Raw genomic sequence first — 72,089 nt, forward strand, 5'->3', positions numbered from 1 at the left:
CGTATATTAAATTATATTAGACAACAGTAAATGTAGTGATATGGTCTTAAAAATGACAATCTAAAACAGGTGGTCATTTAAGTTAAGGTACTTTACATTAAAATGTACCTCATCGCATGTCACCACTGCAAGTTAAATTATGGAGCATTGTCTTAGAAGTATATGATGATAATTGTATGAATATTTTGCTTCCTCGTGTAATTCACCACTACTAAGTCAACAGCAACAAGAAAGTGCTGCTATCTAAGTAGACAGTGTTGCTATCCGGGAAAAAGGTGCTGCTATTTGAGAAAGGGTGTTGCTATCTGGGGAAAAGGTGCTGCTATCTGGAGATAGAAAGTACTGCTATCTGGAGAGAGCGAGTACTGCTATCTTGGGAAAAGGTGCTGCTATCTGGTGAGAGAGTGCTGTTATCTGGGAAGAGAGCGCTGCTATCTGGGAAGAGAGCGCTGCTATCTGGGAAGAGAGTGCTGCTATCTGGGAAGAGAGTGCTGCTATCTGGGGAGAGAGTGCTGCTATCTGGTGAGAGAGTGCTGCTATCTGGGGAGAGAGTGCTGCTATCTGGGGAGAGAGTGCTGCTATCTGGGTAAGGTTTAAAAAGAAGATAAAGCTTTGGATAAATAAAGGTATTTAAACAAACAATATTTCTAATGTAAATCTGAATTAACTTGTTGTAAAACTTTTAAAAAGTTCTTTTAAACTAAAAATAACACCATAAGACAGAGCATATTCTGAATGCTCTGTGTGTAGTTTCAGGTTAAATGGAGCATCACAGGCTGAGTGGGTTGATAAAGCACAGATATATCAATGAATCTACTGAAAGAAAGCAACTCCCTTTGAATTGATCCACAACTACATCTTCACAAAGATGAGAGTAAACTAGCTCGAGTTCTTCATTGGACAACTAACACATTGGCTCAGGTGCTTATTGTCAGTTAGAATATATGAGAAATTGTAATAGTAGTTCTAATAGTTTATAACATATTGGGTGTGACTGTTTTCGCTGTGTAGCCTCGAATCTTGCTCTTTGCAGAGCATGCTGTGCACTTATCTTGAACAATATCAATAATGTTGGTACAAAACTAATAAAAAGCAATAGGGCGCTATTCCAACGCTAAGAAGCAACTATGATAAACGTCTGTTTTGTTCTACTTGGTGGTATGCAGGCAGCCCTATGTTTTAGTTGGCATGTGATTGGCTACTTTACATAATTTATGATTGGTTGTAAAAAGGTCTGTTGTTTTCAGAAGACTTATATACACTAATGAGTTTATCAATCTACTCTGCCTGTGTTCCTACATTTAATCCAAGAAAATATACAATTCTTTCTAGTAGGGTTTTCCTATTGTTTGTGATGGGATCAATAACAGGCAACCTTGAAATACCATAAAATCCTGCATCCTGTAAAACAAATTCTATCAAATCACAGGCCAACCAAATCATAAGATTTTACACTTATGTTATGGCTGACTAAGAGAATTAGTTATGCGACATTACTTTGTATGGCCGTATATCGAACGCACTGTAAGGCATTTCCACTCAATAATAGTTTAGTTGGATGTAACACTGCATTGGCATGCGGTACACAGTGTATATCATATTTGCAGCGCAATAATCCAGTATGGCATCATTAGTTACAATCAATCGTATTATTTTACCAAGCAAGTATCAGTATGTTACACTCATTTCATGAAATACAATGCATCATGCAGTGTAGGGAAATCAGCTAGTGTTGGTAAAGCATGTCAAGAAGCCCTTGTAAAATTGATAACAAATTATATGTATAGTTATATTTTAATTCTTTACATCTTTCTTGTCTATAGAAAGATTTTTTCTTCTTTAAAGTTGGCAAGAAATAAGCTTACAATTAGGGGGCTGCAGTATCACAACTTCCAATTCACATACCATCACAAGTCGGTGCAACCGTCCAATGACCATCAGCTTGGCAAAAAATGAGCTCATTTCCAATCCTCACATATCCAATATGGCATTCGTACTCCGTGCTGTCATTCAAATAATGGCCGCCTACACTTTTGAGGGCATTTTGAACATCTGGTGGCTCTCCACACCTAATTCCTATAGAAACACTGACATTCTACATTTCTGTCTATACCATCTCTAGGGAAATTACTATAAAACAAGGCTAAAACAGTGGCTGCTGAAACAGTGGAAGCTGAAACAGTGGATGCTGAAACAGTAGAAGCTAAAACAGTGGAAGCTAAAACAGTGGAAGCTAAAACAGTGGAAGCTAAAACTGTGGAAGCTGAAACTGTGGAAGCTGAAACTGTGGAAGCTGAAACTGTGGAAGCTGAAACAGTGGATCTGAAACAGTGAAAACTCTAACATCATGATAATTATCAAGAGCTTTAGTACCCTGGTGTCAACTGGCCGCACATTTGCTACATAAAGGCTGATACTTTAGCTTCGGTGTTAATAGCCTCACATATTTTCAATCATAGTCTCACAGAGGTTTGCTTAGAGCAGTTTGCCCGTCAAACTCATCTAGCAACTAAACACACTTACTGTTGCACTGAGGGCTAGTAGACCACTGCTGGTTTACTTGACATTTGATGACAGGTTCTCCTGACATCACATAACCTGTCTTACAAGAGTACCTAGCCTCTGCTCCAACTGTTGTGCCAGTTACAATTGGAAAAACTTTTGTATTCTCTATTTCAGGTGGATCTCCGCAAGGAAGTTCTAAAATTTAAAAATTATATAAAAAGTTATTGGTTCGCTATGATAATTTGTTGTTTACAGAACATACGTTTTATGAAAGTACAAAAAAGGTTTTTTGTAGCAAGAATTTTTATGTTGATTTAGGATTGTTTATTGTTTAATTAGGTTAAACCCATAGCTTTGTGCAAGCAGTACAATCAGTATGCATGTAGTGTGTCTCCCGCAACTAATGTATCTTTATTATATACGACAGTACTGTTATAGTATATCCATATGAGGAACACCCCTAGTATTATTATGTATGCAATGCAACCAATACACAGTGCATTACTAGTGCACATAAAATACTTATAGATAAATATACTTACTGTAGATGTGTACCAGTAATGCTTACAACCAGGCATTGTTCAGTTAGCTTATGTAGTACAAATAGATACTTGACAGAGGTGTTAGAGGTAGAATGGATAATATGTATGACATATACACATTACACGTGTTATACCTGGCAGGTACACACACATGAGAAGATAACTGCTGCACATAGTGTATGATGTATTCAGTGAGCGAGTAGACTTTACTGAGATTGTACAGAAAGCAGGGTTGATAAGCAAAGCAGATGATATAGGGCTTAATTGTTCTAATGTACCTGCTATTCCATTCTTTGCCTAAATGCTGTAAGTATATGCTATTGCTAAGCCATTATCAGAATGATCAAACAATTCATTCAGAATGTTTGACATTTTCATCGCCTACCTACACAGCTGGGTGGAACTGTCCAGTGTCCAATAACTTGGCAAACAATAGTGGAGTTGCCTTCTAACGTATAACCAACATAACACTCATATCTCACGGTATCAATGTATGAATGTCCAGACACCTGTCTATCTGAGTTGTCTACAGTTGGTGGTGCACCGCAGTTCACTTCTAGAAACGGAACAAATCTTTCTTAGCTTCGGGTGAATATGAAATCTAAAGGTTATTAGCAATACAATTTGTAGAAAGTCACATGACATTGATAAATTGACTGATGCCTTCATAGGAACTGGTACAAACTGAACATCAGAGAACTAAAAGAAAACAACTTCAACTAGAAATACCTATAACACAGATATTATGTAATGCTCAGCTAAGTCATTGTACATGAACAACTAATCTAACGATCATTGAAAAATTTCCTGTTCTCTCTCAAAAAACTCTCAAAGAAACTTTTGTAAGAATGTGTTTTGTAAGCTTAAATTTTCATAGCATTATGTTGGTTACTTAGAATAGAGTAAAATACAAGCAGCCATTGTTTTATTATGATGTTGTTCAAGAATATTTTACTAAAGGTATCAAAAATTATTTGTACAAAGTCAATTTTTGCCTAAACTTAATATTGTAATGATCCTGTCTTTTTACCAAAAAGTTTAAATGAATAATATAATACAATAATATAATACTATAATAATATATTATATAATAATATAGAAGAAACATGTAAGTTGAGTTACAATCATAACTTGCTTTTTGTTTTTGTTAATTTTTGCTCTCTGCTTTGTGCAAAAAGCTTGGTTGCTTTTTGTCATATGAAGCCGTAAATATTTTTGAGTCGACAATAAAGATAGATTACTTTCTACAGTAAAGTTTCAAAAATCTCTTAAAAGTTTTCTTGCTGACTTATAAAGTTTACTTTAAATTGGCAAGAAATTTCATCATAATATTCAAGTAATTCACAAAAAGTTAGAGATTGGCCAAAACGCCACTGTGAAAAATGTTTGAGATGTAAAAGTTGTTTGAGATGTAAAAGATGTTTGAGATGTGAAAGATGTTTGAGATGTGAAAGATGTTTGAGATATAAAAGATGTTTGAGATGTGAAAGATGTTTGAAATGTGAAAGATGTTTGAGATGTGAAAGATGTTTGAAATGTGAAAGATGTTTGAGATGTGAAAGATGTTTGAGATGTGAAAGATGTTTGAAATGTGAAAGATGTTTGAGATACAATGTATGAAAGATGTTTGAGATGTAAAGGTTGTTTGAGATGTGAAAGTTGTTTGAGATGTAAGAGATGTTTGAGATGTGAAATGTGTTTGAGATGGGAAATATGTTTGAGATGTGAAAGATGTTTGAGATGTGAAAGATGTTTGAGTAACGTAAAATGAAGATAAAATGCTGCAGAATATCTAGGTTTTTTCTAAAGAAAGTTGAATTTTCTTAAAAAATTATTTTGCGGACCACGACATGAATGGGTGCCTGTGATATATTATACATACTTATGTAAATTGTAACAGATTATAAAAATAGTTTTTATGTAAGCGTAGGAACAATTATTTACATTCTCGCCCTATTGATGTATCCCCTGTTTTGTAACCAAATATAGAACAAAAGTTTTTAGCTAGTAGTAGATATCATATCTGGTGCTTCCTTCTCTATGTATCATCTCATTTATCTGCGGAAGGACTTTATCCAACCTTTTTATAAAACATTTATTAATAGAAAAGAGAAAATTGATTTGTTTTGAACAACATTTGACTAATAAAATATGCTAAACATTGAAGACTAGTAAACACTACTGTACCGTGACAGATGGGAGGAGTCGACCAAGTACCATCTTCTGTACATCTGACAGTAGCTGAACCAATCATATTATATTGGTGGCCATCACACTTATATGTAATCTCAGAGTCAAATGTAGTATTGTACTGACGACGGTTGGGTGCACCGTTCTCCACATCAGGTGGTGTGCCACAGTCTATCTCTGTCAATATATTGCAGCAGCTTACCATGATTTTATGGTTTATAAACATAAGTTCTCTTGTTTTCAGACCCATTTTTGGCTCAGGCGAATTTACAGCATAGATTAAGGTTTGTGATTTTACTGGAAATCTTTGAAAAAGTGTAGAAAAATATTAAAATGTTAGCAGAAAAAGATAGGCAAGGGGTAAATGCGTGTCTCATTGTCCAGCCAAGCAAAGCTTTTATTTTTGAGATGTAAACTTGAGCAGACATGTTGATATAGCTATTTGATAGAGAAATATGCGTTTCAAATAGCAACTCATTTGTTATACAGTATCTTCTACATGTACTTTTATTAATGTTTTTTTATGCTTACTCTCTATGTCCTTTCGTAAAAACAACTAGACTTGGTTCATGCTTCAAAGATTTTGCACCATTAGTGCTCTTCTCTTTTTAATTGTCCTTTTTTTACATATATCTATTAAATATTTTTATCAAATGATATTTTACTTAACAAAGTCATTACTTGTGCATGAAGGGGGTTCAGTCCATTGTTTAGTAGACTGGCACCGAATAGACCTAGTTCCACTCTGCACTAGATATCCGGGCAGACAATAGTACTCCACCGTATCTTCATACTTAGTCCCTGACTGAACTGTAGCCTGTGTATTCATGTGTTGAATAGTAGGTGGAGTTCCACAACTGACCCCTACAAATACGCTCATTTATCAAGCTGGCCAAAAGTGTTTTCAGATCTGTTGAAGTGCTCATAACAGCTTATGATATTACAATCACGTGTTCCAGCTCACCACATTTTCATCTATCATATTACATAATCTTTTATCATATTACCTTATTCCAAACTTGCTCATTTCCGCATTTGTGTCACAGGTTTCAAAATCCTGCGTAAACTATAATCAGAATATTTATATTTCTTCTTCCACAAATGATAAAAATCATTTTTTAATCCATGACATTAACATACTATATCCACCATTATATATTTATATAGTTTATGAATTTCCTGTTACTACAACCTTCAATTCATTATTCTGACTTTTCCACAATACTATTAGATTACCAACTTTTAAAACACAGCTCTTCAATTTACTCAATAGTTTCCGATTCCTGTTTTTATTTATTTTTTTTGGGGATATTATGAAAAACATCACTTAGTTGATGATTATCGATGTAAATAAAAAATTCTACAGACAGACAAGAGCTCAGTTTTTTCAGTTTAAGACTTCTTGCTACAATTTTCCTTTAGAGGGAAAGGTATTATTTTTTAGAGTTATCACAATCCTTGTACGGCACAGTCTATCTGATAAAAAGACCTCTTCACCACTGTTTTACGATCTCCAACATTAGCTGTTTGTCTGTTTGTTCTCCTTTGTCTCACATAATTAACTTTGTAAAGCAGATGACTCGTCATATTTGCTTTTATTTTTAGAATTAAAATTTTATGAGTTTTAAAGGATTTTTTTTATTTTATTCAAGGGTTTGTCAAGCCATTAATTAGTAATCAAGAGTTTTATAAATATAATTTATTTAGTAGAGAACTTTCAATAAACTCATTTGTTCAGTACTTCAGCTGCTGTAAACCATCTTTCTTCGGGTGTTTTAGCAAGTATATACATGTATTGAATATACAAATGTTTTTGTAAACATATTTTAAGGGCCTTGAGCCAAATCTAATTGAGCAAATTTGCATCGGTTAATAGCTTGAGCAAAAAGAATTTTCTCATTTGCTACAAAGTGTCATCAAGTGGAAACCTCATTTATTACAAATAATGTTATTTCTAAAAGCTTACTAAGGCATGTAGGCGCTGTTGACCATTGTCCAGTTGCCTGACATGTGATAGAGGTTAGATTATGTTCATCTTCATATCCTTGAAGACACATGTAAGTCACTCGGTCTTCATATTTAGTTCCAGTTTGAATTAAGGCTTGAGACTCGGAGTTGTCTACTACTGGAGGAATTCCGCACTCAACTTCTAGAAATTTATTAGTTAATCTAGAACTGCAGCTAGGCAGTGAGTTGTTACAATTATAGCCTTAATGTTACAAAGGAATGCTTAGCTGCGATGGTCAACCACAACACTGTGTAGCAATATTCATGTATATACATACTGTATATACACACTATATATACTGTAAATGCATATACATATACATACATATACGTAAGTATCTGTCGGGTATATATTCAGCTACAGTGATTTCAATCTGGCAACGAAAAGTCTGCATCGCACTGGATTAGGGACTGGAACTAGGAGCCTCCTGAACTGCAGGAGGCAAGCTAATTCATTAAGCTACACAGGATAGTTGCAATACAATTGATTAATAGTGTGGATGTTAATTGCATCAGTTAAGATACCACATTAACATCACTAGAGCTGGTCTCACTGCTTCACAGCCTATATGTCACTTAATAGTGTGGATGTTAATTGCATCAGTTAAGATACTCATAATAACGCTGCATAACATTACTAGAACTGGTCTCCCGGCTTCACAGCCTACATGGCACTTATTATAGTAAGTTTGAGCTCAGTAGTGTTTAAGTTACTCAAATTAGCCAGTGGCAACTACATGTACAATACTTGCCACTGCTTATAAGCTGATTATGTTTCACCCGTGCAATGCCGGGCTTAATCTTGTATACAAATATATATATATACATGTACATATATACATGTATATATATACATACATATATATACATGTACATATATACATGTATATATATACATACATAACTAGAGTGTGGAATAGGTTAATTTTACTTATCTTTATTCCAGATTGATGTTTTATTCTGGGGTCATGACAGGTCTGTTTCGTGCTGTCACGACAGGACCTGTCGTGACCCCGGAATAAAACATCAATCTGGAATAAAGATAAGTAAAATTAACCTATTCCACACTCTAGTTAGTTATAACACTCCGCACTTTTTAGAGCGTAGAGTGCTGTTAGCAGTAGGCCTGACCACTTATCTATTATATATATATATATATATATATATATATTTCTCAAAGTATGTGTGTCATTCTAGCTATAGGTATTACTAGAAATTCCACTGTCATACAGCCCATGACCAAAGTGATATTGGAAAAAAGAAAGGGTACTGATGGTTGAGAAATGCAATATTAGCAGTCAAATAGGATAACTTCAATGGTAGCTGTAATGTACTGGGTGTTATTATATACAACAAATAGCAATAATGAAAGGAAAAGATTATATGTTTATATCTCTCCTCCTGCAAAAAAGAAATGCAATACTGGCCAATATTAGAAGTAAAATGCACTGATATTATTAGAATAACCAATATTATTTATATAGTAATAATAAAAAACCAATGCACACTTTTGTTTACATTTCAAAACGGCATAGCTAGCAATATCACAAAGTTGTAATATTTATATAGATTTTTAGAAAATCTGTACTACGTAGTCATTGTCCTGTAGTCATCCAAACTTATAATTAATTATTGCAATAATCTCATTAGAACCGTTAGAAAAAATATCATCGTCATGCTTTTACTTACACTGCGTTAGATTTTTAGAAAGTCTGTACTACGTAGTCATTGTTCTGTAGTCATCCAAACTTATAATTAATTATTGTAATAATCTCATAAGAAACGTTAAAAAATATCATCATCATTTGCTTTACTTATACTGCGTTAGACATCAGTTAGAATGGGAAAGTATTCAAATGTGTCGGCAAATGAAAATGAAAAAATTGAAATCGGCAAAAATGAAACGATTTCTGTACTCCTATGTTAATTGCCAAAACCTTCGGCAATTCGACAATGCTATAGACTGGTAAAAAGTGCACATTATTTTGTCGTGAAATGTGCAAGACTTCATCGTTCTATTATCTGTCGCTCGGCGTTTCAATTTTCGGTCTTAACTTTTATTAAACAGAGCTTTTCAAGTGTTTTGTGGCGATTTTCGTTGAAATTAATCTGTCTATTTGTGTATAATCCGATCAGATGGGTAAGTTTTAAGATAATACCGACGGTTTACAAAGACTTGGTAACATATTTAAATAGGCTTATACTGTATGTGTTTTGTATCGTTATTATACTTTAACGACTCTACATAACAATGCTTAAATTTGTTGATGAAATTTCTTGACAAGGGTTCGTCTCATTGTTGGTGAATAATTTTCGTAAGTTGCGTGCACATGCATTTATCATAGAAACTCCCACACTTCGCATCTGTTTGTTTAGTCGTGGGAAAATCTTGGAATAAAGAATCCATAAAGCAGAAGAATTGATCTCAGAATCTTCCAGTCCCCAGGCCGACTGCCTTACTAACTATCTACATGAGCTTGATAGATTCACTAGGCAATATATTTCACTATATGGGAACAAATACTCTACGCGTTCAGTCAAGGCGCAAAATTTCTATTTCAGTTTGCCAGCTTATGCAGAGGTTCATGTATAGTCCTCACTAAGCATTTTATTTGATAAGTGTTAAACACCTTTTGTGTAATATGAAACTTTTAGTGATTTTTATGTTTAGTCAAATTATAATAAATTTCTAACCAAATTTATAGTAAGCTCTACTTTAGTATCGGGCACTTTATGTCGACTTTTAGCCTAAACTTGATTGTACATATATACACACACATACATATATTTATATATACACACATATATACACACACATACATGTATTTGTATATACACATATATACACACACATATACATGCATTTGTATATACACATTTATACACACACATATATATATATATATATATATATATATATATATATATATATATATATATATATATATATATATATATATGTGCACACATATATGTATAACAACAAAGTGGTTCTCTTTCTATGGCTATGAAAGCTTTCAGCAATATAACACAATAGTACATTCTAACAAATATCTGATGAGCAAACCATATCCATAATGTTAATCTAAAAAAACAGGTCGACTACAACTCAACCATTTTATAATAGTGTTGTCTTTTATAAACTTGATAACCTTTCAGAAGAGGTAGTAAATTATGGAGAAAATAGAACTAGAGCAACTTACTTTCACAGCGTGGAGGATGACCATCTTGAGGAGAGGACCAAGTCCCACTGGTTTGACAGTTTACAGTGTATTGTTGATTGAACCGCTCATAGCCTGTGTTACAGCTGCATGTTGCATTGCTAGGATATCTTGTGGAAGAACTTGTGCAGTTAATTCCTGTGGCAGGTGGTACAGGACCACAATCTTTGGCTACAAGAGAGATAATATATATATATATATATATATATATATATATATCGTTATATAAATTCCTTGTTTATGATAGTCTATGCCAAATTTAACACATTGATGTTACTGTCATATTTTAGTTTGTTTCAGTTTTCACCAGTAGTGAGTATTTACTAGTAGTCGGTATTTACTAGTAGTGAGTATTTACTAGTAGTCGGTTTTTACTAGGAGTCCGTATTTACTCGTACTGAGTATTTACAAGTAGTCAGTATTTACTAGTAGTCAGTATATACTAGTAGTCAGTATTTATTATTAGTCAGTATTTAGTAGTAGTCAGTATTTACTAGTAGTCAGCATATACTAGTAGTTGGTATTTACTAGTAGTCAGTATTTACTAGTAGTCAGTTTTTACTAGTAGTCGGTATTTACTAGTAGTCGATATTTACTAGTAGTCGGTATTTACGAGTAGTCGGTATTTACTAGTAGTCTGTTTTTACTAGTAGTCGGTATTTACTAGTAGTCGGTATTTACTAGTAGTCAGTCTTTACTAGTAGTCAGTTTTTACTAGTAGTCGGTATTTACTAGTAATCGGTATTTGCTAGTAGTCGGTATTTACTAGTAGTCAGTATCTACTAGTAGTCAGTATTAAACGCTTTGAAGCCTAATCTTATATGCACAAGCATGTCACCTGGTCCTAGACTAATTCAACAGCTTTCAAACAACTGTGACAATACTTAGGATAGGACAAATCTTTCAAATGCTTCAATGTTTTACTGCATCCAATGGCGTCCATCCCCTGTTAGGTTGTGATAGTTTGCATGTTTTGTCTGGTTGTAATAGTTGCCTCTTGATGTTGGATTTCTTGCATACAGCCAGTCTCTTGGCAGGTTAGGCAGACACTGTTGCTTTTTATTTTGGTGATTAAGTACTTCAATTTCAACTTATCCTGGAAATATCGGCACTCACGCTCAACTTTACTTGTTCTAAATGCAGTTACCATGACATAAATGGTATTGCCTAAAAATAGCCCTTAAGGTCAAGGATTATGACGGTCGGTGAGGTTGCGGCCACAGGTATACTGCCATTTTTTGTTGATACGCAAAATATATTTTCGTGCATGTGTATTTTATACTTTGGTTAACATATGCCATATATACTAATAATTTTAGGAAAGAGTCTGCAGGCCGGCGAAAATTTGAATATGGGCTGCAATTGGCCCCTGACCCGGACATTGGACATGCCTGCTTTAAAAGTAACTGAAAAAACAATGGTTGATGTACACAAAGCATAACAGAGTGAATATTTTTCATGAATGTCAAAACCAATAGTTTGAATGTAAAGCTCTTGCTGCTGAGAAGAAATTTTTTTCAAGTTTTGTCTATTTTTGATCTCCTAAGAATTTCAATCAGTGTGTCATTGGAAACAAATGTTCTGGCAGCCATTTTTATTGCTCGGTCGGTTAGAAGCATCCCCGGTGTTTTGGTAATATCTCAAGAAGTAGTAGTCCAATCAACTTGGAACTTTGGAATACCACTAAAGGTCTATACCACACAAAGCTATCATCACTCTGTAAACCAAAAGTAGAGAAAAACAAAACGAAACTATAAAAACGGTTTGTCTAATTGGGCTTAGGATCAGATGGGAAATCATTACTCAGAATTATCTCCAGCCCAGGCTTCCTAAAGTTAACTTGTACCTAGAGATGAATTGACAGGAGAAGCTGGTTATGGCGTTCAGGATATTCATAGAGTTTACCTGTACATAGAGGTAAATTGACAGTAGTAGCTGTTTATAGCATTCATGATATTTATAGAGTTAAAATGTACCTAGAGGAAAACTGACAGTAGTAGCTGTTTATAGCATTCATGATATTCAAAGAGTTAACCTGTACCTAGAGGAAAATTGACAGTAGTAGCTATTTATAGCATTCATGATATTCACAGAGTTACCCTGTACCTAGAGGAAAATTGACAGTAGTAGCTGTTTATAGCATTCATGATATTCACAGAGTTAACCTGTACCTAGAGGAAAATTGATAGCAGTAGCTGTTTATAGCATTCAGAATATTCAAAGAGTTAACCAAAACCTAGAGGAAAATTGACAGCAGCTGTAGCTGTTTATAGCATTCAGGAAATTCATAGAATTAAACTATACCTAGGAGAAAATTGACAGTATTAGCTGTTTATAGCATTCAAAATATTCATAGAGAAAGCAGCGCACAAAGTACAAATGACTAGCGACTATTTCTCATCAGCTATTGAAGGCTCAACGCATGTTTTTAATATAGAAAGGTTGGATATTTCCAACACACATTCTATTTTTGCTAATACTTGCAGGTAGATCTCATCTATATGTCATTTTATCATTTTATTATCAGTTTTTTTGTCATATTATTTATGGTATACACATTTATTATAATCTACTTCCAAGATATGTCACTAATAGTTTATTTTTGTTGAAAAAAAGAGCATTCCAACTAATTGCAATTCTTCATCATATTCCAGCAGATCTCATCCCAGCGGATAATCTTTCTAAATCTTTGCACTTCCTGACTCTGCCTTTGCTAAATGTTTATTTTATGTCAATTAAAAGCTTCAAGATCTTTCATAGTTTTTGTTTATGTGACAAAAACTTTCGTGGTTTGTCTCCTCATCTTTTACGTGACAGCTGCAGGTTTTCAACTCAATTCAACTTATGTGAGCGAATTGCATACAATCTTTAACAATTACGTTGAAAATATTATAGCTAGCTGATTTAATTATCTTCTACCTAATATATGTTCTCTTAGCAGAGAAGGTATTTAAAACACCAATTTTTTGTTCGTAGACTTGCTAAAAATTTACTAAATAGAGTGAGTTCGTAAAACTAGCTACAAAGGAGGATAACTCCAAGAAACATCATTCGCTAGCTCTCATTTGTGCTAGTGCGATGTGTTGACCTCCTCAGCCATTTTATCTATAGTCGAGGGCAAACTGTAGGAGCTGGATCTCTTTTAGTAATTCATTTCATATTCTCAAAGCTTTGATCTTAGTAGGCAACATCCACTCAGGTGATATTTGTTAAAGTACTATATTCAGTTGAATATTGTACTTTAACAATTGTGCTTGTAGCATCTTATACTTACCGGTACATCTGGGTGTTCCTGACCATCTGCCATCCGCTAGGCACACAACAGAGCTAAATTCAGTGAACATCTCATATCCAGGAAGACATGCGTAGGTCACTTGATCTCCAAATCTGGTTTCATTTTGAACTGTGGTCAGATTATCTATATTTCTTACATCTGGTGGTGGCCCGCAGTTGACTTCTAATGCACAGAATTATACAAACTTATAATGAAATAGTGACGGTCAAAGATTCCAATTCGTTGTCTATAATTCCAAAGTCCATATCATAAATTACACACGTATAATAATATAATTGATTATCTATATACATATATAGATAATATATGTATATAGATATTTCTCAAAGATATAGATATATATATATATATATATATATAGATATATAATATACTCAAAGATATTTATTTCTCAAAGTATGTGCGTTTGTCTATTCGTGTGTTCACGTATTCGTCTGTGATTGTGTTCGTCCAGCTATAGCTGTTATTTTAGCATTGCTCCCACATGTTACGATGCCTCTGTCTATATGCATGTATATATATTTCTCAAAGTTGGTGTGCCCGTTCGTATGTGTGTCTCTCCGGCTATAGCTATAGCGCACGCTGATTATTTTACCAATGCAGCTACGCGTTACAATGCCCCGGCTAAGAATTATTTTTGTATGGTTCAATTACTATATCTGGGGTCAAGGCATTATATATATATATATATATGAATGAATTTATCAATATGCATATATCAATATACATCTATATACACATATATATATATATACACATATATATATACACATATATATATACACATATATATATATATATACTTATATATATATATATATATATATATATATATATATATATATATATATTTATATATATATGTTATATGCGATTTTTTTCAAACAATGCAATAATCCTTCATATACATATATTTGAAAAAGTATTACGAAGAAAGTAAACTTTTAGTATTTGCGCTACAAATTTGTTTCGTGTGAAGCACTCATCAGACGCGGTTGTACTCTGCGTACAAGTACAACCGTGTCTGATGAGTGCTTCGCACGAAACCACTTTGTAGCGCAAATACTAAAAGTTTACTTTCTTCGTATTAATTCTTCAAATATTTCATACTCCACTAATTATCTTTTAGGTTTTTAGTGTAGCATTTTATTTTTATATGCTTTTGCACCTGCTTTTAGTTAATATATATATACGCAAATATAGGCCTATATATACATAAATATATATATATGTGTATATATATATGTGTGTATATATATATATATACACATATATGTATATTTATATATATATTTGTATATATATAATTACAACTAGGGCTCTACTGTATTATACAATAATACAGTAAAGTAATACTAAAATAAAAGAGCTCTACAAGAAATTGGAGCAAATCACCCAGCAAATCACCACATCAAATAGAGCAAATCTCCACTAGCCCACCAAACGGAACATCAGCCAATCAGAGAAAAAAATGGGAATATCAGCCACCATCTTGAATTTTAGTAGCAGCCTGAAGATTGACAGAAGAAGTCATAAAACTGCCTGTAGCTGCAAGCTAAGTACAACTATTTTACATAATTATAACACATATGATGTATATATACTGTGTATAGTATATATAGTATATATAATATTATATAATACATATATTATATAATATATAACGGCATGCCAAAGCATTGCTCTGGTATATCAACTGGTATTTACTGGTGCAGACTGGCGGGGGTGTCCACGTTCTGTTGGACAGACAGACAACATAGTTTGGTTCTGTGCTTATCTCGTAACCAGATAAGCATGAGAAGGTGACTCTATCTTGATATTCAGTCCCCGTTCTGTATGTCGCTTGAGCATCTGAGTAGGCAACTACTGGTGACGTTCCACAATCGACTCCTGCAATTTGTGTGGTAGCTAGATACAGCATGTGCAGAATACCCGCGATACAAACATGAGTACGCAACTACTGGTGGAATTCCATAATCTATTTCTGTGATTGGTGTGGCAGCTACACACATCATGTGCAGAGTAACCATGATACAAACATGTGTAATAGCCACCACTTTAATTGTCAATAGCTAGAATTAGATCAGAAATTATTCGGAAAAGAGATATCTAAATTTTCAATCAGATCAAACTTCAAATGCACAGTTTCTCACTTGTGCAGCCTGCTGTTATGTTATCGCTCGGCATGCTCCAAACTCCTGTGTCGCCACAAGTTAAGCTGAACCGTGAATTAGCTCTTTCATACCCTAGGAGGCAGTCACATGAAACAGTGTTTGGATACCTAGTTTGGTTACCTGAGCAGGTAACTCCACTAAGAATCGGTGAGCCACAGTCTTTACCTGCAAAAAGAAATTAAGGTCATTTATAATGCGGAGTCTAAAATGGTAAAGAGATATCCTTCAGACTTTGAGAATCTTGTCTAGTTGGAACTTTTGACCAGTTTATGGTAGTACTAACTGTACTACCCGGTGTTGGTCGGGTGTTAAAACTCTGCTTATAAACAATGAGAGGTAATGAGAGTTGCCTGCCACTTGCTATTAGCCTGGCACATTGTCAATGGATAATTTCAGTAAGCTTAATAATAGGAGCTACCGCTTCTCAGGATGTAACGCCATCACATTGTATTTGTATAATATATATTTGCTCATATATAGTGACATATATTGCCTAATAAATCCATCAAGCTCGCGTGGCTGAACTGGTAAGGCATTGGAGGGTCCGAGATCAAGTCTTCTGCAATACAGATTCTTCATTCCAAGATTTTAATAGCTATAACTGAACATGCACAACGACGACAGATACACACGCAATCAACTTTGATAAATGTATGTATAGATCTGAGACAATACTGTAAGAGAACCCTACTAACATTTCCTGTCTCTACTAACTCACCAATTTTATTGTCTTGTGTTAAGTAAAACATCGCTGTATCCGGGTCTAAGGCGCCACAAGGGTTGTTTCGACGTGTATTGACGTGTCTCGACACGCCTTCACTTCCTGCAATTATCTTCCATCCACGCTCGGCATTATGACTTTTGAAGTTCAACTAGTAACACGCAACTGATGATTTAATTGACAATTTTTCTGTTCAGAACATTTTTGCATTTATCGCTAATTTGTTTCGTTTGACTTCTTGATTTAGCTGTGTGAGTGTTTTTCAAAGACGGCAAAAGGTTTGTGTCGATAATTTTCTATTTCTATAATATCGTTATTTTTTATATTGCTGTGGAAGAACTTTTAAATATGTTAATCATTTGTAGATTTCACGGTTTCGGTGTTGACTGAATAAAACATCAACGAGTCATCTCCAAATCAGTGAATCAATTCCAGCTTAATACACTTGCCAGCTACGAACCTAGCGTAAACCGCTATAGTGAAATCTTTCCTAGAAGAGAAAAGAACCAACGAACATCAAAGAACTGCTGGGCGGACTTGAAGGTGTCTCGTATTTACCGAACGTGTGTACACAAGTGCCACAACTATTGAGCCGACGTACTGGCTATATTCAACTATTGAGCCGACGTACTGGCTATATTGAACTATTTAAAGGACATTGATTGACGCGGGATCCCTGAGCCGCCGTGCAGACCTACACTATTGATATACCACACAACATCGTAACGCCATTTAAGTCGACGAATATACGTTCAGTAATTACCGAAACAACGAACCGGCTAAATAGAACAATATATCTGCCGGCTAAGAACCCTATTCAGACTATTGAGATAAGGAAATATTAGGATACTCGGAAGCGTTAAACATTTCGATAGCTTTATTAGATAACTACTGAACAATTTTAGATCGTTTAAGATTTAGAAAATATTAAAAATTGTCACTCTGTTTTGAAACTGTCATATTATTTTTCTTTGAGCAATTTTGCAATCTTCTGGATTACTATTCTTGTAAACTGCCCTGCTTGGATGGTGGCTAATTTCGGTTGGTAATCGATTGGCACACGGTTTGGCTGCCGCGGTTAGTGTCTTTTCCGAATTGTCTGACATTTTTGGCCGGCCCTCGCTCTTACTTTATAATCTATTGTGGCGCTTTCGACCAAGTTTGCAACTAGTATTATTTTGTTGACTTCACATACCTAAACTAGACGTATTGAAATTTCTTGTAGATCACATATTTTGCAGCTTCAATGGTATTGAAGCTCTTTTGTGTAAAAGTATAAGATTTAATTTTTGTATTGATATTGACTTGACTGTGGTATTTACTTTTAAAGCAATCTATTTCAGCTTTTTCACCCTTTTGATTTTCTGTAATTATAAACGAACTCAGGGTATTATCATTATTGCTCTTTTAAACATCATAATGAATTCAGAACAAGATGTCAATTCAGCAGAGCACACGTCACAAGCAGGTAGTGGCCACCGAATGAATAGCCCACCTATATTTAGAACATCTGATCGTATCAAAAAGTCTACATTACTCAAGGATATTCCAAAGTTGATAAATGATGAATTGGAGAAAATAGAAGATTTTCTGACGAATATGCACACTGAAGAAGAAATGCAAGATTTTTCTTCTGCTATCGAGAAGATGTTAGAGGAAATACAGGAGAAGTGGGTCGAATTGTGTGAATTGACTGATGATAAGGAAAGGTTAACCACACTACAGAACATGTTTGAATATTATGGGTCAACTGTTGATGATTGGAAGAGAACGTTAGCAGAGAGAATAGAAGAGGCAAGCAGGGTCAACTCCGCAGAATATGACAGTGATATAGAAAGAGAGCTGGAAGAGGCAGCTGCAAAGTTTCAGCAGCTGATGGCTAGAAAGAAGGCAAGGGACTCTCAGAGCTCTTCCACAAACAACAAGAACAATCGTCTTCCAAAATCTGAGACAGGGTCTGCAGCTTCAAACGCTGAGACAAAAATGAACAATTCCGGTTCAGGTGAAATACAAGCCCTCACCAAAGCATTGATCGCAACGATGAAGTTCACAAAGCGCTCAACCCTCGAACCCAGTGTTTTTAAGGGTGATCCTACTATGTTCAAGGAATGGGAAATAGACTTTGACGCCTACATTGAATCGGAAGGCTTAACAGGACTGCAACCACTAAGACACCTCAAGAGGTTTATTTCTGGTAAAGCATTTGATGCAGTCAGTGGGTATTTTCTTACCAACACAATGGATGCTTATGAAGACGCAAGGAAAGATTTGAGAGAAATATTTGGTAAACAGTATGATGCTGCTCTCGGATTAAGAAAAAAGCTTGAGGAGTTTCCAAAAATTGGCACAAGGGATGCTGACTCTATGAGAAAATACGCAAATCTTCTAAGTCACATCAAATCCGCAATGCGAGGTTGTGATGAGTTGCGCCTATTGAATGACAGAAACCAAAATGAGATTCTTGCTAGGAAATTACCAGAATGGATGTTGAGATCCTGGGCCAAAAAGGTGAGAGTGTGTGTAAAAGAATATAGCAGTTATCCTACTTTTAATGAATTTGCAGAATTCGTCAAAGAGCAAGCTGAAGACATGGAAGAAGAACGAAAGATCAGCGGACAGGAAGCAAGTCAAAACTATCAACATAAGCCAGATTTCAATAAAAGGGAAAGGAGCTATGCTCCAGCCAATCCAATGAAATTACGAAGCCATTCAACAGGAACCTCTCAAATAAGTGAATGTCTTTACTGTAAGAAAACCCATCTAACGAACGAATGTTGGGCACTTGCTAAGCTGCCAAGAGAACCAAAGAACATATTTTTTCAGGAGAATGGTCTTTGCTTTGGCTGTACTAAAAGAGGACACGTATCAAGACAGTGCCCAAACAGAGCCTTTTGTTCCAAGACAGGATGTGGGAAAAGACATCCAACAGTCCTACACATCGACTTTTCGACAACATCTAAACATTGGAGAAACCAAGAACAAGCTGCGGTTCCGAAGCCACCAAGTGAAAGAAGCTCAACCACATCGATGCCCAGCACAAATATTCAGCCGGGAAAAGAACCAAGTGCAGAACTTAAACGGATATCTTCAAAGAAAACTGGTACAACAGGTAACTCCCTCAGCATGATCTTGCCAGTGCATATAACTACTGACAAATCTCCTGCAAAAACGCTACTTGTATACGCGCTCCTTGATTCAGGTTCAGACCACTCTTACATCAATACAGACTTGGCGAAATATCTCCAACCCGACCACACAAGAGAATTGGTCACAGTAGAAACTCTCACAGGAGAATCAACAAAATGGGTCACTTTATATCAAGATATTAGAATACAAGGATACGAACAAGCAGACTTCACTTACTTAGATGCCTATGGTTGGAAAGATATTGCATGCAATCGCGACCACATTCCTTGCAGAAATAATGTGGCAAAACTATCTCATCTTAACGAGTTTGCAAGCAAATTGCCACCTTTGATGGACATTCCTATTGGATTGCTAATAGGAGCTAATTGTCCCGAGGCTTTTGCCCCTTTAGAAACATTAGTTCAAGTCAAAGGCTTGCCGTATGCCAGGAAATCAATGTTGGGGGTGGACCGTCTTTGGAGCAGACAACAGACGGCAAGGAGATAGAAGACTTATTACACACCGTACATGCATCAAGCTCGACGATCATGTCCTCATATCTCAAGAAGACAAAAACTTTCTAAACATCATGGAACAAACAACGGAAGTGCTACCATCAGGGTCTTATCAGATGGCTTTACCATTTAGGCAGCGACCACACTTACCAGACAACAAACGCCAAGCCGAACAACGCCTCACTTCACTATTTAAGAGATTTGAGAGCGACTCGGAGTTTAAACTACAGTATGTACAATTCATGCAAGAGATGTTTTCGGGGGGCCATGCTGAAGAGGCTACCAATATTGTTCCTCAGAAAGGTTGCGTGTGGTATATACCACACTTTGCAGTAAAGCACCAAAAGAAAGGCAAACTCCGTGTGGTATTCGATTGTGCAGCTACATATTCGGGAACATCTGTAAATCAGCATCTGCTTCAAGGCCCTGATTTGACCAACAGTATGCTTGGGATTTTGTGTAGGTTTAGAAAAGGAAAAATCGCAATCGCTTGCGACATAGAAAAAATGTTTTTCAATTTTCATGTTACTCCATCTGACAGAGATTATTTGCGCTTTTTATGGAAAACAACAGAGGGAGAAGTCAAAGAGTATCGGATGACAAAGCACTTGTTAGGAGCCACATCTTCACCTGCTGTTGCCACTTATGGTCTGAGAACTTTAGCAGACGACCATGCCGGGGAATACCCAAAAGCTGCAGAATTTATACGGAGAGATTTCTATGTTGATGCCGGTATCACAAGCGTGAACACAACGGAAGAAGCCCAGCAACTTATTGAGGACGCTAGGGCTCTTTGCGCAACAGGAAATTTAAGACTTCATAAGTTCATTAGCAATGATTCTTCAGTTTTATCATCGATTCCCGAGTCGGAGAGAGCAATCGATTTGTTTGCAGATTATCTGTCCCCTCAACGTACCCTAGGATTGGAGTGGGACCTTAATAAAGATTTTTTCAGATTTAGTGGAAATGAGGTTAAAGCGGGGCCTGTCACAAGACGTGGCATATTGTCTGTAGTCGGTCAGCTTTTTGATCCCATTGGTCTTTTAGCACCATTCACACACCAGGGAAGAAATATACTGCAGAAGGTCAATAAGACTAGTGTTGATTGGGATGAACCTCTCAATGAGGAAATGAATCAATTGTGGAACAGATGGGCTACTCAACTGTCACAACTCCAATTAGAAATACCTAGGTGCCTGGATGGGTTGCAGACGCAATGCGTGTATGAGCTGCACACATTTTCAGATGCCTCGCTGGAAGGCATTGGTGCCTGCTCGTATTTGCGATCCATTGACAACCTAGGAAATGTTTGCACCAATCTTGTGTTGGCAAAAGCAAAAGTCGTACCCAGTAAAGGGGTAACCACCATTCCGAGACTAGAGCTACAAGGTGCCTTTTTAGCCACCCAACTCAACAATACGCTTCAAAGGGAACTGCACATGGATATAAGCAAGTCATTTTTTTGGTGTGATTCAACCATCGTGCTTGGCTATATCTGCAATGATAGGAGGAAATTTCACACGTTTGTTGCTAACAGAGTTCACGGGATTAGACAAGCATCTAACCCTGAGCAATGGCATGACGTACCCGGGGCAGAAAACCCTGCCGACATAGCTTCTCGAGGGATGGAGGCCGAAAAATTAAAACGCACTATGTGGTTTACGGGTCCCAAGTTTTTACGATCGCAGCCAGAACTACAACATAGATTACAGTTGGATATGTCGACACGAAGAGAAGTGTCAGAGGATGATCCAGAAGTTAAGAAAGTCCAAGTTGTCAGAGCGACTGAGATTTCAACACTCATGGACATGTACAACAAGTTGAAGAAGTATAGCACGTTCAAGGGACTGCTAAGAGCCTTTGCTTACTTACTCCAGATGGCCAAGAACAAGTCCTTAAAGATTCCTCTGACGCGACCATCAATTGAAAATATCGAAGCGGCCAAAAGATTAGTATTGAAAATTACACAGACAAAATATTTTCAAGAGGAAATCAGAGTTTTGAAAAAAGGTAACCAAGTGATGAAAACAAGTTTGTTGCTTCGATTAAGCCCCTACCTGGATCAACATGGCTTAGTAAGGATTGGTGGGAGAGCAAGAAATTCTTTATCTCTTACCGAGCTAGAGAAACATCCAATAATATTACCAAAGAACTCTCACTCGAGTAAGCTATTTATTAACTACTACCATGAAATTTCACACCACATGGGACCTTCCTACACGCTAACATCCATGCGTCAAAATGGCCTCTGGCTCATATCGGGTATAAAAACAGTTAAAAAACAATTAGGTCAATGCATGCCATGCAAGAAGATGAAAAGAAAGCCTATGAGACAGCAAATGGGAGAGTTACCTCAAGACCGAACTAGCTGTGCCCCACCGTTCACACACACAGGAATGGACTGCTTCGGCCCATACGCGATTAAAGAGGGAAGGAAGGAAATGAAAAAGTACGGATTAGTTTTCACATGTTTGTATAGTAGGGCTCTCTACATTGAAGTTTTAGACGATTTAACTGCCGACGCCTTTCTCAATGGACTACGTTGTTTCATCGCCATACGGGGTTCTGTGATAAAGCTCTATTCTGACAATGGAACAAACTTTGTCGGCGCCAAAAATTTGTTGGATGCGGAAGCAAAAAGATGCCTATGCGATAGAGGCACAGAGTTTGTATTTAATTCCCTGACGGCAAGCCACCAGGGAGGCGTTTGGGAGAGGCAGATCCGTACCATCAGAGCAGTGCTCAATGACATATTAAGGCAAAGTTCTAGACTCGACAGTACTTCCCTAAGAACGGCATTCTATGAGGTTGCTGCTATTGTCAACAACAGGCCCTTAGGAGCAATCAACATCTCTAATCATGAAGAAACACCAGTCACACCAAACATGATTCTAACAGAAAGAAAGGAACCCACTGCGCCACCACCTGGAAATTTTGATGAAGCAATATACTGCCATGCTAGATGGAAAAGGGTACAGTGGGTAGCTCAAGAGTTTTGGAGAAAATGGAAACTGGAATATCTAGACAACATCACGCGTCGTCAAACCTGGACAAAAGTTGAAGACAATTTGAAGGTCGGAGATGTTGTACTTATAGTCGAATCCAATGAGCCGAGGAACATGTGGCAAATAGGGCGAGTTGAAGATGTGTTTCCAGGTAAAGACGGTTTAGTGCGTAAGGTGACTGTGAGGCTGGGAAATTGTAACTTAGACAAAAAGGGGCGAAATATGGCAGAACCAACTTATCTTCAACGTCCCATACAAAAACTAGTAAAACTCTTAGAGGATATATAATTCCCACTTACATTGCCCATATTATATCGTTTAATAGCAACCTCCGTTTGTGGTGCTAATTCAACTTTAGATGTTAGTTTTTTTTTTGTTTTTTTTTTGTTTTATGTTGTTGCTTGTGTTGGTTTTGTTGTTGTTAGGATAGAACTTTATATATTTTGTATTACTTACGTAACCTTCAAACCTATTGTTTTCCATTAGAATATGACCTTGGTATTACTACTATGGTTTTGCAAAAAAGGTGCTGACATGAAAAAAAAAAAAAAAGAAAAAAAAAAGGACATTTGTTGAGTCCAATTGCGTACATGGTGCAGCGGAAATATAAAATATATTAGAATTTATATTTGGTGGGAGTGTAAGAGAACCCTACTAACATTTCCTGTCTCTACTAACTCACCAATTTTATTGTCTTGTGTTAAGTAAAACATCGCTGTATCCGGGTCTAAGGCGCCACAAGGGTTGTTTCGACGTGTATTGACGTGTCTCGACACGCCTTCACTTCCTGCAATTATCTTCCATCCACGCTCGGCATTATGACTTTTGAAGTTCAACTAGTAACACGCAACTGATGATTTAATTGACAATTTTTCTGTTCAGAACATTTTTGCATTTATCGCTAATTTGTTTCGTTTGACTTCTTGATTTAGCTGTGTGAGTGTTTTTCAAAGACGGCAAAAGGTTTGTGTCGATAATTTTCTATTTCTATAATATCGTTATTTTTTATATTGCTGTGGAAGAACTTTTAAATATGTTAATCATTTGTAGATTTCACGGTTTCGGTGTTGACTGAATAAAACATCAACGAGTCATCTCCAAATCAGTGAATCAATTCCAGCTTAATACACTTGCCAGCTACGAACCTAGCGTAAACCGCTATAAATACTAAAAATATTTTCTGTTATTTTCAGTATTTTACAAAGCAGATTTAAAACAGCTATACCCATCTGTTGAAGCACTTTTTAAATGGTATATATAACTAGTACCCTGGAAGCTCAGTGTGCCGTGGGAGGTCATCAGATTTAATAAGTACGTGCAGAATTATTACAGAATGCATCAATATTTAGCTCAAATACATAAAAAACTACCAATGAAATAGTGTCCTGTATCCATGCATATGGTATCTAAGCAGTGAAGTGACTTAGGATGCCATGTGACATGTGGCTTAGCCAAACCAAACCAAAACAATCTCTGAATTAAACTAAACCTAAGTCGGTTTGGCAATCGTGTGACCACAGCTTAAGACTGATCACTATTATTGTAATTCAAAGACAGGCCGATGATTAGCTCCGATGTAAGAGTACTGAGATGTTAAGCCAAATTTCATGAGTTCAATTTCCATATGCTGCGATCTTTTTTTCTTATTTTGAGCCATGCTTTGGACAAACAGACAGACACAAATCCTATTCTAGTACATATTGGTTCTCTAATTTCTGCTAATTTCTTCCAGAAGTTTCTAACTTCACAGGTTTACTTCGAAGTCTACAATATTTGAGCTCAGACTTTCAATTTTCTTCCTTGAGCTTCTTATGACACATTCTCTGATTCTCAACCCTGTTCATCATGTGTGTCTCAGGTCACATTTCTCTGACTCATTGCCGCTGTTCATCATGTGTGTCTCAGATCACATTTTCTGACTCTCTGCCACTGTTCATCATGTGTCTCTCAGGGCACATTCTCTGACTCACTGTCGTGTGCATCATGCTTCTCTCAGGTCACAGTGTATTGTCTAAATCTATTATGTTTTGTTCTCCATCTAACCTCACATTTCTAGGCACTAATAATTTTCTAATATTTATAACTGTAGTATGTTCAAAAGCCTAAGCAGGCTGGGAAAAGGCTGAGTGTCAGATCAGTAAACTTATGCAAGATTTAGTAACTTGAGGTGGTCCACAACAGAATATGCAATATCATCAAAAACTCATGCATCAAGTCGAATACCAATTAAATAATCATCCGCAATCAACCTGCTCCAGGTTAAAGGGTACATGCCATGCTGAAAGTAGTTTGCAATAGTTTTCATAGGTAGATAAGACATGCATTTCTTATCATTTAGCTATATTATATAAACAAGTTTCTGGCTCAATTTCTGGCTATGATTTTAAACAGAACATGCCAAATATTCTTCTCATCATTACTAATAGTTGTGTTAAACAAATTTTACTAATACCACAGCTATTTTTTATCAATACCTACAGCTAAGTTGATGACATACCACAATTTGTGTCATAAACAGAAGAGTCTGCAAATTGATTGGGGTTAAAATTTGTTTTAAGAAATCTGTCTGAACAATGCATCTCACATTGTCTACTAGTCTAAACTGTCTTCAAATCATATCTAATTAATGTAAGTGCAAAGTTTCTCTTACAAAAACATTTAATGAATTTTCATGGAATTCCAAAATACATATTTTACACATGTGATGTACATTTACCTAAACTAGTGTTCTGGTACATGTAGCATATTGAGATCAATGCTATATGTTGTGGAATATTAAGACAAACATTACACTTGTGTGATATGACATGTACATGTAAGATAACATGTGTGACATACAGAGACAACTGTCACACTCTTACGATATAACAATACATTTAAACTGACATCTTTGACATACCGAGACAAGTTAATCCATCTCCTTCGTATCCTTCATTACACCTGCATGTGTAGGAGCCGCTAGAGTTAGTGCACTCAGCATTGACACCGCACTCTGACTGACCGACAATGCAGGTTACTAAAGCTGTGAAAAATCAGGACAAACAATGATGACTCACATACAAGTAAATACAAAGACTTACATACAAGTAAATACAAAGACTTACATACAAGTAAATACAAAGACTTACATACAAGTAAATACAAAGACTTACATAGATGTAAATACAAAGACTTACATACAGGTAAATACAAAGACTTGCATACAAGTAAATACAAGGTTTGCATACATGTAAATACAAAACTTACATACAGGTAAATACAAAGGCTTGCATACATGTAAATACAAAGACTTACATGCAAGTAAATACAAAAAATTGCATACAGGTAAGTACAAAGACTTACATACAAGTAAATAAAAAGGCTTGCATCCATGTGCATACAAAGACCTACATTAACTTTTACATTATACATTTTGTTACACAATTTGGTCTTTGTTAAGCACAAGAGAAACTCCTTATTGGATTCTGGTCATGGTTGTCTTTCAAAGTTTCAATAATATAAACTTAAACTTTTTTACATGTACAACAAAAAACTAACCTATCCAGCGAATGCTCCAGCTATTATAATTTACAGAACTATCAGTTGTGAAGGTTAAATGAACTTCATTTCCTTGAATTTCATGCGTTCCAGTGCTGCGGAGCTCATACCTTTGGCCTGTAGAATCTGCGTACTAAAACAGGTTATGTATGCGCGTATATATATATATATATATATATATATATCGAAAATTGTTTAAATTAGAACTAAAATCACAGTAGATCTCTTGCAGCCATAAGACTGAAGGAGATCTACAGTCTGATGAATGTGTAAACAAGAAACTGACAGTAGCTGACAAAATAAGTACACTATCTAATTTTCTAATAATTTATATATATGTACAGTATATACACTAGCTGAATGCCCTACATTGCACAGCTAATAAAAAAATAGCTTATAACCATTACGTTCCCTGTACACCTCATTACCTACAACTGTTTATAAGCTGTTTTTATTACCCACGCAATGATGGGCATTCACCTAGTAAGACTAGCTGTTAATCATTACATGTGATGCAATGTCAATAAGCGTATTTTAATCAATTTAATGATTATCTTCACTATTATTGACTGCCATGCCAAGCTGAATGGTGTAGTCTAATGAATGAGCTCGATGCCCCCTAGATCTAGAGGTTCCAAGATCAAATCTTCTGCAAAGTGGATTTTTCGTTACTAAAACTTTACTGTTATAATTGGTAAGACACTAAGATTTATACATATACACATTATATACATACAATTATCCATTTATAACATATATTTATATACATATGTATATATCTTTTTGTTTAGTACTAAAATATGTATGTCAATACATATGTATATACATAAAATCAGCAACACAGGCAGTAACAAGATAAAACACTATTACTAATAGTTTCATGCTTGGTAATAACTTTGAATAAAGTGTTTGTGCCAGTTTTGGTTACTTTATAGACAGCTGAAACTATTAAAACTACTATAACTCTGTAGCTGGATGATTTTGGTTGTTAAAGGATTCATAGAACCATCAGGTTTTAAAGTTTGAGATTAGGAATTTGCTAAAGTGTCTACAGGCGCTGATCAGTTCATCACGTTTGTTCAATGATGCTATGTGTGACCTGTATATACATGTAATTTAGAAATTGAACAGACCTAATGAACTCATCAGCGCCTGTAGACACTGCAGCAAACTCCTACTCTCAAATTTTAAAACCTGATGGTTCTATGAATCCTTTAACAACCAAAATCATCCAGCTAGAGAGTTTTAGTAGTTGTAATAGTTTCAGCTGTCTATAAAGTAACCAAAACTGGTGCAAACACTTTATTCGAAGATCTTACCAAGCATGAAACTATTAGTAATCAAGGGTTTTATCTAAAGTTATAGTCTGTTTTACTGTTTTTAACTTGCTCTGATTTTATCATTGAGCACTCTGCTCGATTTTATGCTGTTATTCATATATGCATATATATATGTATATACATATCGTACAACCTCTAATTGAACGCCATGGCGCTCTATTTTTCAGCCCTTCTTCAGTAGTGGCGGTCAATTGGAGGTGCCGTTCAAATAGAGGCAGGCGTTGTATTTTTCAAATAACTTGTCAGAATTTTGAGAAGATAAATTTAGACCTTTTACGGACAAAACAAATGTCGCGTATATTTTGCCTTCTTTTTATATTAAACCTTTTTGTATATAATAAATCTGCTAGCTGACTTGCAACTTGTCAAAGTCTCCTAATAAATATGCATTAAGAAACCAAGAAATATCTCTACCGGCTGAAATCTATTGCTTGCAATTAACTTGTGATGATAATATAGCCTGTGTCCTGCTTTGCAATTTGTTGAAGCTTTAAGTTTTTATCTAATTCTAAATTTGAACACACAATTTATTTTATATCTGTATTACCAATGTTCAAAAAAACTCATTGCACTCATTGATATGTTTGCTACAGTTTGCAGCCAAAACCAGCTTTTTATGTGCAATATAAGAGGAGTTACGAGCGTCAATTAATAGTAAGATCAAATTACTGCAAAGATGCCATCAAATAATAGGCTATAAATCTGTAAATTTATAGTTATAAATAGATAATCATTTAAATGCTACACATATAAATTTATAAACAAATGAAATAAATTAACCATACTTATATTACATGCAGAAACAAAATTTAACGTTTTAAAATAAAAATATTTGCATTGTTCGCTAAGATACATGTAGTTGTGTACTGATTGCTGCTTTCAATGAAACAAAGATCTTCTAGTTGTCCAATACCTTCCACAATGTCTTCTGACCTCAACATTCTTTCTGCACTGCATAACTAGTCAATAATAGCTTCTGAAGAATTTTTTGGCAGAGAAAAAGTATTAAGCATGGCATTTAGCACAAATGCCACGCATGAAGGTTTTGCTTGCTCAGCGTAATTTTGGCCAATTTTAAATATAAAGCGTTTTTATATACAAGTATTTCGAAGTATCAAAACCGCGTTAAACAAAAAACTACTATTAATCTGGAACAGTTATTCATTATTTCTATGGTGTTGCTTTCAAAGCTTTAGCAAAAAACAAGTGAAAAGCTATGGAGTTGGACAACACAAGAATTATTTGTTATTGATGTAAACGGTTCATTATTAATAAAATTTTGTGGACACTTCTCTACCGATCACCAGATATTATGGGATCATGAAGATCAAAGATTTTTAAAGTGGCGTTCAAATAGAGGTGGCTCTCAAATAGAGGTGGCGCTCAAATAGAGGTGGCGCTCAAATAGAGGTGGCGCTCAAATAGAGGTAGAGCTCAAATAGAGGGTGGCATTCAATTAGAGGTTTTTCATCACAATTAAACCAGTTGTACGTAGGCATATATATTTGTACAAGGTCATAATCCTAAAAAAACATGGTTTGCTCGCATGACTAATGCACTTAATGTCTTTCTTCATCAATATTTTTCTCAGAAAGATTTTGAAAACTACTAAACTGAATAGCCACATACAGCTCAGTAACATGCTGTTGTTCTACTTAGATACAGGCAATGTCTTCTGTAAAACTAACAAACTCTTTATAACCTAGTTCACACTATATTGACGTATGTCGGCATTATCATTTCGGCGTTCATCGTCGGCTATGTGCTCCAGGGACCGATAGCATCGACGAAGCATTGTGGATACGCCGGAAAAGTTTGCAGCTGTTAAACTTTCTCAAAATTTCGCTGAGCATCGACGACAGCCTGTACAAGGTGAATAATTTTGGCGATAGTAATTTGTAGTTGTGGTTTGCATGATTAATTTATTTTCGGTTATGATAATTTCTATGGGACTAGTATTTGATTCGATAACGGGAAAAAAGAGGTTTCTCCGTGAAAAATTAAAAAGAAAAATGACAACAGAACTTTACGGAGTACTTTCTAATGCAAACGCAGATGGGTTTGTAATAGTGTGAACATTGTTATTATCAATGATCACCGAAGTATTGTGGCATCAATGCAAAGATACGGTGATACAGTGTGGACCAGACATAAAGCACATGTCATCAACATCTTGAGCCTAACTTTGATTAAGCAGATCAGGAAAATTGCTAGCAAAGTTGCCTTCTGTAAAGTGCCCTTTTAGAAAAGCTGGTTTTGACTAACCAGGAGGTGATCACAACAAGACTCTAGGCTGAAGGCGTCTACGATGAGAATGATGCTTGCAGCCGACAGAGAAGAAATAGTCCATCCACAGTTTAGGCCGTTATTATACCGGTCCGGATAATTAATAGAAGTGACTGTTCCAGTAGCATTTGTATAAAAACCAGAATTGCATCTGATTCCATCTACAAAAATCAATTCCATAACTCTAACTCAATTGTGAATGTGTTAAAAACAACCTTGTACATGTCTCTCAAGATTTTATGACAGATAACATTATAGCAATTCAGTAAAGTCCCAAAGCTGCAGTTAGAGCTGATCACACAGTCAATTGAGTTCAAAATTACTACTTTCCATAGCAACTTCCTCTTTCAAAGAAAAAGGGTGTAAATGTTGGCTAGCATTATAACTGATTGTTCAGACTTCTGGCTACAAGTTGAGACAAGTGGTTTTTAAGTCAGCAAAAGACATGGTAAAGCAAAAGATATTTTCAGGGTCTGACTTTAATGGCACTTTAAGCCGTTTTTCCAATATATTTTTCATCAGCTGTGCCACCGAAGACAGCCATAGCAGGTGCCTGGACTTACATGAACATCTTGGAGTAGGGTACCATTTGCCACTGGCTTCACAGTATGAGGCATAGTATCCAGAGCTAACTTCGTACCCTGGCTGGCAGGTGTAAATTACCCTGTCTTGATATTTACTTCCTGTTTGCACAGTAGCTTGATGATTTGCATAAAAGACTACTGGAGGCTCACCACAAAGAACTTCTACAATGTCAATGTGATTGTTATAATTTTATATCTCACAATTATAATATTATGAGTTATACTTCCCTAAGCAAGCAAAACGCCTTATCTGACCATTTTTTCAAATTGCGCTTTTTTGTGCTTATATGTAAGTTAGGTTGAGATCTAATATGTCCAAAAATTTCATACTTCTGAGACCACCAGAAATAGCACTTTTCACTATGCACAAAAATCCAATCCATATTTACCACACATAAAGTGGCAATCAAAATGCCCTATCTGCAGATAAGGCGTTTTAATTGGCCTGAACATACACAAAGTTTGGCGTTATGAGCAGCATTGTCTAATCACATAGTATATAAACAAAGGGAAGCAAAACTGAAGCAGATATATTTGGTTGTTTCTAAGGCAGCTTTTACAAGCTAGCGCACGTCTAAGTTCTCAACCTTATTGCTATATTTTTTATTATAATATATTTATTATGACAAGACGATCTCGAAGTGACATACATTTAAGTCTAGATTCACAAATCTGACTTTGATATTTGATGAGAAACTTGTTATAATTACATGTCCATGGAAAGGTTTTGCTTTCTTCAAATACTGACATTATTGCACTCAATTGTTTGTTTTAAATTATTTTCAATAAAAGCGTTTGAACGTATTAAAACCACTATTTTACTTACTCCTTTCATTTCATAACGTCAGGTTTGAATGAGACTTAGATCTTTGATCATCTCTTAACTTTTGAGCTGAAGGATGGCTATTACAAGGTTTTAATCCCTGTGTTGGCTGGATGAATAATAGGAATTGCAACATTTATCCTTTTGTTGACTAATTGTGGATTAATATCAGATTGAAACTTGTAATCCTTTGATAATCAAGTCATAGCAAATGGCCTTGTGGCAAACTAACAATGAGAAACCAGTCCAATTAAGCAATCAAAGCGCCCTATCTGCCATGATAGGGCGTTATGATTGCCTAGTCCCAGCTTAGTAAATTCTCAATTTATGCAATCAAAATGCGCTAAGTGAAATAACTCCTTTGATTTAAAAATTTCACGAAAAAAAAATTCTGGTAAAGATCGTTGGATATCTCACCATAATAAATCAGAAAAAAAATAATTGAAATACTGCTAATACTGATGCCAAGCTCAACCAAAACGCGTGTGTGCTTGTGCTGAACAATTCACAAAGATCAAGATAGGGCATTTTGCTTGCTCAGGGCAGAATAGCAGAGGTCATATATCAAAATTTGCTGTTGACCCGTCAATATAGTGTGATGAGGTGTCACCTGAGTATAGGAAACAGCTATAGTGTAATGAGGTGTCACCTGAGTATAGGAAACAGCTATAGTGTAATGAGGTTCTCACCTGAGTATAGGAAACAGCTATAGTGTAATGAGGTGTCACCTGAGTCTGAGTATAAGAAACAGCTAGAGTGTAATGAGGCGTCACCTGAGTATAGGAAACAGCTATAGTGTTATGAGGTGTCACCTGTGTATATGAAACAGCTATAGTGTGATGAAGTTTCACCTGAGTATAGGAAACAGGTATAGTGTGATGAGGTGTCATCTGAGTATAGGAAACAGGTATTATACCTGTTAATAGTGTGATAATGTCACACAACCAGTTGTGCCACCACTGAATGCAGCGACTTTAATAAAATGGTAATGGCAAGATGTCCTCAAGTACAGACAGTTGCTCTAAACTGGCAACGAGTACTTCTGCATTTATGAATTTATACCCTACAATCGACTTGAACTTCGTGTTATAATGTATAGCTTTAATTATTTTTGCAAACTTCTATCCAAGGTATGTTGGCAGGTTCTTAAGTGTTTTAATTTTTAACAGCTGTTCTCTCTCTTTCTAGACCGTCAGCAATATATATAGAGAGAGTTTTTTTTATAAAATATCAATATAATTATAATATATATATAGTATCAAAATAAAAACACGTTAATTAGGCACAGCTATGCAAAGTTATTAATTATTCATAACTGTTCTTTACTTGCATATATGAACAGATGTTTTAGCATATAAATTACCCCTTAAAAGGTATGCAGCAAATCCACAGAAATAATTTTACAAAGAAGTCTTAGAAAAAAATTTCTATGGTGTTTTATGTTTTGTAAATGTAATTTCTTAGATTGTGCTGAAGCCATTGATGCATCAGCCAATTTTTATTCATTGCTCACGTTCAAATTCCGACACCAAGAAAGCTGACATCGTGCCATTGGTTAGTACTCATTACTTGCGATTTGTCGCGTTTGTAGATACAAAATGAGTTATTAAACCAGCAACATAAGAGGTCATATTTAAAAGGAAATCTCTTTCCGTTTTGCTTAAAAGTCTTTCTTTATGGTTATCATTAGTTTGCGGGGTATATTGTCACATGCCTGCTAGAGCTGATGTCACATGCCTGCTAGCGCTTATGTCACATGTCTGCTAACACTGATGCGGGCAATCGCTCTCCCTGAGTAGCAACAATTAACTACATATGTTGTTAGTCTACATACAGAGGAAGGCAGGGATAAATGCTGGATGCCTTTCCTGCCACAACCAGCGGGTTCTTTTCAAAATCATAGCCTCACCTGTTTTTTACTGGTTCGGCGCTTTGGACAATTAAATCGCCGTTATGATCATGTTTATTATTCTGCTTCAGTTGTTTTATTACAACTAGTACATTTGGCAGTCCAGTGCATCATGAGAGGTCATCATGAGTAACGAGTTAGTGCAAAATTATTCAGTAAAGTCATGATGTGGTCGAGTGGTTTGGTGGTTTCATTGCCGATCTGAAAAATGGAGTAGCTGAGTTAAATTCTCCCAAGAGACTTTCTTTCTTATCACTGTTAGCGTAGCCTCAAACAGCCAGACATGGTTGTTATTATATGTAAAGGACAGCTTTATATATTGGACAGTTTATCTAACCCTTCTATTTAACTTAGTTAATAAAAAGAAAGACAAATTAACCTTGTGACTTTAAATATGTCAACATTGATGCCTTAATGAAGCTAACAATGCTATGTCAGTGCGTGTGAGTAGTGCAATGAAGTGATTTGGCTGGAGTGCGCCTTCGCCGTTGCGATGCGTCCAGTCACAGGGCGGTGTGGTGTCAGCCGATAGTTTCACAGCCGTTTTACTTAGTGAGTCATGCGGAACGGTTTAGGTTTTTCTACGCTTTTCATCTAGATCAGATCAGTTGGTCGCACCGGTCTCTGTATTTTGGTTGTGTTAACATACCATAAATTAGACAACTATACTACTCTATTCTTAAGTACATGCAAGGTGTTTACCATTTAGTATATCATCCAATTTCTGATTTTGTTATTTTATTTTTAACCAACTTTAATTATTTGTGTATTAATATTTCTTAAAAATCTGTTGTCTTTATTAGTTAGAAACCACTACAGTGAGACAACTCATACAGTATTTATAAGTTAACATAAACCTAGCCGTACCAGACCAATAAAGGGCAAGAGGTAATTACTAATCTTTTTTTATAAACGTATTTCTTATCACAATCTTGCCGATTTTTACGAATTTCACTCATAACATTATGACTTTTATTTTAGCTTTCACGGTGCATACCAAGAACTGTCATGTGTAATAAAATAACCTATTCAACCTCCAAGAATTGTGTCTAGTCCTATATCGCACCCATAGACGCATACCCTTACTCATAACCTGGTACAGCTATATTATATGTATTATATGTATTAGCTGTATTATATTATTTAGTAATGAAGCTAGTTATCCTTCAAATGCATTCAAGATCCACTTTCCTAATAGTTTTAGTTTAAATAGCAAATATCTACTGTATATAGCAACTTTTGGATAAGTACAAGTGTAACCTAACTGTTGGCCATTGGCTAATTATAACCAATCATAGCCAAGTCAGAGAAACTCTGGCATATTATTGGTCAGTTGGACTGTTAAAAAGACTGTCACGGTACCAACCTCTTTTGTGACTCGTTTTATTTCTGATACCTAAAAGGGCAACTGCTGCTCCCTATCACATATGATTTTGATTTTATTAGGAGACATATAAATGCTATGTTAATTTTGTCAACTTCACGGTTAGAGGTTCAAACAAGACCATTTATTTCCTAACCGGTGCATGTGGGAGGAGTTGTCCAGGTTCTGTTTGCCTGACACGTGACGGAGCTGGTGGTTGAATTTATAACGTATCCTTCTAGACATTGATAGATGACTGTGTCCAGGTATTCTTCTCCTGTCTGGTATGTTGATAAAGTATCTGAGTTGTCAACAGTGGGTGGGGTACCACAGCTGACTTCTATAAAACAAACGTATAAAAGCCTGATTTGCACGACATCTGAAATCATTGAGTAACCATCTGCTAGATAAAATAAGGCTTAACTAGCAACTATAATAAAACTAATTTTATTGCAACTATTTAAAGAACAGCAATAAAACTTTAAAGGCTTTGACAGATTGAAATGCTAATCTGAGAATGTAATTATGTTTAACTCTTTCACAAACAAACTAATTACTTTACTTGGACATTATTACATATTTGGTTAAACTTCTCATTCTTGCAAAGGCGCATATAAATTTTCATAATTTTTGAACGACAAGGTTTACAAAAGATATTCTCATAGCAAATTAATCAACATAAAATTTTACATCAGCTGATATCATGAAAAATATCCTAAATGAGTTGCAGGTTGAGCTCGGGCACTTTATCATCCTTTGACTTTGGTGAGCATGTTCTGAGTCAGGTGAGTTATCAATATTATTACAGCTTACGGCTTTATTGTAGGTACATAAAATAATCACTCTCAGTGGTATTATTGTTCAATAAAATCACCCAAAGCTATAGAGCAAAATTAGTAAAACCTTTGTAGCCGCAATGTGTCTGTAATGACAGGTTATTACGCAGAAGAAATTGTGATAAAAAATAAATTTTTTGTAATGCAAAGCAATGTTCAGAATGGATTAAAAATATATTTTCTATTGGCTCGAAGCATGCAGAAAATTGTTTCTTTTCGTCGTCATATAGATATGATATGCCAATTAATTTACTACTCATTAATCAGAAATGTTTTGTACCTGGTCTACTAAGGCCACATCATGGGGCTCTTGACCATACACAAACGCTTTGTCAAACTGCACTACTCAGCTCGCAGTTGCAAAAGAGTTGATCGTTAAAGACCTCTAAAACTGTATAACCTCTTTAAACTAATACATGAGAGCAAGTGACACTCTGCCAATCTGACATAAATTTTCTAAGCTTTCCAATGCAAGAAATACTAGAAAAAGTGCAAGCCAATTACATGGCAAACATGAAAAGCATAAAAAACCATAAGTATAAATAATGCAGAAATATCATTAATCATTTAGCACAGTCAAGCGTGGATGTACAGTTTTTAGTGGCGAGCTTCTGCAGACTAATTGCTGCTGCCTGAGCTCAGAGTAGTACATGAATTGTCATAAAGGATAGGAAAAGTCTTTATCTACCATATAAAAATTCTATAAAATGGGCATATGTTTATTACAGTATATAAATATCATAATAATAATTATTATAATTAATAGTTTCTTACTCGTGCATACAGTTTGGTATTCAGCTGCAGCATGCCAATTTCCATCTGATTCACAAGTTATTGTAAATGGTGAACTCACTACTTCATCATAGCCTGGTGAGCAATTGCACGTAGCATTACTAGGATGCCGTGTGGAGTTGCTGCTGCAGCTAACTTCATTCGATAATGGAAAATCACCGCAATCCTTGCCTAATCACAATAAAATATTAATTAGAGTAAATACATTGTAAGCATTTCTAATGTTAAATGTTAGAAAGACTTCTGTGTCTGAAAATGAGCCAAGGGGTTAACCTAGTAGATGACTAACAAAAGTTAGAGTAGAATAGACACACATAATATGGCACACCTTGACAGGTTCTTCCGACTCCTTCATATCCTTCGTTGCACATACAGATCTGAGAGCCAGACGAGTTGACGCACTGCGCGTTCTCATCACAGTCATCACTATCAAGGGTGCAATTTTGCAATACAGTAGCTGCAGAAAAATGGAAATATTTGTTAGTGACCATTACTAATTTAGCATATTTGTCCAGAAAGAACCCTAGTGAATTGCTGGTTGTTGATGAAGAAATACTGTGGTGGAAACCCTGGACAGAGCCAGCCTTAAATTGAGCCGGCCCGACTAAAAGAGCCCGAATGAACCAGCCCGACTGAACCAACTTGGCTGACCCAGCTCGACTGAACTAGCTCGACTGAACCAGCCCGACTGAACCAACTTGGCTGACCCAGCCCGACTAAACCAGCCTGACTGAACCAGCCCGAATGAACCAGCCCGACTGAACCAACTCGACTGAACTAGCCCGACTGAACCAGCCCAACTGAACCAGCTTGGCTGAACCAGCTCAACTGAACTAGCCCGACTGAACCAGCCAACTGAACCAGCTTGGCTGAACTAGCTCAACTGAACCAGCTCGACTGAGATTTATATGACAAAAATCAGAAAAAGTTATTTTACAAACCTTCCCACGTGATGGTCCAACCTCTGCCTGTGACGGATCCATCAGAAGTGAAAGTCAGCGTAACTTCATTACCTGCCAGTTCTGTTATAGTTGGGCCGCTTAGTTCTGATCGGCTGCTGTTGGGAGATGAGACCTTGAACAGCAGCAGCACAATTAAATAATATTTTTCTGTTTTTTCTTTTTCAAAACTTCCTTCACAAGAACATTATTTTTTGTCTGACTAAAATTTCAATGCATCTGTTGCGAGTTACACTCATCACTAATATTATTAATATAAGATATACGTTGTACACACTACATGTGTCATTTCTGTTTACACAAAACACTTACAGTCTGCCTTTTATTCTTAATGATGAACTTACACAAAAGTCTAGCAGATTTTATCAGAAAGAATAAGCATTTTTCTATCGTTTCTAATTGTTTTTGATCTTTGCAATGATCTGACTGCCAGGATGTTTCAAGATTAAAATCGACAAAACATGGTTGGAGTTGAAATGTTCAGGTAAGCGAAAGTGTAATTATGACATCTATAGTTGCAAAGAAACCGAAAAAATACAGACGTGTAACACTGCAACTTGAACGCAACAGCCGATAGCAACTAGTGCATCAATTTAGACGCTTTTTTACGTCTCTTTGTAACAATAGTCATCCTAATATCCCTTTCGCTAACCGGAGAATTTTAACTGCAATCAAATTTTTTAGATTGTAATCTTGAAACATATTGGCGGTCACATCACCTCAAGCATCAAAAAATGATGGAAAAATAAGGATACTATCCAATAAAATCAACAAATATATTGTGTAATTTCATCTTTAGTAGTGTTTGTGTTGAAATCGCTGCCAAATAACCTGCAATTTTTTATAACTAACACTGGCTCTGCAAAAAATATAGACGAAATTTCAATGAAATTAATAAAAAAGATAATATGATCATATATAATTACTTGGTAAAATCTAGATATTTAAAACTCTATTAGCTGAATGTTTGGCTCAATTTGTCTGTAAACATTACAGAAAGGGGATGCTTCCACGATATAAAGGTTTTTTGATGTTCTATAATTCAATAATAATAATAATAATACCTAAATACTTTGGGAGGTCTCAAGTTTTTATCTAGATGACAAAGCAGGAAAATTACTTACATAATAAACTACTATATTTACATAATAAACTACTATACTTACATAATAAACTACTATACTTACTTAATAAACTACTATACTTACATAATAAACTATTATACTTACATAATAAACTACTATACTTACATAATAAACTACTATACTTACATAATAAACTACTATACTTACATAATAGACTACTATACTTACATAATAAACTACTATACTTACATAATAAACTAATATACTTACATAATAAACTACTATACTTACATAATAAACTACTATACTTACATAATAAACTACTATACTTACATAATAAACTATTATACTTACATAATAAACTGCTATACTTACATAATAAACTACTATACTTATATAATAAACTATTATACTTATATAATAAACTACTATACTTACATAATAGACTACTATACTTACATAATAAACTACTATACTTACATAATAAACTACTATACTTACATAATAAACTACTATACTTACATAATAAACTACTATACTTACATAATAAACTATTATACTTATATAATAAACTACTATACTTATAAAATAAACTATTATACTTACATAATAACCCACTATACTTACATAATAAACTATTATACTTACATAATAAACTACTATACTTACATAATAAACTATTATACTTATATAATAAACTACTATACTTACTTAATAAACTACTATACTTACATAATAAACTATTATACTTACATAATAAACTACTATACTTACATAATAAACTACTATACTTACATAATAAACTACTATACTTACATAATAAACTACTATACTTACATAATAAACTACTATACTTACATAATAAACTACTATACTTACATAATAAACTACTATACTTACATAATAAATTACTATACTTACATAATAAACTATTATACTTACATAATAAACTGCTATACTTACATAATAAACTACTATACTTATATAATAAACTATTATACTTATATAATAAACTACTATACTTACATAATAGACTGCTATTATACTTACATAATAAACTGCTATACTTACATAATAAATTACTTTACGTACATAATAAACTACTATACTTATATAATAAACTACTATACTTGTATAATAAACTACTATACTTATGTAATAAACTAGTATACTTATATAATAAACTACTATACTTACATAATAGACTGCTATTATACTTACATAATAAACTGCTATACTTACATAATAAACTACTATACGTACATAATAAACTACTATACTTATATAATAAACTACTATACTTGTATAATAAACTACTATACTTATGTAATAAACTAGTATACTTATATAATAAACTACTATACTTACTTAATAAACTACTATACTTACATAATAAACTATTATACTTACATAATAAATTACTATACTTACATAATAAACTACTATACTTACATAATAAACTACTATACTTACATAATAAACTACTATACTTACATAATAAACTACTATACTTACATAATAAACTACTATACTTACATAATAAACTACTATACTTACATAATAAACTACTATACTTACATAATAAACTATTATACTTACATAATAAACTGCTATACTTACATAATAAACTACTATACTTATATAATAAACTATTATACTTATATAATAAACTACTATACTTACATAATAGACTGCTATTATACTTACATAATAAACTGCTATACTTACATAATAAACTACTATACGTACATAATAAACTACTATACTTATATAATAAACTACTATACTTGTATAATAAACTACTATACTTATGTAATAAACTACTATACTTACATAATAGACTACTATACTTACATAATAAACTACTATACTTACATAATAAACTACTATACTTACATAATAAACTATTATACTTACATAATAAACTGCTATACTTACATAATAAACTACTATACTTATATAATAAACTACTATACTTACATAATAAACTACTATACTTACATAATAAACTACTATACTTACATAATAAACTACTATACTTACATAATAAACTATTATACTTATATAATAAACTACTATACTTATATAATAAACTATTATACTTACATAATACCCCACTATACTTACATAATAAACTATTATACTTACATAATAAACTGCTATTATACTTACATAATAAACTACTATACTTACATAATAAACTACTATACTTATATAATAAACTACTATACTTGTATAATAAACTACTATACTTACATAATTAACTACGATACTTACATAATAAACTACTATACTTACATAATAAACTATTATACTTACATAATAAACTGCTATACTTACATAATAAACTACTATACTTACATAATAAACTACTATACTTACATAATAAACTATTATACTTACATAATAAACTGCTATACTTACATAATAAACTACTATACTTACATAATAAACTACTATACTTACATAATAAACTACTATATTTACATAATAAACTACTATACTTACATAATAAATTACTATACATACGTAATAAACTACTATACTTACATAATAAACTACTATACTTACATAATAAACTACTATACTCACATATTAAACTACTATACTTATATAATAAACTACTATACTTACATAATAGACTATTATACTTACATAATAAACTACTATACTTACATAATAAACTATTATACTTATATAATAAACTACTATACTTATAAAATAAACTATTATACTTACATAATAACCCACTATACTTACATAATAAACTATTATACTTACATAATAAACTACTATACTTACATAATAAACTATTATACTTATATAATAAACTACTATACTTACTTAATAAACTACTATACTTACATAATAAACTATTATACTTACATAATAAACTACTATACTTACATAATAAACTACTATACTTACATAATAAACTACTATACTTACATAATAAACTACTATACTTACATAATAAACTACTATACTTGTATAATAAACTACTATACTTATGTAATAAACTACTATACTTACATAATAGACTACTATACTTACATAATAAACTACTATACTTACATAATAAACTACTATACTTACATAATAAACTATTATACTTACATAATAAACTGCTATACTTACATAATAAACTACTATACTTATATAATAAACTACTATACTTACATAATAAACTACTATACTTACATAATAAACTACTATACTTACATAATAAACTACTATACTTACATAATAAACTATTATACTTATATAATAAACTACTATACTTATATAATAAACTATTATACTTACATAATACCCCACTATACTTACATAATAAACTATTATACTTACATAATAAACTGCTATTATACTTACATAATAAACTACTATACTTACATAATAAACTACTATACTTATATAATAAACTACTATACTTGTATAATAAACTACTATACTTACATAATTAACTACGATACTTACATAATAAACTACTATACTTACATAATAAACTATTATACTTACATAATAAACTGCTATACTTACATAATAAACTACTATACTTACATAATAAACTACTATACTTACATAATAAACTATTATACTTACATAATAAACTGCTATACTTACATAATAAACTACTATACTTACATAATAAACTACTATACTTACATAATAAACTACTATATTTACATAATAAACTACTATACTTACATAATAAATTACTATACATACGTAATAAACTACTATACTTACATAATAAACTACTATACTTACATAATAAACTACTATACTCACATATTAAACTACTATACTTATATAATAAACTACTATACTTACATAATAGACTATTATACTTACATAATAAACTACTATACTTACATAATAAACTATTATACTTATATAATAAACTACTATACTTATAAAATAAACTATTATACTTACATAATAACCCACTATACTTACATAATAAACTATTATACTTACATAATAAACTACTATACTTACATAATAAACTATTATACTTATATAATAAACTACTATACTTACTTAATAAACTACTATACTTACATAATAAACTATTATACTTACATAATAAACTACTATACTTACATAATAAACTACTATACTTACATAATAAACTACTATACTTACATAATAAACTACTATACTTACATAATAAACTACTATACTTACATAATAAACTACTATACTTACATAATAAACTACTATACTTACATAATAAACTACTATACTTACATAATAAACTATTATACTTACATAATAAACTGCTATACTTACATAATAAACTACTATACTTATATAATAAACTATTATACTTATATAATAAACTACTATACTTACATAATAGACTGCTATTATACTTACATAATAAACTGCTATACTTACATAATAAATTACTTTACGTACATAATAAACTACTATACTTATATAATAAACTACTATACTTGTATAATAAACTACTATACTTATGTAATAAACTAGTATACTTATATAATAAACTACTATACTTACATAATAGACTGCTATTATACTTACATAATAAACTGCTATACTTACATAATAAACTACTATACGTACATAATAAACTACTATACTTATATAATAAACTACTATAATTGTATAATAAACTACTATACTTATGTAATAAACTAGTATACTTATATAATAAACTACTATACTTACTTAATAAACTACTATACTTACATAATAAACTATTATACTTACATAATAAATTACTATACTTACATAATAAACTACTATACTTACATAATAAACTACTATACTTACATAATAAACTACTATACTTACATAATAAACTACTATACTTACATAATAAACTACTATACTTACATAATAAACTACTATACTTACATAATAAACTACTATACTTACATAATAAACTATTATACTTACATAATAAACTGCTATACTTACATAATAAACTACTATACTTATATAATAAACTATTATACTTATATAATAAACTACTATACTTACATAATAGACTGCTATTATACTTACATAATAAACTGCTATACTTACATAATAAACTACTATACGTACATAATAAACTACTATACTTATATAATAAACTACTATACTTGTATAATAAACTACTATACTTATGTAATAAACTACTATACTTACATAATAGACTACTATACTTACATAATAAACTACTATACTTACATAATAAACTACTATACTTACATAATAAACTATTATACTTACATAATAAACTGCTATACTTACATAATAAACTACTATACTTATATAATAAACTACTATACTTACATAATAAACTACTATACTTACATAATAAACTACTATACTTACATAATAAACTACTATACTTACATAATAAACTATTATACTTATATAATAAACTACTATACTTATATAATAAACTATTATACTTACATAATACCCCACTATACTTACATAATAAACTATTATACTTACATAATAAACTGCTATTATACTTACATAATAAACTACTATACTTACATAATAAACTACTATACTTATATAATAAACTACTATACTTGTATAATAAACTACTATACTTACATAATTAACTACGATACTTACATAATAAACTACTATACTTACATAATAAACTATTATACTTACATAATAAACTGCTATACTTACATAATAAACTACTATACTTACATAATAAACTACTATACTTACATAATAAACTATTATACTTACATAATAAACTGCTATACTTACATAATAAACTACTATACTTACATAATAAACTACTATACTTACATAATAAACTACTATATTTACATAATAAACTACTATACTTACATAATAAATTACTATACATACGTAATAAACTACTATACTTACATAATAAACTACTATACTTACATAATAAACTACTATACTCACATATTAAACTACTATACTTATATAATAAACTACTATACTTACATAATAGACTATTATACTTACATAATAAACTACTATACTTACATAATAAACTACTATACTTACATAATAAACTACTATACTTACATAATAAACTACTATACTTACATAATAAACTACGATACTTACATAATAAACTGCTATACTTACATAATAAACTACTATACTTACATAATAAACTACTATACTTACATAATAAACTACTATACTTACACGATAAACTACTATACTTACATAATAAACTACTATACTTACATAATAAACTACTATACTTACATAATAAACTACTATACTTATATAATAAACTACTATACTTACATAATAAACTACTATACTTACATAATAAACTACTATACTTACATAATAAACTACTATACTTACATAATAAACTACTATACTTACATAATAAACTACTATACTTACATAATAAACTACTATACTTGCGTAATAAAAAACTATACTTACCTTATAAACTATTATACTTACATAATAAACTACTATACTTACATTATAAACTACTATACTTACATAATAAACTACTATACTTACATAATAAACTACTATACTTTTATAATAAACTATTATACTTACATAATAAACCACTATGCTTACATAATAAACTATTGTACTTACGTAGAGACGGTCACAACAACTTTCAACGTTCATCTGTTCCACAGTGAGTTTTATACCTCTTGCCAATGGTGGAGCTAGAGTCCACCCACAGTTAAGATCATTTGCATATGCGCCTGGGTAGCCTGGAGAAGTGATACGGCCGCTTGTTTGGGTGAAATACCCCGAGCCACAAACAATGCCATCTGAAGAGAAGATTAGAAACTGTGTTGGACATCTCATCCATTTTGATTATAGTTTCATGGTACTCAACATACATGTAGGTTTACAGCAGTAAGTGAAGGTTTTACCAAATAAGAATGTTAATTCGCTTCATTTTTCTAAAAAATAATAATTATGATCAAAAATTAAATCTAGAAATGACAACTGGTTGCAAAGTTAGGACATAGATTTCATTTTATTATTGAATGTAGGCTGTGCTTTAAAATAGATTATTAATTTTATTTTGAATCTAACTGGTTGAAAGATTGATCACTGTATGCCAAAAGCTCAAGAAGCTGTAAATTTAAGTGATTCTGACAAAACTTGCAGTGTACTTGAAATTCATACCTCTTTTTTATCAAAGATAAAAAAGAGGTATAAAATTAAAGTGCAAATATAAAAGAGATATTCCATTTCGCTCAAAATATTCCATATTTTTAGCGAAATGGAATATATTTGCAATCAGCTGTTTTAATAAATTTCTAGTCAAACTTATGCATTCATAGATGCTATTTCCCTTGGGTCACAGAAGGCTACAAGTTGACCAGATGGAAACATACTATTTACTCCATCTGGATAACTCTATGTATTGGTAAAGTCAGTCAGTCAGCATAACAAAATGACTAAATGTTTTACTGTCCCTCGACCATCTCTGTTTTAGGGCTATGTATGGTGGGAGCCAGTCATCCCTGTCTTCTGGCCAGCTTGGCTAGCCACCTCGGCCGGCAAACCAGATGATGCCGGACAACAAGAAGAATAAAAAGACTGGCCCCGCACTCGGCAAATGGAGGTAGAGCTTACTCCACCAGCAAGTATATAAAAAAGAACTACATGACAGATAGTCAGAGCACTTATGCATCTTGTTACATACTGTACATCACTGTGTATCTTATATATACAAACATATATCCGTTAACTCCCAACGCAAGTTATTTTTTGTCGTAAAGGAGTCAATTGCTTTCGTTTACTTATGTACAGTACGTAGCACTTAACTATCTGGTAGTAAAATTTTGCCTTTCTGAAATAGAAAACTTCTCTGTCATTGGATGCGCTGTCAGGTGGAACACAATAAGCAAATTGCTAAAGATTTTGTTAAAGCTTAGAGCAAAGGTTTGACAAGTAACTTAAGTATTCAGTAGTCTCATAGATAACGTCAGCTAAGAGAAGTCATCAAATCTGTATCCGATGTAGGAGCCAGGTTGACCTCTGTTTAACCTCTGTTTGACCTCTATTTGACAGATTGCTTTACTCAATGTATAAGCAATATGAATTTCTGGTCAACTTACTTGAGCAGTACGGAGCAGCTGACCAATACCCTGAAGACTGGCACGCAACAGAGTAGCGGCCATTTCTAACCTCATAGCCTGAGAGACACGAATAGACTGCTGTATCTTGATATTCATTTCCTGTCTGCACTGTTGCATCGGGATCGGAGTTGTATACTCGAGGCAAAGTTCCACATCTGACCTCTGATCAATTATAAAAATGGTTCTGCTAATCAGAAGAATTTTGTAAAGCAATAAACTCACAACCACAAACTATTGAAATTGAGATAGAGCTATTGGTATTAAGTATCCAAACTTACTGCCTAGTTGGTAGACATGAGCAACTGAAGTTAATTATTGCTATGAGGACACTATGACACTTAGCTGAAAATCTACAGAGTGTGAAAGTAAGATTCGCATCGACAAGATAACTCTATTTCTAACAGAAATTGAACAAAACAGTAGTTTCAGTAATTTAGATATGCAGTCAATATAAGTTTTGCGTTTACTTGTTAGTTGTATGTATGACTTTTACTGATGCTAGGAATCAACAAGTTGATGTTTTTCAAAGATGAGAAGACAGAAATCAAGACGTATTGAGTGAGTTGCACAAATGGGATTTAAAAGCTTAAATAACATCTCTCAGTATTCTAACATTTTTTAAGTTCAATCTTTACTGAATGTTACAATTTTTTTAAAGCTTTTTTTGTTCTAAATATAGCTATGTTCAATTTTGGAAAGAAAGAATGGATAAAATCAGTTTTTATCAAGTTCAGTCTTATTATAATATTATTTATTTGTGTCGCTGAGCTACCACAGTGTCACAAAACAGATTTTTTGTATTATTGACGAACGTATCAAGTTTAATTCTTTTAAAATCCACATTACCTTGCTGTACTTGTGGCTGCTAATACAATATAAAGTAAATTTGTACTTCGCTGGCACCGCTAAGCCTCCCTTACTTGTGCAAGAAGCAAGGAGAGTTGTCCAATTTCCGTCAGCTTCACATTGAACTGTTGGACTGCCCTCACTGATCGTATATCCCGTCAGGCAGCGGTATGTTACTATATCTTGAAAGCTGTTTTGTGAGTTGTAGCTGCTAACTGGATTTGAATTCGGCACAACCGGAGGTGGACCACAACTGACCTCTGTAAAGAAATTCACATCCTGCATAGGAAAAGTTGCGCAATGTTAATTTTTGTTACTATAACTGTTGTAATGATATTAGTACAAGTGCGAGTTATCCTCTCATGTTTATGTTTTCATTAAGAGTAGACAACTCTTGCATTTAACGAGCACATTATATTCCTGTCTGGGGATGACCATGCGTTTTCGGTTAAATACAAAATTAAAGAAAAACGATCTTATATCGCTCTCGTTATAATCCAAGCCATCCTCTCCATCTGTGTAATACAACATGGTGGCAGCGGTCTAAACTTGTTCCTGGGTGTCATGCAAGGTGTTTCGTTTCCACACGCTTAGATCTGAGGACTGATGATCTCTCTGGAGCGTGGAGAAAATGGTCCAGATCATTTGAAGATTATTTGCTGGCCATAGATTTGGTGGCAACAAGCAAGGCTGCAGAAAAAAGGAAGCTTGCCTTGTTCAGACATGTAGGAGGTGAAGATGTAAGGGAAGTATATTCACAGCTGGAATTTACAACTGACCCTGATGAAAATGGTCTGATTCATGAGATAGAAGAAGGAACAGAGGGGAGGAAGTTAAATGACGTGTTAAAGAAATTTCAAGATTATTGCAACCCAAGGTCCGGAACTATAGTGAATAGATTTCAATTCCACGGCTGCACTCAGTCAGGTGAGCCATGTGATGTATATCTTATGAGGCTGAAGAGGCTAGCTGAAGAGTGTCAGTTTGAAACACAGAGGGATTTACTCATCAGAGATAAACTACTCTTTGGAATGGATGATGTGAAGCTTTGTGATAAGCTAATGAGAGAGCCTGATGAGAAGCTCACTTTAGAGTACGTTGTCAAGGCAATTCAAGTGCAAGAAATGGCAGTCAAGTTCAAAAATGTGACTGCCACCCCACAGCAAGAAAAGCAGGAAATCAAGGTTGGAGATATTGAGGTAGTAAGGAGTGAAAGGAAAAGCTGGAAAACCAAACCAGCAATAAAAACAGTTGGTGGAGGCTTTTGTGGCAGATGTGGAAGGAATCATAGCAAGCAAGTAAGGTGCCCCGCTATGGGTCAAACATGCAGAAACTGTGATAAATTTAACCACTTTGCCAGACAGTGCAGAGGAAGAGCAGAAATAAATGCTCTAAAAGAAGATGATACTGAGGTTCAGGAGGAGGTTTATTTAAGGGAAATAAACCTAGTGGAATCCATCAACACAGGAGCATGGCATTCTACAGTCAAAGTAGACACAAGCTTGAAGAAGGGGCAAACAGCCAGCTTTAAATTGGACACTGGGGCTGCGCTAAGTGTTTGTGGACCAAATCACCTCAAAGGGAGATTGGAGCCTTCAACTAAAAGATTATACGGGGCAGGTAAAACACAGTTAAATTGCTTAGGGGTTATAAGATGCCGCATCCAAGCTGGTAAATTTGCGACAAAAGAAGATATATATGTAGTTGAGAATCAACAGACACCATTGCTGAGCAGAAAAGCCTGCGAAACACTACAGTTAATATCAGTGGATGTTGACAGATGTGAAGTGAGTAATGTGAATGTGGACCAGCAGCTGTTCAAGGGTCTAGGAAAAGTGAAGAGTGAACATTCCATCACACTAAAGGAGGATGCCATACCTTTTGCCATACACGTCCCTAGACCAATAGCATTCCCGCTAAAGAAACAAGCAGAGCAAGCATTAGATGAGATGGTGAAGGATGGAGTCATCACGCCAATTACTGAAGCAACACCCTGGGTTGCACCAATGGTCGTTGTACCAAAAAATGGCCAAGACAAAGTTAGAATTTGTACAGACTTCACCCAACTCAACAAATATGTGATGAGGGAAATTCATCCAATGGCCACTGTAGAGAGCAGTCTTGCTAGTCTGGGAAACGGTGTAAAGTTTTCAAAAATTGATGCTAACAGTGGATTTTTTCAGATACCACTCAGTCAAGAGTCAAAAAAGTTGACTACTTTTTAGACTCATAAGGGAAGATACATGTATGAAAAACTTCCCCAAGGCCTTTGTAGTGCCCCGGAAATATTTTCAGCAGAAATGAATAGAATGCTGAATGGGATTGAAGGAGTGATAGTTCATATGGATGATGTGTGTGTATTTGGAGAAACGGAAGAGAAACATGACAAAAGTTTGGAGCTGGTCCTGGCCGCAATCAAGACGGCGGGTATGACACTGAACAAGTCAAAATGTAAGTTTGGTCAAAAAAGTGTGGAGTTTCTTGGGTATATCATCTCCAAGGAGAGTATAAGCACTGGACCGCGAATACAAGGAATACAAGACTTTCCCACACCCACTTCTGTGACAGCTGTAAGAAGTTTCCTTGGTCTTGCAAATCAATATGCATGCTTCTCAGAGAAGCTGGCTGAAAAGAGTGCCCCTCTGAGGGCTTTGCTGAAGACAGGTATTGAATGGCACTGGGGTTATGCGCAGGAGAGTGCATTTCAAGAAGTCAAAGAGCTGTTCAGCAAACCAAGCATCCTTGCTCCATACAGTACAGAAAAGCCCACATTTGTGACCACAGACGCCAGCAATCAAGGACTAGGAGCTACTCTGAGTCAACTTCAAGGTGACGGCGCTCATAAGCTAGTGGCGGCTGCTAGTAGATCCCTTAGTGAAACTGAGCAACGTTATGCAGCAATAGAAAAGGAGGCGCTAGGAGTGTGCTGGGCAATGGAGAAATTTTCTCATTATGTCTTAGGAATGAAAGATGTAACGATTGAAACAGATCACAAAGCCCTCATTCCCTTGTTCGGTAATCAGTTTCTAGATAAGCTGCCTCCCAGAATTCAAGGCTTCAAATTGCGACTACAGAGATTCTACTATGATATCAAATATGTGAGTGGAACTGACAACAAGGCAGCGGATGCACTATCACGATATAACACTAGGGAACCAGAACAGAGTGATATAGTACGAGTAGAAGTGATTGAGAGCTACGTACGAGAGAGTGTGCATTGGAATGGAAGCTGCGACAGATTGGAGAAATTCAAAATGGAACAAAAGGAAGATGAAACTTTGAGACAGGTTATTCATTATGTTGAACAGGGTTGGCCAGTTTACCTTTCATCCATGGACACAATCCTGAGGCCGTACTTTGAAAGGCGAGGACTACTTACTATGAACAAGGGACTGCTGATGCTAGGCATGAGATTGGTGGTTCCCCTATCCCAGAGAAGTCAGGTTCTTGAAGATATACACAAGGGACATTTAGGCATTACTAAATGCCAAGCAAGGGCTAGAAACAGTTTGTGGTGGCTGTCTATGGCAAAGGCAATAGAGGTACAGATAGCTAATTGTGAAGTGTGTAGGAGAGAATTGAATATAACATACGAACCCCTGAGACCTTCCGCTACCCCTGATCGCCCTTGGCAAATGTTAGGCACTGACTTGTTTCAACTAGAGAGAAACAACTACCTGATAGTGACAGATTATTATTCAAGATACCCTGAGATAGTTTTACTAGGTAGAGATACTACATCAAAGAATGTCATATCCCACATGAAAAGTATGTTTTCCCGGCACGGTATTCCAGATTGTTTAGTGTCTGACAACGGACCGCAGTATTCATCTGAGGACTTTCAGATATTTGCAAAAGCATATGGATTCACCCCTGTCACAAGTAGCCCGAATTATGCTCGCGGCAATGGTGCAGCTGAGAGAGCGGTTGCAACAGTAAAATCCTTGCTCAGCAAGGAGAAAGATCCATACATAGCTCTCCTTGCCTACAGAGCATCACCACAGTTAGGAGTATACTCTCCTGCTGAATTGCTTATGGGACGGATGCTGAAGGCAACTTTTTCAGTACATCCTGATAGTCTAATGCCAAAGCTACCCGATCATGAGAAGTTTAAAGCCAAGAATGAGCTTTACAAAGAGAGAATGAAGATGAACCATGATATCAATCCTAAAGTAAAAGATCTTCCAGCAGTGTGTGGTGGAGATCGTGTTATGGTGAGAGATAGTAGCCAGGAGGGCACAGTACTCAGAGCTAACCAAGATGGCGATTGAAAGGTTATCATAGAGGGAGATAATGGTCAGCACTTGGTACGGAACAGGTCAGCAGTAATCTCAGTTAATGACTCTAATGTAAATGCGGAAATACCCTGAGTTAATGTCAGATCAGCTATGAAGGCAACCCCGAGGATGAGTATGTGGCTCAGGCAACAGCCAGATAAATATGAGGCATAAGCTTAAGAGTATGGTAACTACCATACTGCGACATGCTGCTACATCATATCGCTGAGCAACAAACTATGAACTATGGTAACTACCATACTGCGACATGCTGCTTCATCATATCGCTGAGCAACAAACTATGAACTCTAGACAATCACTATTGCATATTATTACGTACCTTATCTTGACAAATATTCTTGTTGTTTACTTGCGTTGCATTTACCCATACAAATTTACGATAGCTTATGTGGTTGTCACAGGTTTTATGTGCCGATTTATCTTAGTAGATCATTATATAGATATGCCAGCTTTTGAGCTTGTGAAGGGATGTTGTAATGATATTAGTACAAGTGCGAGTTATCTTCTCATGTTTATGGTTTCATTAAGAGTAGACAACTCTTGCATTTAACGAGCACATTATATTCATGTCTGGGGATGACCATGCGTTTTCGGTTAAATACAAAATTAAAGAAAAACGATCTTATATCGCTCTCGTTATAATCCAAGCCATCCTCTCCATCTGTGTAATACAACAATAACCACCATAGTGTGAAAGATCTGCAAGATAAGATAACTCTGTCTCTAACAGAAGTTGAACAAAACATTAGTTTCAGTTATTTACATGTAAGTATGTAGTCAATATAAGTTTTGGATTTACTTGTTAGTTGTATGTATGACCGTTTACTGACATTAGGACTCAACAAATTAATGTTTTTCATTATATGTCAAAGCAGAAATGAGAAGACATCAAGTAATCAAGACATCAAGGCCTTGAACCAAGTATAACTCTTGATCATAAAGTACTATTAAGTTAATACAATGTAGTTTATGCAATGCATTTTATGCAATTCAGTGAACTCAATGTGATTTATACAATCCAGTTAAAACACTCCAGTTAATACATTGTAATTAATAACACACAATTAATGCAAAGAAATTAGCTCAACAATTCAGCTCAGTCATAAAATAAGTCAGAAAGCAAGGGCAAGATATTAAAACTTAACTTAGGAATGCAACAGTTTATGTGTCCCAATCAGATCATAGGTCTAGCACAGCCATATAACCATCTCATGGAATATCATCCTCACAATGTGCCATTGTTACACTTTTCTTTGTCGGAAAAAAGTGTCATCGTTTATTCACCTTATCTGAAACGAGCAGCCATTGTTGTAGGAAAGAGGAACAAAAAAGAGAATTTTATTGTGGAAAGCTGTGAGGAGTAGCTACTTATTATGTATTTTTGACTGCCCTAAAGGCTGGTTCACACTATATATATCCCTGTATGATGACATTTTCCTTTCGGTGTTCGTCATCGATTATGTGAACCGTAAACCGATGGCATCAACGAAGCAATGCGGTTACGTCGAGAAAGTTTGCAGCTGTCAAACTTTTCCGATATTTCGCTGAGCATCGACAACTACCATTTGAATGTGAACCCATTTCAGCAATAGTAATTTTTGGTCACGAATAGCAGATCTATTTATTTCCGTTAGTGATAGTTGCTGCAAGACTAGTATTCGATTCGAGCACTTGAAAACAAAAAGGTTGCTTTGCAAAAATTTAAAAAGAAAAGTGAGAACACTACGTCACAGAGTATTTGCTGATGCAAACGCAGATGGGTTTGTGATAGTGTGAACATTGTGATCATCGACGATCGTCAAAGTATTGTGACATCGATATAGTGTGAACCAGTCTTTAAAATTGTAGACACTTTCTGTGTGGTCTTAAAATATCATTACAAAAAAACAAGAGCGCACAAATACACAAAATTTCAGTAGTTGTCAGCATTAAATATCTACAAGTAAATGAACTGCATGCTTATACATAAACAGGGAACATTGACTAGGATTGAAATATCTAATAAACGTTTTCCAGTTACCACACTACAATTAACACAATGCAGTTAACACAATGCAGTTAACGCAGTGAAGTTAACACAATGCAGTTAACACAATGCAGTTAACGCAATGCAGCTAACGCAATGCAGCTAACGCAATACAGTTAACGCAGCACACTTAACATAATACAGTTAACACAATGCGATTTATACAATCCAGTTAAAATACTGCAGTTAACTCATTGTAATTAACACAACATAATTAATACAAAGAAGTCAGCTCCACAACTCAGTTCAGTTAACGCAATGCAGGTAACACAATGCAGTTAACACAATGCAGCTAACACAATACAGTTAACGCAGCACAGTTAACATAATGCAGTTAACACAATGTGGTTTATACATTCCAGTTAAAATACTGCAGTTAATACATTGTAATTAATACAACACAATGAATGTAAAGAGGTTAGCTCAACAATTCAGTTCAGTTAACACACAGCAGTTAATGCTACACAATGCACAGTTAATAGTCTCTTTCATGACTGCAGAGTGTTAAAAGCTATTTATTAATACACACTTATACAATTGACATTCTTATGTAATAGGCTTATGAGAGTAACTTTCAACACTCTATGACCCCTTGTGTTCACAGCTGTGTCTACTATATTGCCGGCTCTAAATTGTGACTCGGGTACTATTGCTGTTTTCAGGTTAGCTACTCCAAGGTTACTAACAAACTTGTTATAAGGGATAATGCTGTTTGAACATAGACATCTGAAGAGCTGATTCAGTATTTTTAACATAATTTTGAAGCTTGCTATGATATTATGATAAAATAGAGTATGATAACAGTTGATTAAATATTGTTGGCTGTCGTGTAGATAAATTTCTGGCTCGTCATCGCTGATTATTTTCAGTCCGCCAGTATAAACACTAGTTGTGGTATTAAATAAACCACTTAGTAATAGAGTTGTGGAGTTGTATCAACCAAACCACTGCACATGAAAAGGCTTTTGAGAACCACTAATCTTGTTATATCTCTTTTATTATTTACTTTCTGTTTAAGTTTTATGCAACCTTGTTAGAATATTGTAAAATTAATAATATCGTAGAAAGCATTAATATACCTTACATGATAAAAATATTCGATGGATTTAATAATTCGTGATTTTGCTAACAGCCTATTTCTCGAATTATTAAATTTCGCGAATAATTAGTTCTATTTTTAAACACAAAGGAGAATAACTACTGCCTCAAATTAAAAACTAGTTGCTAGGCAGAAGTAGTAAACAGAGCTGAGTTCCAATTTTTTTTAAATCATCGCCGGGGCTTTGAGTTGACCCCATTGCAAATACATTACACTTCTTTACAAAATTGTTCAAGGTTGTCACAAGTTATGCAGAAAGGCATCGTCATGGCAAAAATCTCTTTTACAGTTTTTTACATTAAAATCGACTCCATTAATCTTTAAAACTGAAGTTGATGATGATGATTCCGATCTGGACATTATGGTAGTGTGGAGGACTGGACAAATATACTATTTATGCCATCTTTAGATATCTGTGTTCAACTATTATAACCTTACATACGCATTCCTCATATATCTTTGTTATGTAACACTTTGTATTTAAGCCTGTCACGCAGGCATGCCGTAACTAAACTGTATATTGATATGTAAGAGTCATTACACTCCTTTTATGAGCAAGACTAAAAGTGGGCGGAGAGAGGCCAGTATATAAGGAGGAGGCGCAAGCCACCTCGTGGGAATAGTTGAGAACTTGATGCCGTTGTACATGTGTTCATGATTATATATATAATAAATAGACTAAACTTCACTCACACAAACTGATTACATTCATGCCTGCCTGGGTGGCTTAGACAGGACCATTCAACCAGAACTGATCTGACTCTGGATAAGAACTGCCTGAGAGATACCTAAGGAAGGCTAGGGGTTGGGCTACGCTACGACTGGACCTGATCGGAGATGCAATAGCATAAGAGATCGGGCCCTATAGTGAGCTAGCCTGGTACCTAAAGTAGCCACCGATAGGGACTCAGAGAGCAGGCTGTATTAGGGTTCCGAGCGAGCCTGAGGTTGGGTAACAGCTACGGCCTGATCTGACCACCAAGTGTGTCAGGCAGGCCCGACAAGAGGGAGGCCCAGAGTTCAGGCTGCACCTGCCTGTTAGTACAGTAAAGCTGGCTCAGCTACCGGGGCCAGGCCTTTACAGTATGTATTTGATTTGCAGTGCAGATACATTTTTCCATAATTAACTGCGTTAGTTCATTCTCTTGTTTAAAAACTGATTGGTTTCATTCGATACTTCAGCTATTGTTTTTGTACTTCCTGTACACTTGTTAATGTTTGTCTTTTTGTGTTTACTGCAGATCGGGAATGAAACAGAATCTATTCCTATTACGAAAACTAGAGACAAATATTCTACATGTAACTACACCAATAGTGAATGCCTTACAGTTTGCAAATATGCGTATAACTATGGCACAGCATCTACTTTGGGTAAATTTCTGAACATTGAAAACGAGTCAACTGTACGAACGTGGCTGAAAGTCTACAAAGAAAAAGTTGCAACATTAAAAATAAATTCAAAGAAGAATATGATTCCAAAATCTATTAGGTGTCATGCTTATATAACAAGCGTGATGATAAGTGCGGACGTCCTAAGAAACTAAGAGACAAAATAGACGATCTTGTTATTATCCTTGCTATGGAATCTACTACCGGTTACACTGCATAAAATTGTAAATGCTAATTCTTTCAAAAATAAACTAAAGCGCTACCTCAGACAACCAGACTAGACTAAACTAACCAGACAGACTTCTGCTGACTCTACTTTCAGGTTCTGCGCCTTGATTAGCCTTGCTATTGCGCACAGGGACCTCATCCTCACCTTCCCTAGGGTAACTTTTTTTTTCTATTTCGCTTGTTCTTGTATACTGTAAGAAACATTTTTCATATTATTTTTGTAGTTATATTACAGATGAAAATAAACAAACAAACAAAAACTTCAAAAAAAAAATTGCACAGCTGGTGGCGTGATTAATCGGCGGATTGCCCTGTGCGTGGCAAGGGCAGTTATTTGCAAAAGAAACTCGGGTCTTCTTGAGGAAAATAGAGGTAGCATTGAGCTGACTGAGGGCTGGGCGAAGTCGCTGTTCAAGAGAATGGGACACACAAAGGAAAGCCACTACTGGAAAACTTTAGCTCTCTCCTGACTACATAGAGGAAGTGTCGCTAACTTCTACGCGTGAGATTTCCCAGCATGTGATGGCCGAAAATATTCCTTCCTTTATGATCCTTAATTGGGACTAAACACCACTCAAGTATGTGCCAGTTTCAGATAAAACCATGGCCCAAAAGAGCTCGTCACAGGTAGCTTTTAGCGGCCTTAGTGACAAAAGAGGGGTTACTGTTGTATTAGCAGTGTCTATGGGCAATACGATGCTTCCCTATCAGGTTATTTACTCAGGTAAAACTGTTAAAAGTTTGCCGCAGCACAAAATGCTTCGAGGCTTGATTTACAAGTAAACCCTTGCCACTGGTCCAACGAGGAGACAATGATCAAATATGTGGAGAATGTCATTTGACCATACTTAGATGAAACAAGGACTCGACTTGGCAAACCAGACACGCCAGCTCTTCTTCTTTATGACGCTTGTCGAGCCCACCATACTGAGGCTTTCAAAAGCAAGCTCAGCTCTATGAATGTGATCTGCGTGCAGGTAAGCCTAGATTTTAGATTTATACTTTCTTAAATTTGTGTATCAGTTTTATAACATAGCCCAATCCTGTTTTTTGTTTCATTGTTTGCGGGGCATAGTTAAAGCCTCTGCAATTGCTCTTCAATTTGCAATGTTGAAGCATTGGATGCAAAAAGAATCTGTTTGGAAAACCTGTTTTGCATCAATCTTATATGTTTATAAAGTGGCAGAATGTTTGATGTAAGCATAATTTTTTGATTCACAGGTACACAGAACAAGTCATGGAGGTCGGCCATCAGTATGAGAATGTCACATCACTGATGAAAAACGTAACCAAGCTCAGAGAGGTGCATGCCCAGTGGATGTGTGAATCATATAGGCACTTTCTGTTACCATCACACAGGGCTACCATACGGAATGGGTTCACCAAGGCAGGAATATTAGAAACATGATTATGTTATATACGTATATTCATATGTAGATATATATATATATTCAGAATATACACTATATATATAATTTTATATATAGATATATTTCTATATATATTTTTTTTAAGGACTTTTAGAGGTATTTATATAGAGATATTTTTATGTATAGATATATTATGATTTATTACAAACTTGAGTGTACAAATAAAATATTTCAAATACCAAGAAAATTTTAAAACAATGAATGGAGTAAATAAAACAGTTTGGCACGTATGGCGTTTTTCTGGCATTAAAATTAAACTAATTCTTTTGATAAGTAAATACTAGCATGTAATGGTGCTTTCTGACTAGTTATTTTAGTAATAGCAGCTCTATATCTCTGTCACTGTCTTGGGTACATGTTAAAAGCGATTCTCTTGCTACTACATGGCTTGTAAGGCAGTTATCATCAGAACTCACCTCGTGGCTTTCTAAATACTATTGCAACGTTCTGCAGGTTGGCAAAAGATTTGTGATCGTAAAGACGTTCTTATTCCTTTTTTAAACAGATATATTCTCCTCGTTAGCAACTGCGGTTACTTCTACCTCAATTTCAAAACCTTCCTGGGCGATTGGTGATCATTTAGGAATGGCAGGAGGTAGATGACTAACCCTTGCACAGTCTGCATTTACTAGCTTTACTGCAAATGGGTCGTGCAGATTATTGGGCTCTCTCTCACACTAAAGTGAATAACGAAGCGGTAGTGATGGAAAAAAATAAATATTGCATTTTACCAAAGAACCAAAGTAAAATTCAATTATTATTTTGGAAATGTGAAGGGTTTAGCATGTGAAGGGTTAACTCTATTGCTAGCTGCAATAGAGTTAAATCTTCATAGAGAGTGATTGCGTTCACCCGCGAATAAATTAGTCCATGAATATGCACGAACAAAAAATTTGCGCGAAACTTAACTCCGCAAATATTTTCATCCTGTAGGGTATCAGATCGCCAGCAAATGATTGTCTCTAAGAATAGAAAGGGCTAGACATAGCGGAATCGCCTGCAATGTGTTACTAATAGTCAATCAGAAAGACAATAGGAAGCATCTGTCTATGCAGCAGAGTGTGTAATATTGATTAACCTTGAATGACCTTTCATCCTTGATGCTGTGTCCTATTAACAAAATAGCAAAGACTAACACTCACCGCTGACTTGACAATTATTTCTGGTATACATGAGCCACAGAAACTGATACATTCTAAAAAACACCTGTGGCCAAGTTTAACGACTACCTACAGTATACTTTATTTACCGGCTTGCTCTTGAATTACCTAGAATGTACTTTATCCACCTACCTGTCCTTGAATTATCTACAATGTATTTTTTTTAACTGCTTTGTATTTAAGGTACCTAAAGTTTACTCCACCCACCTTCTATGTGCTTGAATTACCTAAAATGTACTTCACCTCTCAACTTGCTCCTAAAGTATTTACAACCATCTAGAACTACAGCAACATTTCACCTGCCTGCTACTACTCATATTGCTTCTAATATATTTTTACCCGCCTACGTGTCCTTGAGTTGCCTACAGCATACTTCACTTGCATTTGTACGGCATAAGATGAGTTATTATATGACTTTATAATAACTGTCAATAATGTACTTGAATAACTGTCAGTAATGTACTTGAATAACTGTCCGTAATATACTTGACTAGCGGAATGTCCGGCATTGCACGGGTATTAAAAATAAATTTATAAACAGTGACCGGTAATGTAGTTGCTTGCCACTTGCCATTAGCCTGGCTATGGCAAGTGGCAATATTAGTATTGCTAAACATACTAATAGGAGCTGTTAGAGCAAGCATAAATGTGCCAGAAATACCATACCACAAAATACCTTACCATAAAATACCATACCACTTGCGCCATAACGCAGAGTGGTATGGTATTTTTACCCACATAGTAACATATATCGCCCAATGAATCCATCAATCTTATGTAGCTAAATGGTTTAGCATATCGTCTGGGTAATGGGAGGTTTTGAGGTCAAATCTTATGAAATTTGGATTCTACATTCTAAGATTTTAATAGCTATAACTGGATACACTTAACGACAGACTTTAAGATTTATATACATAGATTAACTGTCAGTAATGTACTTAAACAACTGCTAATAATGTACTTAAACAATTACCTGTACTGCATTGAATGGTTGGTTTTGGTTTTTTTTCAATGTATTTGTGTAGATCTTAAACTCTGTAAATATTGTGTTACTGAAAGCTTACTTTGACACCTTGTGTAGTTTCTATTGTTGGTTGCGGCAGACCAGTTTCCTGTCGAAAGACAGTCAATTGTAAAGGATGTTCCATTATTTTCATAGCCTTCTGCGCAGCTGCATGTTGCGGTGTTTGGATATAATGTGGAGTTGCTAGCACAGCTGTGCTCAGCAATTGTAGGTGAGCCACAGTCCTTAGCTGTAAAAATTGTCTCTCAATAAACATAGACTACACAAAATTCATGAAAAAATTTAAACTGAGTGACTTAGTTCTCGTACAAGGCAACTCTTTTCTTCAAACTCTTTTTTATCTTACATATGACGGGTAAACCCCGTCATACGTAAGGTATGTTTGCCTGAGGACAAATTGTTTTCGTCTTTTACATATAACATAAAATCAAACAAACTAAGAAAACTATAAATGGAAACAGGGATTATGTAAAAAAACTAAAATTTACCAAAAAATAGTATGTTGTACGTTTAACAGCAATAATTATAATTATAATGTGAATTTTACAGAAAAATTTTAATGGGAATAGCGTTTTTCATTGTCACTTTAAATGGATGAAAATTCATTTAAACTTACACCAAGATTGGCCCTTTGTGTTATAAATTTATCATCTGCATGTTAACCTTAATAACATCAAGTGACTAATATTCATCTATTCTCATGAAGATCGCTGCAAGTATTTGTTTCATTTTTTACTTCAACTTGGTGTTATATTTAAAGTGTTTTACTCTGATAAAGGTTTTTCTAGCAATTAACTTGCTGTATTCATGAAAGATCTTGTTTTTTCTGGCATAAGAAAAGCAGGCTTTACAGAGCTCACGTGTGCAGAGGAGTCCATCTCCATCATACCCTGTGTTGCACACACAGATTGTTGATCCGTTGACATTGCCACAATGAGCATGCTCATCACACTCATCTCCTCCGATGGTGCAGTTGTAGCCATAAAAGGCTGTCATACAACAATTAAATATTATTATGATATTTATTTTTTATATTATTTATAATATAATAAATATTACATATATTTTTATTATATTATATATGTATACTTCACTGGTATTTATCTTAGCCTAAACACAGTTTTCTACACCCTATGTACTGCACTCTATATTATACGCCCTGTATCCTACACTCTATGCTTTATACACTATACCTATACTACATACCCTATATCCTACACCTTATACCCTATATCCTATACTCTATACTTTATTTCCTATGTTCTATACTTTTACTCTATAAATTATCCCCTATACCTTATATCCTAAATATATATTGTATTATATCCTATATATACATGTATATATGTATTAGATATATATTTATATATATATATATATATATATATCTTATATCCTATATCATATACCCTTCACCTTATACCTTAGACCAGATAGCCTATAGCAAATGCCCTATCTCCTATGTCCTACACCCTATACTTTCTGCACCCTGTCACCTATGTCATATACTCTTTGTCATATACCCTATACCTAAACTGTACTTCTTGCTTCATACCCTATTCCCTATAGCTTATATCATATACCCTAGATCATGCGATCTCTACTCCATCTCCTATGACCTATAGTCTCAACCAACAACCTATAGTATGCCTACTCTATACCTTCTACTTTACACCCTATACCCTGGTTATACACTGTCTTAGTAAGTACCAAATCATTAATTGTTCAGTTTAGTAACCTACTCCTATAGCTATTCTCTATCGTTGCTCAGTTTGATATTATTCTGGTAATATGCAATGTGCTGGTTATCTCTATTGTTGCTTAGTTTGATATTCTTCTGGTAATATGCAATGTGCTGGTTATAGCTGACAAACTTTTAACTTCCTGTTATTTTATCTTATAGCTTATCTGTTCTTTATCTTATTATCTTTATGTTATTATATCTTATCTTATTATTTATTTATACCTTCTTGTTGTAATTAGGAATGCTTTCAGACTCCTACTTGTAACTTAGAGGTGTAACCTAGGGGTGCACCTTAGTAATTTACCTTAGGTGTTTAATCTAGGAGTGTACCCTAGGATATAACCTACATTTTATTCTTGGGGCTTATCGTAGAAGTGTACCGTAGTGATTTATCTTAAAGGTGTACCTTAGTAGTTTATTTATTGGTGTACCCTAGATAATTGTTTTTGGGGTATACCCTAAAGGTTTTTCTTAGTAGTGTGCCCAAAGGGTTTATCTTAGGGGTGCACCCTAAGGGCTAAATATAAGGATGTACTCTAGCAGTTTATCCTTTAGGTGGACCCTGGGGGTACATTTTTGTGGATGCATCGTAGAGCTTCATCGTAGGAGTGTAACCTAAAAGAGTTATCATAAAGATGTACTCTAGGGTTTATCTAGGAGTGTAGACATAACAAAATATTATATATTATAAAATGTGATAAACCTATGTTTAGTTTTATACATATTTATAAACTTGTAGTTGTTCCTACATGCTTCGTTTATAAATGTGCAATTGACATGCTAATTACTTTATCAGTGATTTGCAAATCAATCGAACAAAAACGTTTTGTATACACAAAGGGTTCAAAGCAAGCTCTCAGCTATAGCAGCCTACAAACATTAAAATATTTATAACGATCTTACCCCTAAGGCCTCAGCTGATGCATCGATACTTATTTAGCTGCATCCAATGAACCCTATCGGACTAGCTTATCATGTACCCAAACTAACCTCAAAAAAACATATTTCTCTAAAAGTTGTGAGGAGTAAGCTTTTGAATTTCAACACCTCTTGCATACGCAAATCACAGACACTCGAGTGTATTCAAATCACACACACTCAAGTGTATTCAAATCACACACTCAAGTGTATTCAAATCACGCACACTCCAGTGTATTCAATTCACACACGCTCAAGTGTATTCAAATCACACACACTCAAGTGTATTCAAAACACACACACTCAAGTGTATTTAAATTACACACACTCTAGTGTATTCAAATCACACACACTCAAGTGTATTCAAATCCCACACACTCAAGTGTAGTCAAATCACGCTCACTCAAGTGTATTCAAAACACACACACTCAGGTGTATTCAAACCACACACACTCTAGTGTATTCAAATCACACACACTCAAGTGTATTCAAATCACACACACTCAAGTATATTCAAATCACAGACACTTGAGTGTATTCAAATCACACACACTCAAGTGTATTCAAATCACACACACTCGTGTATTCAAATCACACACACTCAAGTGTATTCACATCACACACACTCAAGTGTATTCAAATCACACACACTCAATTGTATTCAAATCACACCCACTCAAGTGTATTCAAATCACACACACTCAAGTGTATTCAAATCACACACACTCAAGTGTATTCAAATCACACACAATCAAGTGTATTAAAATCACACACACTCAAGTGTATTCAAATCACACACACTCAAGTGTATTCAAATCACACACACTCAAGTGGAATCAAATCACACACACACACCAGTGTATTCAAATCACACACACTCAAGTGCATTCAAATCACACACACACACTCTAGTGTATCCAACTCATGCACACTAAAGGGTACCTAAATCATGCTCACTCAAATGTATCAAACTCATGCGCACAAAGGTGCAAGGAATAAGAAAGTACTATAGCTTCTCTAGATTATAACAAAAGCTGGACATTATTTTGAAACTCTCACAACAGTTTTCCCTCGCTCACTCAAAATGATGCTCGAAGTTTTATGGCTATTTAGGAGACAATTCAGACCAGGTGTCTGGAATGTGTGGCTCACTTGCCAAATTTAGCTTTTTTATGATTGCATCTGGCTCACGAGCCAAACATTCATAAATTCTCTACAGCACAATTCTAGTTGTCCTTGTGAAGTATGGGAAGGTCAAACACCTAAGTCTTATTTTATTGGAAAAAGGGGATTTTATTAATCCCCTATCAGTCAGTAAGTCAGCCTACTAGTTTTTGCATATAAATCCTTTTTTCGAAGGAAAATAAAAAAGAGGCGGAGGTCGATACATTTCAGTAAATATATGCAATAATTTGCTTTTGTAGAGAGAGCCGGATCTACAGCATGCTCAATATGCACTGATAAAGTTTCATCGACAGAATTGGCAAATATAAATTGACATTTTAACATACTCCATGTTTCATCTGTGTCAAAAGACTTAGCAGCACATGCCAGGAACAGAGAATGCCGAAAGCTACTGTCCAGAGTTCAAGCTGGTCAGCAGCAATTCTGTTTATGAACCCAACAAGTTGATAAAATTCAGCGAGTTTTACTAATGGCTTACCAATAGTCAGAAAAGTCATTTTAGATAGAGAGTGTGCCACAACATTCATGCTTGGTACAGTTAAGAAACCTTTGGCAAGAAATTTATTATCCTATTTTCACCAAAACTTTTCTGGTCAATATAAATAATCTCATAAATAAATGTAACATTATATGAGCTTTTGGTGATTGCATTGCTCCATTATAGCAAAATAATTAAAAAGAATAAATTTAGAGGCTCTATTAATTCTAAAATTGTTGGCTTTATCTCAAAATTTTTATGTTTAGCGGAATTTAGTGCTAAAAATATTTTAGGTATTTCATAAAAACACGTCTTAAAATAAGTGGTGTTCATGACTCTCTTAGCCAAAAAGTTTTTTGGACACCGCTAGAGGTGTCTAGAGCAACATTAAGTAAGAGAAACAGGCACTGATTATTTTACAGTAGCCTTGTATAAATACAACATATTACAAGCTACAGCATAAAGTTATAGTGTAATTAATTATAAGTTAATTTATCTTGACAACTACTAATGTTTTTTATTAGTTAATATCGATATGTTAGATGTATATATACATGTTATATATATATGTATATATATTTGCTGTTATGGAATGTGATCCACTGAGAGCTGAGCCTAGGACTGAGCTAAGCGGAGCCAGGCTGTGCTCAGTCAGGCAGAATAACGAGGTGAGAGTTAAGCCAGTCAGAGCCAAGCCGAGCCGATTAAAGCCAAGCCAAGCCGAGCTGAGTAGAGCCAAGCTAAGCCAAAGCTGAGCCGAGTCAAGCCCAGCCAAGCAGAATGAGAGGCGGGGCCTACCCACTATATAAGCCTGAACATTTGTTCTAGAGAACAGAGCTGTTCTGAGCCTGTTCATTGCCTGTTATTTGAGCATTATTGTACAACTTATGAACTTAGCAGAAAATATATGTATAAACTCATGCACCGAGTTTTGTACTAGGGAGAAAAGTGAATGTCGCACAAAACCTTTACACTGGTGACAGCAGTGGGATCTCTGACACTCCCAAGAACTTCACCACAGAACCATCAGGATCACTGGACTCTGGATGAACTGGGCTGTCTGAAAAATGGCAAAACTGCTCCTACTGGAGAAATTTTCTGGCAACAGGAAGAAACCCAGAGAGAGCTGTGAAAAGCCCTGCAGTATCGGACCCAGTAGATGCACTGCTCCAGGAGCAGAAACCTACTGAAGGCTCCAACAGGGTGTGTCTGAAGAAGCAGTGTTGCTCCTACTAGAAGAACTTCCTGGCAACAGGAAAAAACCCAGAAAGGAGACGACGGTCACGGACTCAGTAGAGGCACTGCTCTGGAAAGGGAACAGAAACCTACTGAAAGCCAAACATGGCCATTAGGAGAGCATGAAACGTTGATCCGGGACCCGACCGACTAGTCGAAGCACTAGAACGTGTATTAGTGCTGCTGAGGGTGCGGGAACCAGCACCACGCTTCAGGACTCCCCAGTACACTAGAAAGGCAGATGTGGAATACTTCATTGCTAACTTCATAAAGGTAGCCGACGCCAACCAGTGGATACATGGAGCAACCCTGTTGCACCTCCGAGAAGCACTGGGCAAACAGGCTGAGGACTGCGGGCGGGCTGATGACCAGGAGGCCATTTTCAATGCCCTCCGAGCAAGATTCGGGCTATCCGCTAGGCTGGCGCTAAGCTAGCTTTACGCCCTTAGGCGAGAGGAAGGAATGATGCTTCAGGAGCATGCTATAGAGGTCGAAAGGCTAGTAGGCATTGCGTACGGAGACCTGCCAAATCGACACCCGAATAGCATGGCCATAGAGACATTTTGCAGCTCACTAAGGGACCCTGCCCTGCAGCGACATCTGTTGGCCGTACATACGCCCACACTAGCTGGCGTTGTACGGGCCGGAAATGATTACCTCCAGATTCAGGGAAGCGAGTGCAAACCCAACAGATTTTTGATACGGGCCTTGGAGGGAGGATCCTCTGACCAGGTGAACTCGGCCAAAACTGATGTCATTGGACTACTAGCCTGGCTAGTCCAATCTCTCACGAAAAAGGTGGAGCGGCTCCAGGAGCAGGTCCACACTCAAACCGAGAGGAGGATTTAGCCAGCTACCCTTTGCTAGAGTTGTGGCCAACCAGGGGACGTACGGAAGAAATGCCCTTGCTACTCAAAACCGGCTTTGGTAATTGAAGAAAGGCCATAGCAGTAGCTCCGACTATTGGCTGTGCCAAAGCCAAACAATTCTTGAAACACAGTAGGATTACACGGGATTCGGTGACAGCCGACAGTTGGTCTCAACCAGCAAGGACTAGGCCGAAGAAAATTCATGCACAGGAAAGGCCTGTGGAGACACGAAACTACTACCAGTTTTTGAGTGAGGCCAGTCTAGACATCTCCCCTGTTCCGGATACCACCTACGCCTCTCTATGCAAACAGCAGGGATATAGCCTAAAACGGAGGAGGGTGACCCCCAAATCTCCTCTACTCTAGACATTGCAAACCACCCCCACTGAACCGCATGGTTGGAAGCCTGCCTTGAAAGCGACAGGACCGACTTCTACTCCGCCTTAGGGATGGCAATCACAGGAGCCGCTGGTCTACCCCAAATGTGGAACGGCCCGAGGAACTGACTCTGCCCCACCGTAGAAAGGAAGTCTCCTAGGCCTCACGGAGGGTGTCTTGGAAGACACCATTAGGGCGCCAGCCCTCAGTCAACCTCACTCCACCAGCTATTTCCTCCCAGAAAGAGTGGAGGGGCGGCTCATCCAGTTTCTTTTAGACACAGGACACACCAAAAACCTGATCAATAAGCAAGTGTTTGACCGATTGCCAGGAGCCGTACAGGACCAACTCAAGGATAGTGACAGCCGCAGGTTATTGGCTGACAGAACACGACTCTCCTTTTATGGGATAATCCATTTGACCATCCGCCTGAGGGACATAAGGATGGAGGAAGTCTTTGTAGTCAGCCGTTTAAGCAAGGATGCCATACTCGGAATGCCATTCTTCGTGGCGCATCAGTGCTCTTGAGTTTGAGCAATGGTGGTCCGAGTGGATGGCAGGCAGCTAGTCTGCACAGATCGGCATAGACGGCTGCTACAGAGCAAGGTACAGGTGATCAGGGGGGTAGTGGTTCCCGCCCGGACGGAATTGGCGATACACTGCCGCATCACCACACAGAATTACTGCTCCGTGGGACTGATTGAAGGATTGCTCGACGGACCCCCGGTAGCAAGTCACCTGAATCAGCCAAGACCCAAGGGACAGGTCATCACCCGCTGCATAAATGCTATAAAGCGGCCATTGACCTTCTGGTCCGGAGCCACTATCAGCACTTACACAGGGGTAGAGACCCCGTAGGTCAAAGCGGATGGTCCCTTATTGCATGAAGTCGGTCCAACTTCAATCAATGGAGTGCCAGCTCACTTTGAGGAGTAGTTCCAGGCGGCCCGACTGAACTGTGGGAAAACAGGCCAGACGGCGCGGTTGGCCTCCTTGCTGAGTCGATATGCCACCGTGTTCAGCACGGGTGATGTCGACGTAGGGAGGACCTCCAAGGTAGAACATTCAGCAAGTCATCCAATCCAGCCACTCCCTTCCCCCCCACAGACTCGGACCGGAGAAGGAGGCAGACGCCGAGAGGCAAGTCCAGGATCTACTTGAGAAGGGGCTTATCAAACCAGCTGGAGGAGAATGGAGCTCCCCCGTAGTGTTGGTTCAAACAAAGGATGGGAAGTGGCGCTTCTGCATAAACTACCGCCTACCCAGGATTGACGACAGCCTAGATGCCCTGCCTGACAGCCGCTACTTCAGCACGCTCGACCTGGTGAGCGGGTATTGGCAGGTACCCCTGGATGCAGAAACACAGGATAAGTCAGCCTTTTCAACACAATCCGAATTGTGGAAGTGGAAGGTGTTGCCTTTTGGACAGACATCCCCCCAGTCACCTTTCAAAGGCTCATGGAACGCAGTCTACATGGCTTTCACTGAAGAATGCTGCTACTGTATCTTGATGATTTTATAGTCATCACCCCGGACTTTGACATGCCTTGCATCGGCTGGAGGAGGTCTTCCATAGACTCCACAGAGCCAGACTGAAGAAAAAACCATCCAAATGCAAACTGTTGCAACCTCAGGTCCGCTACTTGGGTCACATAGTAAGCCAGGACAGAGTCTCTACAGACCCCGACAAGGTAAAGGCAGTCACGGAGTGGCCTAACCCACGGGGAGTAAAAGAACTCCAAGGATTCTCCAGGACCTTCAGTTCCTACCAACAGTGTATCCCGGAGTTCGCCATGATAGCACATCCCTTGCACCAGCTGACTGCAAAAGGAGAACCCTGGAGATGGACGGAAGGGAAACAGTTCGCCTTCAACAAGCTGAAGGACAGTATCAGCACCGCCCCGATCTTGGGCTACTCGGACCCCCGGAGGCAGTACATCCTGGACACGGATGCCAGCAGATGTTAAGTGGGGCCGTGCTGTCCCAAATACAGGAGGGCTGCGAGAGGGTCATTGCCTACTACAGCAAAGCCCCCACCCTCTCGAAATGTAATCACTGCGTCATTCGACAAGAATTGCTTGCGGTAGTCAAGGCAGTTAAGCACTTTCGGCCTTATCTGTATGGTCAGGAGTTCCTCCTACGAACGGACCACGGTTCACTCCAGTGGTTGTGTAAGAGGAAGGAACCAAATGGCCAGGTGGCTCGAGATCCTGGCAGAGTTCCGCTACATTCTAAAACACCAGTCATGGACTCGCCACAGAAACGCAGATGGGCTGAGTAGGCAAACCTGCGAAGACTGCCGGCAATGCGCGACCATTGAACAGAGGGACGGAGGCCCCTCACGAAAGATGTTGGCACGGGAGCAGGGGTCGTTAGCCGTGTGGGTACCGACCAGCTGCCTGGACGGGACTCCCGCCTTCGACAGAGCGGGATTGACCCTGGGCAACGTTGCATACCCTGAGGTGCCGACAGGCAGCTCGCATGGGATTTCCGCCCCATCCGTGGCGGGATTGAACCGAGTGCCAGTGGTACCCCCGAAGGGCTACCAGTTCCACAAGGAAAGTCAGAACAGAAGGGCGAGCTGGCATTGCTATAGGCCACCGGACAGGGACCGGTAGTCACTATGTACTGGGTAATTGCCACAGGAGAGGAGGTATTGGCGGAACACCTGGTAATTGGAAGCAGAAAGCTGGCTATACTGTATCAAATGCAGGGCTCTTTGCGAATATGATGCGACGACGTGCTGGAGGTTCGCCTGGCCCCGCAAGGCCACGCTAGATGGTGCGCCATCTGTCCCCCGGCTATGCGGGAAACCGCGATATGGCAAACACACGCCCTGGCCCACTCTGCGGTGGGAAGGATGACAAGCTGCCTCCAGCTGACCTGGTACTGGCCGAACTAACCTCCACAGTCAGACAGCTCATCAATAGTTGCGAAGTGTGCCAGGCCGCAAAGCATGGAGGAACAATGGCGGCCAGAGGGAAACGGAGGCTCTATGGTGGAAGACCCTGGCAGAAGGTGGCAGTGGATCTGGTCGGGCCATTTGCGGCGACTCCAAGAAAAAATAAGTGAGAGCCGGTCCTCACCGACCACTTCACCCGATAGCAAAACGCGCTGACGCTGCATGACGCCACGTCACCAGTGGTCATGAACGCACTAAACGAGCGGGTGTTCTGCTACCTGGGGCTTCCAGAGCAGATCCACACAGATCAGGGGCGCAGTTCGAGAGCCAACTGATGGCCGAACTGTGCCAACTCTGGAACATGGAGAAGACACATACCACTCCTTACCACCCACAGGCCAATGGAATCGTTGAACGGAATAACCGGGGACCCAGAGATTTCTTGAGGGCATTACTCCTGGCCCGAAGACAGGATGAATGGGGTATGTTGTTTCCCCAGCTGATTAGGGCATACTGAGGCATCCCCAACTCTGCAACCAGAAAAACAGCCAACATGATGATGCTGGGATGAGAGCTGAGGTTGCCGGACCAGCTGGAGAGTGACCCCTCACCGACCGAGTTATTTCTTGCCTACGAGCACACCCTTAAGGTGCAGCAAAGGCTACAAACGGTACACTAGAAAGAGCCAGATAGAGGTGAGACAAGAAGATCGGAAAGAGCCATCGCTGTACGTCCCAGGCGACTGGGTATGACTCACGAACAAACGCCGGAGACGGGGAGAAAATTCCAAGCTGCAGGCAAAGTTCGAGTAACCATACCAGGTCCTGAAGGCCTGGGGCAACCACACATACCTGGTGGAGCGACAGAGCCAGTCTTCCATCCAGAGCGAGGCAAGGTGAAGCCCTACAGTGCTTGCCCAGAGAGACTGGGACAAGCCCCGGCCACTCTGGAGCCAAGTAGGGGTCCTAACATGAAAGGGGCTTGACCAAGCAGGCCGGAGAGAAAACCGGAAGAAGTCAGGAGCAACCCAGTGCCAATGATGCCACCCCGTAACTGAGAAAACTTGTTGATGGAGGCCACAGAAAAACAAAGACAGGAGACAACTTCCAAGGAAAACTCGGCCGCGCCAGAGGAAGGAGGGTGCCAAAGACCGAGTTCAGTAAAAATCAATCCGGTCCCACTAAGAGAAGAAGTTCCGGGAGAGCCAGAATCAAACCCAGAGGAGGCCGGAGAAGCCGCGACTCTAGAATTTCCATCAACTCCAAAAAACCCATCAGCTCCAGTCCGGCACAACCCGAGACCGGCCTGGACCACTAGGAAGCCGGAACGGTACAGAGATGGGGTATGCTACTCCATGGAGTTGTCGGAAAACGGTCCGGAGGTCAAACAGAAAGCCAGTAAAACGGTTCTTTTTAAAACCCTCATTTTCTCTGGATGATGTTAGAGCACTCGAGAAGATGGACAGCGAAGGTAACACTTTGCTACAGGATTTATTGACTTCGGTCACAACTAGCTTGAAAGAAGTCGAGGAAGCACTGGGTGCACTAGAGCCAGTAGGTGTGGCAGCATCCAAGGGAGATCAGGAGTGGGAGGAGGCGACTGCCGCGGCCAGCACGAGCTGTCTCAGAGAAGCTGTCTCCAAAGCGGATGACGAGGACCTGGACAGAACCCTGACATGAGAGGAGGAGGAGGTCTGCCGAGTAGCTACCATAAGCTCTCGCCTAAGGTCTAGATTAGAGACAGTGGTCCCCAATGGAAGGGAGAGTGTTGTGGAATGTGATCTACTGAAAGCTGACCTTAGGGCTGAGCTAAGCCGAGCTGGGCTGCGCTCAGTCAGGCAGATAACAAGGTGAGAGTTAAGCCAGTCATAGCCAAACCGAGCCGATTAGAGCCAAGCCGAGCCGAGCTGAGTAGAGCGAATCCAAGCCAAAGCCGAGCCGGGTCAAGCCCAGCCAAGCAGAA

The 72,089-nt window shown here is 36.2% G+C and overlaps 1 protein-coding gene across 1 annotated transcript; it reads right to left on the minus strand.

Moving 5' to 3' along the window:
* Positions 1–322: 322 nt before the first annotated feature.
* Positions 323–37,262, minus strand: LOC137402851 (sushi, von Willebrand factor type A, EGF and pentraxin domain-containing protein 1-like). Its single transcript, XM_068089360.1, has 15 exons — positions 37,100–37,262; positions 35,301–35,483; positions 31,028–31,210; positions 26,201–26,323; positions 15,914–16,099; positions 15,468–15,650; positions 13,740–13,922; positions 10,448–10,636; positions 7,204–7,386; positions 5,919–6,101; positions 5,235–5,414; positions 3,433–3,603; positions 2,524–2,700; positions 1,906–2,076; positions 323–582 (listed from the first exon to the last, which is right to left on the minus strand). The coding sequence occupies exons 1-15, from the start codon at positions 37,260–37,262 to the stop codon at positions 323–325; spliced, it is 2,718 nt and encodes a 905-aa protein (XP_067945461.1).
* Between the last annotated feature and the right edge of the window lie 34,827 nt (positions 37,263–72,089).

This window comes from Watersipora subatra, chromosome 8 (genome assembly GCF_963576615.1).
Source record: "Watersipora subatra chromosome 8, tzWatSuba1.1, whole genome shotgun sequence".
NCBI classification, from domain to species: domain Eukaryota; kingdom Metazoa; phylum Bryozoa; class Gymnolaemata; order Cheilostomatida; family Watersiporidae; genus Watersipora; species Watersipora subatra.

Bases quoted from the DNA above. Each gene is read 5' to 3' on its own strand.
- LOC137402851 (XM_068089360.1), bottom strand. From the start codon at position 37,262: ATGGTCACTAACAAATATTTCCATTTTTCTGCAGCTACTGTATTGCAA. The intron at 10,637-13,739 runs GTAAGTATAAGA...TCTCTCTTGTAG, and splicing joins AGGAACACCCAGATGTACCG to CCAAAGATTGTGGTCCTGTA. The intron at 2,701-3,432 runs GTAGGCGATGAA...TTTAAATTTTAG, and splicing joins AGTTCCACCCAGCTGTGTAG to AACTTCCTTGCGGAGATCCA.